The following is a 72,089-nucleotide window of genomic DNA, read 5'->3' on the forward strand; positions in this document are numbered from 1 at the left end:
GATCCAGCATTGCCATCCCACATAATTTTCCTTTATCTATTTCTTTTATTATATGGTCTGTTAAGTAAATTAAAGTTATTTCAATGAAGTGCAATCACCTAAAACCAGACTATAGCTCTTCCAGGATATAATAATTAGAGACATAGTCTTCAACCTGATCATATATAATCCTTTCTAACACTTTTGATAAAACCCTCAGGATTGAAACTGGCCAACTAATCCAAATTACTACCCTTCTTCTAAAGAGGAATAACTCTGGCATTTTTAAGTCCTCAGGAACCTTACCTTGAGTAATTGAAAGATTTAGAATGTGTGTCATCATGGGAGTAATAATGTTGGCTGAGTCCTTAAAATACTTTGTTGGAATCTAATCTAATCTAATCCTGCTGCTTTGTTACTGTTGAGTTCTCTTAACTTCTTCAAAACACTACTCTCATTCACTTTAGTAAAAGAAAAACCGTCAGGTAAAATACCACATTGTTGCATAATACGCATTAACTAATTCTTCATTAAAAATGACAAATCATGCTGGGAGCTCGTTTACCAATTTTTCAGCAATAGTAGTAAAAAACGATTAAAATAATCCGCTGCCTTCTTCTGACCTGTCATCATTCTTCCTTCAACATTAAGACTTATTCTGCAACATTTACCCTTTATATTTTTTCTATGACGTAAATCACACAAAACTCTCCATAGTTTTTGTATATCCTGTCTGATTTCGCTAATCTTGTTCTTTAAAAAAATTATTTTGCCTTATTTTATTTTATTTCTTACTTAATTTCTTTTAATCTTAAACTGCTCAGTTAGAATCATTTCTGTCCCCTTTAAATACATTTAAATAAATTACCTTTAAAATATTATCAGTTATTCAAGGTTCAGTCCTTTGCTTAATTCTTATTTCTTTATAGGGAGCCACTTTATCCAATACTACTAAAAAATTTTCCTTGAACCTATGCCAGGCCATCTCCACATTATCACACTGCATCACCATTGCCCAATCAACCTTATTAAATTCCTCTGTAAATACTTCTGGACTATGTTTCTTAAGAGATCTCATTTTTACTGTATTATGGTGCCTAATATTATCTCTCCTTATTTTTCTAGTTAAATACAGCAGGTGAAATAAGTATTGAATGCAAACTTTTTTTTTCAGTAAATATATTTCCAATGAGGATATTCACATGAAATTTTCACCAGACATCAGTATTAACTCAAGAAATCCGGAAATATAAAGAATTCACAACATAAAAGTCCATAAATAAAGTTATGTGTAATAAAGTGGAATGACACGGGGAAAAAAGAATTGAACACGCTAACTGAAGTGTATTTAATACTTAGTGGAGAAGTTTGTTTGTTATGACGCTTCAAGACACTTCCTGTATGAAGAAATTAATGGGCCGCAGTATTCAGGTGTGATTTTGGTTCATTCTTCTAAACATATTGTCTTTAAATCTTGTTCAGTTGGATTTGACTCAGGTGATTGACTGGGTCATTCTAACATCTTGATTTATTTCTCTGAAACCAATTGAGAGTTTCCTTTGCTGTATGTTTTGGATCGTTGTCCTGCTGGAAGCTCCACCCACGTCTCATCTTCTCATCCTGGTGGATGGCAGCAGATTCTTCTCAAGAATTTCCCGTTAAAGGGCTCCATTCATCGTTCCTTCAATAATATGAAGTCTACCAGTACCATGTGATGAAAAACAGCCCCACACCATGATGCTTCCACCTCCAAACTTCACTGTTGGTATAGTGTTTTTAGGGTGATGTGCAGTGCCATTTCTTCTCCAAACATGGTGTGTAGTATAACAGCCAAAAAGTTCCATTTAGCTCTCGTCTGACCAGACTACACTCTCCCAGTATTTCAGATATTGTACTTTGATCCAATTAAAGACTCTTCCACTCTCTCATTAAAATCATTTTGATCTGGAGGACAATAACTACTCCCACTGAAATTTATTTACTCTTTGGTATAAATGTTTCCAACCAGACCGCCTCAACGGCAGCATTGTCCAAGTCTTTTCTCTCCTTGAACATCAGATCTGATCTATATAATTCTCTAGCCATCTGAGAACCTGTCCTCTAGACCCTCTCCCTTCTCACCTTCTTCAGTCCCTCTCTCCCACACTATTACCTGCACTCACACACATCTTTAACACATCCCTCTCTACTGGCACATACCCTACTTCATTTAAGCAGGCCCGGGTTACCCCACTGCTTAAAAAAACATCACTTAACCCTGCTGAGGTTGACAACTACAGACCTGTTTCCCTCCTCCCTTTTCTTTCCAAAACCTTTGAAAGAGCCGTTTTTAATCAACTCTCCAATTTTCTCATACAGAACAACCTACTGGACACCAAGCAGTCTGGCTTCAAAAGCAGTCACTCCAAGGAGACTGCTCTGCTTTCCATCACTGAAGCCTTACGATTAGCATGAGCAAACTCAAGATCATCTGTCCTCATCCTACTCGACCTCTCTGCTGCTTTTGACACTGTGAACCATCAGAACCTCCTGTCAACTCTCTGTAATCCACAAATAACTGGAACGGCTCTGCACTGGGTGGAATCATATATCACAGGCAGATTCTTCAAGGTATTGTGGAGGGGAGGTATTTCTGAAACTCAGCAACTCACAACTGGGGTTCATCAGGGGTCAGTTATGGGTCCACTGCTCTTTTCTATCTACACTACATCTCTGGGGCCCTTGATTGAGTCTCATGGCTTCTCATATCATTTCTATGCTGATGACACCCAGCTCTATATGTCCTGCCAGCCTGATGATCCATCCGTCTCACCACATATCTCCACCTGCCTGTCTGACATCTCAAACTGGATGAGGGAACAGCACCTTAAGCTCAACTTGGCAAAAACTGAGCTTCTCATCATCCCTGCCTACCCCTCAATCAACCACAACCTCACCGTAAAACTTGGCTCAACCACACTCAAAGCAACCAGGACAGCCAGAAACCACATGCAGTTTTGCACTCAGGTCTCCTTTGGTGAACAGTGGACTAGTTCAACAAACAGACTTCATGTTAAAACCATAATGAACTTTCTTTGACTTTCACACCATCCATTGTTACCCAGATGAGGATGGGTTCCCTTCTGAGTCTGGTTCCTCTGAAGGTTTCGTCCTCATATCGCCTTAGGGAGTTTTTCCTTGCCACTGTCACCATCGGCTCACTCAATAGGGATAAATTCACACACTTAAAATCTTTATCCTGTGTTTATATGTTTCTATAAATCTGCTCTTCATCTCCCTTCACTGGCTTCCTCTAGCTGCTTGCATCAAATTCAAGGCCTTGATGCTCACATGCAAGACCTTGTCTGGAACAGCACCCTCCTACCTCAACACTCTCCTTGAGGTTTATGTTCCCTCACACAATCTGCGATCAGCTAATGACCGAAGCCTGGTATAGTGCCTACTCAGTGAGGCACAAGGACCCTTTCCAAAACCTTCAAACTGACTGTCCCTCAGTGGTGGAATGAACTTCCAACTTCATTCCGGACCTCAGAATCTGTCACTATCTTCAAAAAATGACTACTTCCGTAAACACTTAACTGAACTGAATTGAAAATTAAAAACTAAAACTCAATTAAAAATCTTGTATGGTAGCACTATTGTTCTACACTTGATATATTGTTTTGCTTGTATTTCATCATTTGTAAGTTGCTTTGGATAAAAGTGTCTGTTAAATGAATAAATGTTTAGGTTATATGGTGTAGGATGTAAGATTTAGTATATACAGTGTAGGGTATATGGTGTAGCGTATAGGTGGTAAATGGTCTGCACTTATATAGGGCTTTTTATCCTTAGCGGTTCTACAAAGTGCTTTACACTGTTTCTCATTCAACCATACACACACACACTCACATGCAAGGTGCTAGCCTGCCATTGGGAGCAACTTGGGGTTCAGTGTCTTGCCAAAGGACGCTTTGGCATGTGGAGACTTGTGGGCCGGGGATCGAACCAACAACCCTATGATTAGTGGACAACCCGCTCTACCACCTGAACCACAGCTGCCAATAAATAAGATTTAGGATATATGGTACAGGATGTAGGATATAGGATATACAGTATAGAGTATAGGGTGTATTATTTAAGATATATGGTGTAGGATGTAGAGTGTAGGATTTAGGATATACAGTGTAGGGAGTAGGATGTAGAGTTTAGGAAATAGGGTGTAGGGTATAGGGTCTAAGATGTTATGTTTAGGGTGTAGCATGTAGGGTCCAGGATTTAGAAAATACAGTGTAGGATGTACAGTGTAGGATTTAGGATTTACAGTGCAGGATGTAAGATTTAAGATATACAGTGTAGGGTGTAGGATGTATGGTTTAGGATTTAGGATATGCAGTGTAGAGTGTAGGATGTAGGGTGTAGGATTTACAAAATATGGTGTAGGATGTATGGTGTAGAATTTAGGATATATGGTGTATGGTCTAGAATTTAGGATATACAGTATAGGGTGTAGGATTTAGGATATATGGCGTATGGTGTAGGATGTAGGATTTAGGACTTAAGGTTTAGGGTGTAGGATATATGATTTAGGATATTAGGTGTAGGGTGTAGAGTGTAGGATTTAGGATATATAGTTGCAATCAAAATTATTCAACCCCCATTGCAATTCAGGTTTATTGTCAAAATTTTAGCTGTTTGCAATGAATAAATCAAACAAAAGCAACTGAAAATGCAACTTATAATGATTTCTCCAGGAAATACAAGCAAAGCAATATATTAAGCAGAGAACAATACAAGTAGCGTTACTATACAAGATTTATAATCGAGTTCTAGAGAAGAAAAGTGTGCAGAGTAGAGGTGTAAGAGCCAGAGTAAGTTTTTTCTGCTGAAAAGTTCCAGTTTTGTTTCATCACTCCACAGAACAGAATCCCAAAACTTCTGTGGCTTATTTCTTTGATTTTGACTGCGACTTTTCTTGTGCTTTTGGGTCAGTAGTGGTGAACATCTTGGAGTTCTGGCATGGAAACCTTCTGCGTTTAATACGTGCTTTACTGTGCTCTCTAAAACCTCAGTGACTGTTCTCCACCAAGTCTTGCTGCAGGTCTTTTACAGTTACTCGAGAGTTTTTCACAACCTGCCTTCTCAGAAATCTGGTTGTAGCCGTTGATAGCTTCCTTTATCTGCCCTGTCCAGGTATGTACCTGTAAATCTTCTGATCAGGAGTCTACTGTCTTAACCAATGAGCTACCACTGCCCATGATTAGTTGCATCAGGTGTGCTTGGGACAACACCTGTTTTGCATATTTGTGCTGTTGTGAGGAATTCTATTCAGGGGGTTGAATAATTTTGAAACTGGAGAAATAAGTTGCATTTTCAGTTGAATTTGGGGAAACCATTTGAAGCAGTCGTTGTGTCTAACTATTTCAATTGTTTTTGTTTGATTTGTTCATCACAAACAGCTAAAAGTCTGATTTGCAATGGGGGTTCAATAATTTTGTTTGCAATTGCACTGTGTAGGGTGTAGGACGTAGGATATTCAGTGTAGGGTTTAGGATATATGTTGTAGGGTGTAGGATTTAGGATATATGGTATAGCATATAGGATTTCAATATATGATGTAGGGTGTAGGTGTAGAGTGTAGGATTTAGGATATTCAGTGTGGAGTGTAGGATTTAGGATATACAGTGTAGGGTGTAGGATTTATGATATACGGTGTAGGATATAGGATTAGGATATATGGTGTAGGGTGTAGGATGTTGGATTTAGGATATACGGTGTAGAGTTTTTGGGTTTAGGTTATAGGGTGTAAGATTTAGGGTGTATAATTTAGGGTGTAGGGTTTATGATGTAGGGTGTAGGATTTATGATATAGGGTGTAGGATTTAGGGTGTAGGGTTTATGATATAGGGTGTAGGGTTTATGATATAGGGCAGTGGTTTTCAAAGTGGGGGCCGCCAGGGGGCGCCCGGGGGGCCTCAACAATTTAGTGTGAAAAATAAATAAATACATGATTCTCACTCTCAGACAACCACACACACACACACACAATCAATTCCTAATGTAATGTAATGTAAAGATGAAAGAGGTAATTATTAATAAAAAAGGGGGATATATTCAGAAGTCTGTATTTTTAATGTGTTTTAAAGACATCTTGCAAAAGGGGGGCCTCGGTCAAATGTTAATGCCATTTGGGGGGCCTTTCCCTGAAAAAGTTTGGGAACCCCTGATATAGGGTGTAGGATTTAGGGTGTAGGGTTTATATTTAGGGTATATGGTTTATGATTTAGGGTGTAGGATTTAGGGTATACGGTTTATGATTTAGGGTGTAGGATTTAGGGTGTAGGGTTTATGATATAGGGTGTAGGATTTATGATGTAGGGTGTAGGATTTAGGGTATAGGATTTATGATATAGGGTGTAGGATTAGGGTATAGGGTTTATGATATAGGGTGTAGGATTTAGGGTATAGGGTGTAGGATTTAGGGTATACGATTTATGATGTAGGGTTTAGGGTATACGGTTTATGATATAGGGTGTAAGATTTAGGGTGTAGGGTTTATGATATAGGGTGTAGGATTTAGGGTATAGGATTTATGATATAGGGTGTAGGATTTAGGGTATAGGGTTTATGATATAGGGTGTAGGATTTAGGGTATAGGGTTTATGATATAGGGTGTAGGATTTAGGGTATAGGGTTTATGATATAGGGTGTAGGATTTAGGGTATAGGGTTTAGGATTTAGGGTGTAGGGTTTATGATATAGGGTGTAGGATTTAGGACCTAGGGTTTATGATATAGGGTGTAGGACTTAGGGTATAGGGTTTATAATTTAGGATTTAGGGTGTAGGGTTTATGATATAGGGTTTAGGATTTAGGGTATAGGGTTTAGGATATAGGGTATAGGGTTTAGGATATAGGGTTTAGGATTTAGGGTATAGGGTTTAGGATATAGGGTTTAGGACTTAGAGTATAAGGTTTATGATATAGGGCATAGGGTTTAAGGTGTATAAGATATTTTATGGATAAAATGATGAATGAAGTTAAAGTTCTGCTGTAAGTGTCCCGGATGAGCACTCAGATTATCCTTCACACCATGGACGTCTTTTCTTTACAGCAGAGTTCCTCGAATTAACCCAAACACTGGCATTATTTTAATTAATTTGACAAATCAACATAGTGATTTAAAAATCTGATAAAATCTTTTACATCACACAAATATTACACTTTTATTATCTCGATTTAGTGTCTCTTAGCTTCATTAAGTTGCGCATGAGTAACTGTCAGAGCACAATATTAAAACAATTAATAAAATGTGGAATTACAGGATGTGGTGGATCAAGTGCTATTCCATGTGGTGCTGAGTAATGAGTGTGGAAGACATTTGGTTCCATTAAACCAGTGATTATTCACGCAGAAGCATATTAGAAAATATACTACAAAACCCCATCTCAGACACTTCTGCTCTAGAAAAATCTGGTAACCTCGGCGGTGTGAACTACACGCAGGTGATTTTAATCATCTGAATGTGGAGCTTTAGGACTTAAGTTGCGGACTTAATGACCTTGTGAGCAGATTAGAAGATAAGGGTTTAGGGTGCAGGGCAGTAATAGACAGTCATGATTGAATCAGACTGTAATAAGGAATGTAAGATCCAATAGGAGATGGTATGGGTGGGGCTTCAGTGATGTAGGTGGAAGATGATGATGAAGGAGAGACTGATGGAGCAGTATGATACAGTGGTTTTAATCTCAGTGCAGCTCACAGAGAGTCTCACCTCTTTACAGCAACATGTTATAACACAATACTTTCATTCCACTTAACAAGCTCCACCCACTACCACACCTACAACCAATCAGCAAATCCAAATCAATATGTTTACCTAATAAAGTTTCTCTATAAAGTAGAATAATCATGTGTCATCAGTGTGAAAATGCCAACATCATAAATAATAATAATAAGAAATCTATTTCAGATAGCAAATTCTAATAGCATATTATTATATTTGAATAAATTCTTAAATAAATAAATACCTGTTGATTGGCTGCTCCTCTTCCTCATTTAACGTTCTTTATCATTCTTCTCATTGTGCTTTCTCTCATTAATGAAGAAAGGATGAATAAAAGAAGTAAAGGAAGTGTACTGAAAGTAAAGACAGACAATGCCCATCAGAGAATGAAAGTCATCCTGAATTCAGAAAATAATTCTATCAATAATAATAAAAATCCACCAGTCAGTCCAGAGTACATCCACAGTGCTGCTCTCACCCTTCTGTCTCTGTCACACACACACACACACACACACACACACACACACACTCGCACACACACACACACACACACATGCACACACACACTTGCACACACACATGCACACACTCTCTCACACACAAGCGCACACACACTAACTCACGCACACACACACACATGCACACACTCACGTACCCACACATGCACACGCACATACACACACACTCACACACACACACACTCACATGCACACAAACACACACATACACACACATACACACACACTCACCATTGATGTTATGACATCACACTCTCTAAAATATCTTAAAAGGTCATAATTCGGTTTGTAAAGAAATATTTATAATAAATAATTTTAACAGAGAGTGTGTGTGTGTGTGTGTGTGTGTGTGTGTAAATATCTCCCTCCTGCTCCACTTGTAAGGACTGTGTAGCTCAGAGTTAACTCTTACACACACACACACACGCACACACACACACACACACACACTTGTAAGTGGGTCATGGACAGACAGAGGAGACAGAAGGAGAGCATGACTGCAAAGAGAGTGAGAGAGAGAGAGAGAGAGAGAGAGAGAGAGAGAAAGCGAGAGAGTATCACCTCTAATTTGTTCAACTTCACAGCACTGTTTCAAACACCTCCACTAGTAAACTACCCCTAGTCACCGTCTCCTAGTACGGTACCTACCCCACTTCCCCTAGTACACTACCCCAGTACACTACTCCTAGTACAGTACCCCTAGTCAACTTCTACTCCTACACTACCCTATCCCACTTCCCCTAGTACAGTACTCTAAGTACTCTACATTACATTTTACATTTACATTTACATTTATTCATTTAGCAGATGCTTTTATCCAAAGCGACTTACAAATGAGAAAATACAAGCAAAGCGATATATCAAGCAGAGAAAAATACAAGTAGTGCTACCACACAAGATCCATTAATTGAGTTCCAGAAGAAGCAAAGTGCACAGAGTAGGGTGTAAGTGCCAGAGTATTTATTTATTTGTTTGTTTATTTATATTTTTATGGGTTGTGTTACGATACAGGGAGGTGACGCGAGAGCAGGTGCAGACCAAAGTCTTTATTGCTCGAACACAAGATCAATAAACATGCGCAGCGATACGCGGTCTTAGACATGAAGCGAGATTCAAGGCATGAAACATAAACAGGACATGAGAACACGACCGCTTAACATCAAGGTGGCTAACACTTACATGTACTTAGACTTTGTTAGCTAGTGCCACGTTGAGTAGGCACTACTAAGCATCGGTCGTTGATTGATCGCAGATTGCGTGAGGGAGCGTAAGCCTTCAGGAGAGAGTTGAGGTAGGAGGGTGCTGTTCCAGACAAGGTCTTGTAGGTGAGCATCAAGGCCTTGAATTTGATGCGGGCAGCTACAGGAAGCCAGTGGAGGGAGATGAAGAGGGGTGTTACATGGGTTCTCTTGGGCTGGTTGAAGACAAGGCGCGCTGCTGCATTCTGAATCATTTGAAGGGGTTTGATGGAGCTGGCTGGGAGGCTCGAGCGTAGTGAGTTGCAGTAGTCCAGTTTTTAGATAACAAGAGCCTGGACTAGTATCTGTGTAGCCTGTTCTGTGAGGTAGGGTCTGATTTTCTTAATGTTGTACAGGATGAACCTACAGGACTGTGCAGTTGTTGAGATGTGGTCTGTAAAGGTCAATCTGTCATCGAGAATCACCCCAAGGTTCCTGGCTGTCCTGGTTGGCTTGAGTGTGGTTGAGCCGAGCTGTACAGTGAGGTTGTGGTTGATTGAGGGACAGGCTGGGATGACGAGAAGCTCAGATTTTGCCAGGTTGAGCTTAAGGTGGTGTTCCCTCATCCAGACCGAGATGTCCGACATGCAAGCAGAGATACGTGCAGAGACAGATAGATCGTCAGGCTGGAAGGACAAATAGAGCTGGGTGTCATCAGCATAGCAATGATATGAGAAGCCATGAGACTCAATCACCTTCCCCAGAAATGTAGTGTAGATAGAAAAGAGCAGTGGACCCAGAACTGACCCCTGTGGAACGCCAGTTGTGAATTGCTGAGTTTCAGAAATACCTCCCCTCCATGATACCTTGAAGGATCTGTCAGAGAGATAGGATTCCATCCAGCACAGAACCATTCGGTGATGCCCAGGCTGGAGAGAGTTGACAGGAGGATCTGATGGTTCATAGTGTAGAAAGCAGCAGAGAGGTCGAGTAGGATGAGGACAGATGATCTAGAGGTTGCTCTTGCTAGTCATAAGGCTTCAGTGATGGAAAGCAGAGCAGTCTCCATGGAGTGATTGCTCTTGAAGCCAGACTGCTTGGTGTCCAGGAGGTTGTTCTGTGTGAGAAAATTGGAGAGTTGATTGAAAACAGCTCTTTCAAGAGTTTTGGAAAGAAAAGGGAGGAGGGAAACAGGTCTGTAGTTGTCAACCACAGCAGGGTTAAGTGATGGTTTTTTAAGCAGTGGGGTAACCCAGGCCTGCTTAAATGAGGTAGGGTATGTGCCGGTAGAGAGGGATGTGTTAAAGATGTGTGTGAGTGCAGGTAATAGTGTGGGAGAGATGGACTGAAGAAGGTGAGAAGGGATAGGGTCAAGAGGACAGGTTGTGGGATGGCTAGAGAGGAGGAGTTTAGAGACATCAGTCTGTGAAAGGGGAGAGAAGGAGGCCAGTTGGGAGTTACATGGAGGAGGAGCCGGTCTATGCATGTCTGGGGTTGAGAACTGGTTCCTGATTGATGTAACCTTGTTGGAAAGGAAAGTGGCAAAGTCATCTGCAGTGAGAGAGGTAGGGGAAGGAGGAGGAGGGGGACAGAGAAGAGAAGAAAAGGTTTTGAAAAGAGTGCGGGTGTTGGGAGGACTTCCAATCTTCTCTTGGTAGAAATATTGATTTTCCCAGAGTTGACCCTTTATTGGCATCTGAACTTGACAGCCCCATCACCTTAGATGAGATCATTAACTAAATCAATTCATTGCAATCTAAGAAATCACCTGGCCCGGACGGGTTTCCTTCCGAATTTTATAAAAAATTTCATGTTGCATTGGCCCCATTACTTCTGGCTGTATTCAAGGAATCCTTAGAACTAGGTACGTTGCTACAAACATTGAGACAAGCATCTATAACTCTATTGCTCAAAAATGGGAAGGACCCAACATTATGTAATTTGTATAGACCTATTAGCCTCCTCAATGTTGATGTCAAGATTTTAGCCAAACTTTTGGCCTCTCGTTTAGAGGGGATTCTTCCTAGCATTATTTCAGGGGAGCAAACCGGATTTATAAAAGGATGGCATTCCTTTTCTAATATTCATACTCTACTTAGTATTTTGTATTCAACACAAAACAGCAACTCCTCTGAAGTGGTCATCTCTTTGGACGCAGAAAAGGCGTTTGATAGGATAGAATGGGAATATCTTTTTATAGTGCTAAAGAGGTTCGGCTTTGGGGATGGACTGATATCATGAATCCATTTATTATATGTGGAACCGAAAGCTTCCATATATACCAACAATGCTAAATCTGACTATTTTACTTTGTCATGCTGATGACTTACTACTTTATGTTACAGATCCAATTGCATCTATTCCAGAGATAATACGTGTATTAAATGACTTTGGGAAATTTTCAGGGTATAAACTGAAACTACAATAGAGTGAATGCTTACCCATTAACCAATCTGGACAAAAGATAAAACTGACTGCAATACATTTTCATTTGGAGGATTCAAAATCCAAATATCTCGGAGTTAATGTCACCCGTTCCTATTCTGGATTAATGGCGGCGAATTTTACAACCTTAATTTCATACATGAAGTCAGCCTTTCAAAGATGGGCAGCTCTACCATTATCCCCTCTTGGTAGAATAAACACTGTAAAAATGAACATTCTTCCAAAGTTCCTCTACCTTTTCCAGTCCATCCCTTTGTTTTTACCCAAATCTTTCTTCAAGAATATAGACCAATTAATCTCCTCTTTTATATGGACAGGAAAAACTCCCAGGGTTTCCAAATTTTCACTTCAAAAGAGTCTACTAAGTGGTGGACTCTCACTGCCCAATTTCATGTATTATTATTGGGCGGCTAATATTCAGAAACTGGTGCTCTGGGTGCACCCCCCCTCTCTTCCATGGTACCACTTAGAAGCAAAGTCTTGTATTTCAACCTCCCTCCCTGCTATGGTGTTCTCCTCCCTTCCTATAGCTCTAGGTACATACTATGTATGTACCTCTCTAAAAATTTTCTATCAGTTTCGCCATCATTTTAAATCTATCTCGGCCTCAACCATGGCACCTATATGTAATAACCACCTCTTTCCCCCCTCCTTTACAGATTCCATATTCTGTTTGTGGGAAAAGAAGGGTCTGAAATCCTTTGAGGATCTTTTCATTAATAATGTGTTTGCAAACTTTTCTGAGTTGTCCTCGTCATTCAGTCTGCCTCCGTCTCACCTATTCTGTTTCTTTCAAATTAGGCCTTGTGTCTCCTCCCTATTCGCTGGTTTTCCCTCCTTACCTACAAAGTCTGCACGGGAAGAGGTGTTCAAGCTGAATCCTCATAAGGGTGGCATTATCTCACGGATATATGCAACGATCTGGTCACAGGACGATTCTTACAATATCAAAACCATTAGTGCTTGGGAAGAGGAATTGGGCCTGGAGCTTGAGGATGATTACTGGGGCAGAGCGTTAGATAATATACGTACCACCACGTCCTGTGCTAGACATAGTTTCATACAATTTAAAGTGGTCCACAGAGCTCACCTCTCTAGGAGTAAACTATCTAAAATATATCCCAATGTTCCTGACATGTGTGAAAAATGCAAACTTTCACCCTGTAACCTGAGTCATATGTTTGCACTCTGTCCCAAACTGCAGAACTTTTGGAACACTTTCTTTGAAACTATGTCCGACGTTCTTAAAATCAAATTGGATGTCTGTCCTTTAATTGCCATCTTTGGTGTTTCATCTCAACGTCAGCCTCTGAACCATAAACAAGCTAGTGTTGTGGCCTTTGCATCGTTACTTGCTCGGCACAGAATATTGTTGTCTTGGACCTCTCCACAACCCCCCTCTATATCAGTCTGGCTTAAAGACTTAATGTTCTTTTTAAAACTTGAAAAAATCAAGTACAACATCAGAGGCAGGGGTGACTCATTTTTGGGAAAATGGCAACAATTTATTACCTACTTCAATGATGTACGCACCCTGGAGGTGGATTGAGGAGAGGTAGACGGTAAACACTAATCATCTTACCTTTTTTTTGTGTGTGTGTGTGTTTTTTTTGTGTTTTTTCTTTGAATGTTTGTTTCTTATTGTTTTTTGTTTCCTCCTTTCTTTTGGTTTTGGCTGTTGTTGTTTTGTTGGGGTTGTTGGGTGTGGTGTTATAATGTGTAAAGTGCAAATTTCCAATAAAAATTCTATGATCAAAAAAAAAATCTTCTCTTGGTAGTCCACTTCTACTACTACACTACCCTATTCCACTTCCCCTAGTACACAACTTCAAGTGTACTACCCTAGTCCACTTCACTTAGGTTGAGTTTAGAGTACTTTATTTACAGCACTAGTTAAAGTCTTATGCATTTCCCTTCCACTTGTCCCCTTGCCCTTGGATAACTGGTGCTGGCCAAAGTGCAGATCAGTGCTGCCCATCTTGTCATTCATATATGATGGTATTAAGCAGCTGTATAACCGACTCTTAATACCAGGAACTTTCCCCACATAAATATTGACCTTGGACTTCAAGGTGCAATAGTCCATTTTTAAAATTTCTTACACATACAAATTACCTGAAAATATGCAGAACATGAAAATAATGGTTTAAGCCATGGCCTCAGCACGAGTGTACCATATGGCTGAAAAAAACATTTGCAAAACTGCGAATGCACTTCACTCTGGACCGGAGATTGTCTGGATGGGCTTCATGTCAGGCTTTTTATAGACACTCGCAATGCCCCTTCACTCGGCCCCTCACCACAGCATGCCGGGATTGAAAAGAACCTAGATTTAAGCCTGTAAGCTCCCAGTGCAGCCAGATAATTATTGTGTTAGTAAAAACCATGCTGAGCTTCAGGAAAAAAATAACCTAAAGACAGAAGAAATGCAAAAACACCAGAATAAACACTGGCAGTGCTTTTAGTAATTATTACTGATGAAGCTGGACACGGATTTAGCGATGTTACTCTTTGACAGGTCTGTAAATGCAATCTGTAAACTTTGAACAGTTTCACTGACCTTCTGTACATAATGAATCCAGTAGATATGTTTTTATCAGATCAGGAGATACTTTGGACTAACCACCTTGAAATTGACAGTTTTCTGCAAAGTTTGGCACCCCTCTGAGGCTGCATGATAATTTGCTTTGACTTTTTAAGAAAAGATCGTAGTGATATGCCATTCAGTTTCTAGAGAAAGCTGGATAATGTAATGTTTTTCAGACAAGAATTCTTAGTGTAGTGGTATTGAGTTGTATGAAATAAAATCAAATGTGAAAATAGGCTGTGCAAAGATTTGGCCACCCTTTCAATTGTGTTGTTTTAAATACCTGTAGTCACTTAATGCTGATTGCAACACAAAATTGATTTGATTGGCTATTAGACTGAAAACACAGGAGCAACCAATCATGAAAAAGGGTATTCTAGGTAGCTAATTGCTAGTTGTACTTCTCTTTGATTCTCTACTGGAAAGTAGCAACATAGGAACCTCAAAAGAACATCCTAATGACTTAAAAACTAGGATAATTCATCAGTATGAATTAGGAGAAGGATACAAAAAGTTATCACAAAGGTTAAGGTCTCTGTCTCCACAGTCAGAAATATAATTAGAAAATGGAGGGCCACAGGAACAGTTCTTGTGAAGGAAAGATGTGGTAGGCCGAGAGAAATATCTGAAAGGTGAAGAATGATTAGAATGGTCACAGACAGACCACAGACCACCTCCAAACAGCTCCAAGAACATCTTTATGCTGATGGTGTCGTTGTACATCGTTTCACAGTCCAGCGAACCTTTGAACAAGGAACAGCTCGATGGAAGGGTGATGCGGAAAAAGCCTTTTCTTTGTTCTGCCAACAAGCCGTCGTTTGAGGTACTCGAACGCTCATCTGGACAAGCCAGAATTATTTTGGAATAACGTGCTGTGGACAGAGAAAACTAAGATAGAGTTAATTGGTCACAACCAGAAACGCTTTGTATGGTGGCAAAAGGCACACAGCATTCCAGGAGAAGAAGCTGCTATGGGTCTGTGTGGCAAGCACAAGTACTGGAAACCTTGTCAAAGTTGAGGGTCACATAGATTCCACCCCATATCAGCAGATTCTTAAGAACAATGTTCACGAATCAGTCAAGAGTTTGAAGATATGCTGGGGTTGGATGTTTCAGCAGGACAGTGATCCACAAAGCATTGTTCCAAATCTACCAAGGAATTCATGCACAGACACAGATACAATGTTCTAGAATGTCCATCCCAGTCCCAAGACTTGAACATCATCGAACTGAACATCTATGGAATGATTTGAAGCGGGCTGTCCACACTCAGAAACCATCAAACCTGACTGAACTGGAAACATTTTTCAAGGAGGAATGGTCCAAAATACCTGCAGGCAGAATTCAGGGATTTATCAGTGGCTATGAGAAGCAACTCCAGGTTGTTATTTCAGCAAAAGGAGGCTCTAATAAATATTGACGTAATAATTCCATTGAGGTGCCCAAATTTTTACACCTGTCTGTTTTTGTTATGACTCACATTGCATTGTTTCTGTTGATAAATGTTATTTCAGAACTGAAATGTTACTGTTTCCAAAAGGTATAAATTATATCAAATGAAGGTGCTGCGTCGAAAACCCAGCAGATTATAAACTGAAATTATCAGGAGTGCCAAAACTTAAAACTGTATGTCACGTTAGCCTTGTAGCTATGCTAATAATGCTAATAGTAATATGTTCACCTGAAAATTGCTGAGAATTTGTTATAAAGGAGCAAGTTCCCTAGAGTCACTTCCTGGTGTGTGTATATGATATACACAGTATGTGTCCCATGTATGTGAAGAAGAATCCAGCTGTAGCAGCAGTGTGTGTCAGTAATAACACTGGATACACTCGTATCTGTTGTTAAAACATGACCTTCACTCCATGGGGTTCCCCAGCTCCGAAATAATGACCTGTAAAGCTGAATGTAAAAGTAAAAAATGACCTAAAGAGCTGCATTAGACAACATTAATGCCAATGTCTTATATCAAATACTCTTTTTAACAAACATGCTGTTTTTTTTATGAATTTAGAGCAGAGTGTGTTACAGGAACACACAGATGGGCGTTCAGCCATTCTCAGAGCCTGCTGTAGGATTAAGTGGTTTTACAGACAGCCATGAGCAAAGGGTTATGGGTACAGAATAGCTGCTGGAGTGCTGATCATACACAACAATGAGATATAAAACAATTAGTAAAATCAAATTCACTTATATTTATCTGGTAATATTAAAATACTTGTTTTTTCTTTATCTGATCAAATTTAAAATGAGCTTTTATCTATCTGATAATAATTTTTAAATCATTTTTATTTATCTGATAATATTTAGCTGCAGATTTTTGATGATAAACGTTGAACAACAGTGTTGTGATCTCATGTGCCTGTGATTAGTATCTTTTCCATCCTCAGGTAGGGTTATCACCGTCACACCCCTCTGCTGTCTGTCAGTGGTACAGTCCAGGGCTGGGTTTATTCTACCTCTCCTCATCAGTTTATCTGTATGAGATATATTCTTATTAGTTCATCTCTGAGAAACAGACACACAGGAAGTTTGGTTATTTATTAAGAGGATCTAGAACAATGAACGACACACAGGAAACAATATTACAACCCCAATTCCAAAAAAATTGGGACGCTGTGTGAAATGTAAATAAAAATAGAATGCAATGATTTGCAAATCTCATAAACCCGTATGTTGTTCACAGTAGAACATAGAAAACATATCAAATGTTTAAACTGAGGAAATGAGGTATTTTTGAATTTGATGACCGCAACACGTCTAAAAAAAGTTTGAGATGGGGGTAACAGAAGGATGGAAAAGTAAGTGTTAGTAAAAAGAAACAGCTGGAGCTTAATTGGCAACAGGTCAATAACATGACTGGGTATAAAAAGAGGATCTTAGAGAGGCAGAGTCTCTCAAAAGTAAAGATGGGATGGAATCTGGATGGTGCCTTTCCAGATGTGCAAGCTATCCATCCATAAGCTCTAAGCAGGCTTGTGAACTGAGCGTTGAAAAAAGTCAGATGGTCCCTCTCCTCTTTAGACCTCTTTAGTTTAGAGGACGCAGCGTCCATGGTTTCCAAAAAAGAATTTCCAGTTTGAATTCGTCTGACCACAGAAAAGTTCTCCACATTTTAAATGAGCTTTGGCCCAGAGAAGAAGGCAGCGTTTCTGGATAATGTTCATGGTTTCTTCTTTGCATGATAGAGCTTTAATAAGTGTTTGTGGATGGCTCGGTGAACTGTGTTCACAGACAATGAGTTCTGGAGGTGTTTCTGAGCCCATGCAGTGATTTCCATTACAGAATCAGGCCTGTTTTTAATGCTGTGGCTCCTGAAGGCCCGAAGATCACGGACATGCAATATTGATTTTCACCCTCGTCCCTTGCACACAGAGATTTCTCCAGATTCTCTGAATCTTTTGATGATATTATGTACTGTAGATTATGAGATATTCATAATCTTCACAATTTTACGTTGAGGAACATTATTCTGAAATTGTTCCACAAATTGTAGACACAGTTTTTCACAGATGGTGAACCTCTGTCCGACTTTACTTCTGAAAGACTCCGCCTCACTAAGATCCTCTTTTTATACCTAGTCATGTTACTGACCTGTTCCCAATTAACCTCCAGCTGTTTCTTTTTACTAACACTTACTTTTCCAGCCTTTTGTTGCCCCATCCCAACTTTTTTGACGTGTTGTGCCCATCAAATTAAAAATTACCTTATTTTTTTCTTAAAACGGTACATTTCCTCAGTTTAAACATTTTAAATGTTTTCTATGTTCTATTATAATAGACGTTTTTATGAGGTTTCATTGCATTGTTTTTATTTACATTTTACACAGCATCCCAACTTTTTTGGAATTGGGGTTGTAAAAACCTGCTATAAGGATTCATAAACACAAACATCACGTGTGACTAACAGAGAGTCAAGTATTTATTCATTTGTTTGAATTCATATTATATTAAATGAATGTAAATTAAATGAACAGATTTATTTTCTGTATTTATTAGTGACTGAATATTGATCAAGAGGAAACTGTTTTAATGCTGCAATTCACTGACCTATCAGAAGAGGGCGATAATCCTCTTCTGTAGTTCTTTATACTAGTATAACATACATAACCACAAAAAAAATAAGTCTACAGTCAAAACAGGAGTGGGTCAACACCAGGGAGTGGAATAAAGCTAGAGCACAGACTACAGGCCGAGCACACACAATTCTGTCCTCTTAAAACATGACAAGTTAGCCAAACCACATTAGCATTAAAGTGGTCTTTTTTTACTATACAAGAATTCATGAGCTTGTTTCCATATTTTTATTCTTAAATAATGGAAATGTGTAAATACAGTGTTTTACTTTAAATATTGTATATAAGTGTACAAACATACACACAGTATGTAACATATCTGAAAGAAAGGAAGCACACTAGTTATTCTTTAGATATTCTTAACTATGAAAAAGTTATATTTTGTCATATTTTATAGATAAAAGTTATATTTTGTTGCTCCGATTATAATTTATTACACACCTAGCTTGAAACATAACACACACCCACACACACCCAGACACACACACACACACACACATACACACACCATTGCTTTACTATTTTCATTTTCCTTCGGTTATATTGCATAAACCTAACTTTTCTCCCCGGATAAAAATGTAATCATATATATATATATATATATATATATATATATATATATATATATATATATATATATATATATCAGTCTCTTTTTGTGACCTCTCTCTCTCTCTCTCTATCTCTATGTGAGCTCTCTCTCTTCCTCTCCTCCATACAGGTAGCTGTTCGTTCCATCCGGCTGAACATATTCCTCCGTTTTGTTCCACTCAGAGGCCCAGCTGGCTCCACCCCCTCCAAGATCCACCCCCTTGTGGTCCCGTGAGTGGCCAGTTGCCCCGTAGGCCCTTCCCTCTGTTCTGTACAGCTCCTCTGTCTCATTGGCTAGCTCATCTTCTCCCAGAATTCCACACTTCTCCTGGCTGGTGTTCTCTGGCTCAGCCCACTCCTGCTTCTCTCCAGACGCAAAAATACCTGTGGCGGAAGTGACATCATTTACATGAAATCATCACTGATATCTCTGACATCATCTCTGTCATCATGATCAAGGAAGATGAGCGAAATGAAAGGAGGGAATGAAGGAATGAAGTACAGACCATAGAAGATAACACCACCATAATGAACCAAGGAAGCAATGAGGAAGACATACTGCCACTCCTCTCGTGTCTAAAGAGAGACAGAGAGAGCGCGAGAGAGAGACAGTTTGGAGAGACAGACAGACACAGACAGTGGAGGAATGTATGTGTTTGTGTTAGAATGAGTAAAAGATGAGGAAAAAATGTATTGACACCACACCTGTGAGAGATAGAGTGATGGATGGAGAGTGAGGAATAGAAATGATACACATAGTGCATTATGGGTAAAGCTGCTCAGAGTACAATTCATCAAATTCAGCCTGAAGAATGAACAGGAAATGTTCTTTTCCAAACAGAATAGCTGTTATTTGTGTGATCTTTGGCTCTGCATTAAATTTTGGTGGAATTTACATCGTTAACCAATAGCAGTGGAGTGTAGATGCACTGGCGAACAGTGGGGCAGGTGAGCGGTGGCACCCTGAACTGACTCAGGTCATGTGTAACTGAGAAAACATCCATTGGAGTTTTTACACGAACATGCTACTCAGTGGACCATAAGTATTTGGACACTTTTGTTGTTATTTAATATATTACAGTGTATATATCCACTTCACATTTACACACATAATGACTTTTTTCTTACAAATATCAACAATAAAAAGCATATAGCTTAGCTTAGTGTGCGTGTGTGTGTGTGTGTATGTGTGTGTGTACCTTGTGTTTCGTCATTGCTCCCACTATGAGAGGACACACCATGCCTGATAAAGTGCCCACGCCGTTAGAGATGCCCATCAGGATGCTGGCGTAACGAGGGGCAATGTCCAAATGATTCACATTGAACCCTACAGAGAGAAACACACATTTAACCCCTAAACTATAAATACTAGTTACTAGTTATAAACTCACTCTTTAACACTAACGCACTTAACCTACAGCCCAGACATTTAAGTCCTGTTACACAGCTATTGAAGTACATATTACGAGCTCCATTTTCAGATGATTAAAATCAGCTGTGTGTAGTTCTCCCAAATGTTCTCGAGAGTTTACCTGAGATGGCGAAGCCACTGAAGCCCACAGCAAGGACAAGGAAAGAGATGGCTACTCCTTTAGAGTGAGAAAAACCAACAACCAACAGGAACGTAGCCTCCAGTCCAAACCCTAAGTGTGCACACACACACACACACACACACACACACACACACATACACAAGCACACACACACACATGCATGCACACACACGTACACACACACACACACACACACACAAGCGCACGCACACACACACACAAGCACACACACATACACACACATGCACGCACACACACGCACACACACGCACGCACACACACACACACAAGCACACACACACACGCACACAAACACACACACACAAAGCACACACACACATGCACGCACATACACACACACATGCACGCACACACGCCCACACACACACGCACGCACATACACACACACACACAAGCACACACACGCCCACACACACGCGCACGCACATACACACACACACACACAAGCACACACACACACACGCACACACACACGCACACACAAGCACACACACGCACGCACATACACACACACACACACACACACACAAGCACACACGCACACACACACACACACACACAAGCACACACGCACACAAGCACACACGCACACACACACACACTGAATAATTACTATTATCATTACATTTATTTACATTTACATTTATTCATTAGGAGAGGCTTTTATCCAAAGCAACTTACAAATGAGAAAATACAAGCAAAGTGATATATCAAGCAGAGAACAATACAAGTAGTGCTACCATACAAGATTTATAATTGAGTTCTAGAGACCCAGAGTCGAGGTGTAAGTGCCAGAGTAAGTTTTTTTTAAGGATAATGAGGGGTTGGTAGGTTAGGGGTTAGTTACATGTTCACAGAAGAGGTGGGTCTTTAGCTGTTTTTTGAAGATAGTGACAGATTCTGTGGTCCAGATTGAGGTTGGAAGTTCATTCCACCACTGAGGAACAGTTAGTGTGAAGGTTCTGGAAAGGGACCTTGAGCCACACTGAGTAGGTACTATTAAGCGTCGGTCATTAATCGATCTCAGATTGCGTGAGGGAACGTGAACCTTCAGGAGAGTGTTGAGGTAGTCTAAAACTTAAGGTCTTAAAAAAGTCCTAAATTTGTGGGTAAATACTGGTATTCCTCACACAGCTGTACACGATGGCCACTGATAAACACCACACAGTCTAAAATGACGTGCTCGTGCACGGCCACGCTCATATGCATAAAGAAACACCCCCAACGATATAGACGGATGATCCATTCCTCATGGACCTTGTTTTGTGCAACAAAATCATAATTATTACTATCGTATTGCCGTAATTACTCTCGGTTGTGCTGATATGATAGACGTGGGTAAGTGGGAAGGAAGCTCCTCTTAATCAGTTTACCTGCTATTACCCGTTTCATACACATGGTCAGAAGTGTGTGGGAATAATTCTCAGGTACAAACAAAACCTGAATCACATTCTACACAGAGAAATGAGCAGATGCACAGTTTACACACAAAACTATGTGTACGCACACTTGATTGGTTTTCAAACATGTGTACTTACACACACACACAGACATACACACACACACACAGACACACACACACACACACACACATACACACACACACACATACACACCTCCGCAGTTCATGAGCTTGCGGACGTTGGTTGTGCTCATGATGTGGTTACAGCGCAAATAATCAGCTAACTGACCACCAATGGGAACAACAATGGTCATGACCAAGTGAGGAAGAGCTGAAAGGAAGCCAACCTACAGAGAGAGACAGAGTGAGAGACAGAGAGAGACAGACAGAGAGACAGTGAGAGAGAGATTTTATATTTTTTAAAATTTGAATATCATAAGGGAAATATTTCCAGCTGTTTTTGTTTTAAACTTGATGATTACGGATTACAGCTCACAGAAATCAGAATCCATGAGAGACACCAGACCCAACAAACAGACGAGCTGAAGGCCGCTATCAAAGCAACCTGGACTTCCAGAACACCTCAGCAGTGCCACAGGCTGATCGCCTCCATGCCACGCCGCACTGAGTATCAGCGCATAAATTAACATATTTTCACAAGGTCCACATTTCTGTATTATAAATTCTTACGGCTGTAATCTGTAATCATCGAGGTTCAAACAAAAAAGGCGTAATGAATGTAAAATATATGAAAGTTCCACTTTTTGAATTAAACTACAGTAAAAAACTTTAATTTTCCATGATATTTTTTTTAGATGCACCTGTATATGGACATAGCAGTTATAGTATATTATTGACAAATAAATCTCATTTATATCACTTTTTTAACACATATGTTTGAGACATAAATTTTTTTCTCCTTTTAAATTCCATTGTAACTGCAATAACAATAACAATAACAATACCAGTGTCCCCTGTAACATTATCATGATACATAACCGCTAACTTCTCACAGGAATAATGACAACACAGCACCAACCAACAAATCCTATGGTACTTGAGTCTTGACTTAGTCTTTAAGAACACCTTGAGAACTCCAGCCACCAAACCAGTCTCCTCCAGATTCAGGTACTGTAATATCCACTACCATTTAAACATCTCACTACAATCACCTGGAAGCAGATGAATAGCCTCTAGTATAAAGTGTGAATGCTGTGTGTGTGTGTGTGTGTGTGTGTGTGTGTGTGTATAAAGTATACCTTGCTTATCTCAAATCCAAACACTTCTTTGAAATAAGCTGGCTGGCTGATTAGCAGCAGGTAGAAAGTCCAGCTGCGGCAGAAATTTGCAACAATGATGGCGTAAACAGGCATGGAGGTGAAAAACTTCTTCCAGGGAGTGTTGAACTTCTACAGAGAGGAAGAATATCATCATCATCACAATCACCATCGTTACCATCAATTCAAATAAAAGAAAAATAAATTATTTCATAGGTGTCGTGGAGCGGATCCACATCTGATCCACGTAGACTCTCCACTGGTGTCCCACAAGGCTCAGTACTCAGTCCGCTTCTGTTCTCCCGCTGTATTCAATCTCTTGGTGAGGTTATATCCTCACATGGGTTCTCATACCACTGCTATGAGGATGACACTCAACTCATCCTAACCTTCCCTCACTCAGACACTCATGTTCCTGCTCAGATCTCAGAATTTCTGGCAGAAATCTCATCAGGGATAGCAGCTCATCAGCTGAAATTTAATCCCAGCAACTGTTCATCCCAGGTGATTCATCACCATGTCACTTACACATGATACTCCTGAGATACCAGTGATCCTGACCCCTTCTGCTCTCGAAACCTGCCTGATTCATCCTGATGTCCTACTTCTGGTTGGAGTTCTCATCAGTTGGAAGTCACATGCTGCTGCTGAGGATGTCCCCACATGGTGCAGACTAAAGATCATTGATATTTCTGAGGATGGTACCTCTTAAACACCATAAAGATGGCTTTGGACCTCAGTTCATATGAACAGTTATGCTGGCTTTACGACTACAATTACCACAAACAGTTCTGCACTCAAGTCTCCATCAGTAAACAGTGGAGAAGTTCAACAAAACAGACTTCATGTAGAAACTGTAATGAATTTCCTGGTTACACAACTGCACTATTTGACCATGTAGTATTAGCACACTTATAGAAGGGGTATATTTATTTATAATCACACTATCTGGTGTCACCCAGATGAGGATGGGTTCCCTTCTGAGTCTGGTTCCTCTCAAGGTTTCTTCCTCATATCATCTCAGGGAGTTTTTCCTCTCCACCATCGCCTCTGGCTGCTCATTAGGGACAAGTTCCATCCATCCATCCATTTTCTACACCGCTTGTCCTGGTGAGGGTCGCAGTGGCAGCATACTAAGCAGGGCAGACCTCCCTTTCCCCAGGGACAGATTCAAGTTCCTCCTGGGGGATTCCCAGGCCAGCCAGAGATATAATCCCTCCAGTGTGTCCTGGGTCAGTCTTGGAGTCTCCGCCCAGTGGGGCGTGCCCGGTAGAGCTGTACAGCAGCCTCCCAGCTAGCATCCTTATCAGATGCCTGAACCACCTCAACTGGTTCCTCTCAATACGGTGAAGCAGCGACTCTACTCTGAGGCTTTCCTGTATTACTGAACTCTTCACCCTATCCCTAAGGGTGAGTCCAGCAACCTTGCGGAGAAACCTTATTTCTGCCACTTGCACTCGCGATCTTGTCCTTTCGGTCATTACCCATCGTTCATGACCATAGGTGAGGATGGGGAGGTAGATTGACGTGTAAACCGCAAGTCCTGTCCGAGGGCTCAGCTCCCGCTTCACCACCATGGACCGATACAGCACTCTCAATACTGCAGATGCTGCAGTGATCCTCTTGTGAATCTCACACTCCCCTTTTCCATCACTCGTGAACAAAACCCTGTGGTACTTAAACTCCTCCACTAAAGGTAACTGCTGCCCCCAGAAGCCAGGCCTGGGGATGGTGTTCAACAGCAAGCACCTGGTGGCCGGGCGACCTACGTAACCCGGCTGGGCTCAGCCCAAAATGTCTGCATAGAATTCACTTGTGGACCCACCACCCACAAGGTGAAGGGTGGGGGTCGGGTGCAATGCCAGATAGGCAGCGATTGGGATGGACATAGACTGACGACCTTGGCAATGGAGGGATAAATTAATTCATTTAAAATCTATATCCTGAATTGATATATTTCTTTAAAGCTGCTTTGGGACAATGTCCACTGTTAAATGTGCTACACAAATAAAACTAAACTGAATGAGAAGGATTATGTTTGGAGAAAGGAAAGCACTCCATTCCAGCATAAGAACCTTATCCATCTGTGAAACATGGTGGTGGTAGTATCACGGATTGGGCCTGTTTGCTGCATCTGTGACTGGACATCTCGGCATCATTGATGGAACAAAGAATGTTTAAAGAAGAATAAAGGTAATGTTTTGGAATGGCCAAGTCAAAGTCCTGACCTGAAGCAAGCAGTTCATGTGAGGAAACCCACCAACATCCCAGAGTTGAAGCTGTTCTTTACTGAAGAACGGGCTAAAATTCCTCCAAGCCGATGTGCAGGACTGATTAACAGTTACCCCAAACGTTTATCTGCAGTTATTGCTGCACAAGGGGGTCACACCAAATACTGAAAGCAAAGGTGCACATACTTTTACTCCTCAATGATATGTAATATTGGATCATTTTCCTCAATAAAAAGTATATTATTTTTGTCTCCTTTGTTTAATTGGGTTCTCTTTATCTACTTTTAGGACTTGTGTGAAAACCTGATGATGTTTTATGTCATATTTATACAGAAATATAGAAAATTTTAAACAGTTCACAAACTTTCAAGCAGCATTATACCTTAAAGCACTTATCATACCCCACACTGCACCACACCCCCTCCGATCTTCTAGCACTGCTAAACTCTCACCATCTCTCAGGATAGAAGGAAGACCTGCATAAAGACTCTTCTCTGTTCAGGCACCTAGGTGGTGGAATGAACTTCCCCTAGATCTCCAAACAGCTGAGTCACTGGTAGTCTCCAAACCTTGTCTAAAGACCTACCTCTTCCCAAAGTACTTAAATTAGTACGTGAATTTAAAAAAAAAAGATAAAACATGTGTTGTCTTTGTGCTTTTGTTCCTATATTACCTCCCCAGTTTCTGTGACCTAGTGAACCAGTATCAGGATGCATTTATTGATAGAGACCTCAAAGTACTTCTGGAAGTTGCTGTGGATAAGAGCGTCTGCCAAATGCCATAAATGGACCCACAATACAAAGACATCATTAGTACTTTCACCCCGATGAGACAGCCACAGCGCTGAGGACAGACTAGGATCTGGACAGGACCAGGAGCTTGTAGAAGACGGTAGCTTGATTAGAACTTGCCTACTTGTGACAATGAAGTGTGTGTGTGTGTGTGTGTGTGTACCGTCAGGGGGTTTACAAATGTTGCAGACTCTCCGATGGCCTCCTCGATGTATTTCCTCTCTTCTGGTGTGATGGTTGGATGAGTAGCTGGACTCTCATATGATACCAGAATCCAGAACAAGTACCAGCAGATCCCAAAACTACCTACACACAAGCACACACACACACACACTTCAACTTTATCGAAACAGCACTTTTAAGAATGGACAATGCCACAAAGTCGCTTTACAGAAAGGCAGAGAAGTACCTTATATAAGCAGATAATAAGTGTTCACGCATTAGGCCAGCATTTCCAAGTTGCACAATACATATTTGAAATATAATGCATCAGTATAAGACCAGTATAACAGGAACAGTGTTACAAAGGAACAGAGAAACAGTGTAACAAAGAGTTTAACAGAGGAACAGTGTAACAGGAACAGTGTAACAGAGGAACAGTGTAACAGAGGAAGAGTGTAACAGAGGAAGAGTTTAACAGAGGAACAGTGTAACAGAGGAAGAGTTTAACAGAGGAACAGTGTAACAGGAACAGTGTAACAGAGGAACAGTGTAACAGGAACAGTGTAACAGAGGGAGAGTTTAACAGAGGAAGAGTTTAAAAGAGGAACAGTGTAACAGGAACAGTGTAACAGGAATAGTGTAACAGAGGAACAGTGTAACAGGAACAGTGTAACAGAGGAACAGTGTAACAGGAACAGCTTAAAAGAGGAACAGTGTAACAGGAACAGTGTAATAGAGTAATAAGAATAGAATACAACTATATAAAGAAAGTATTAGAGAATGCAGGATGAATGGTGCACAGGACATGAGGAAATAAGAGACAGAATTAACCTGTGTAACACTGTGTAACTGTGTTTCTCTCACCATAAACATAAAAAACCGAGGACCAGCCTGAGTACTGTACTAACACTCCTGCTAGCGGCATCGCAATCACAGCTCCAGCATAAGAACCTACAAATACAGACAGACACACATTAACACAGGAGAGTATGTTGTTTGTGTACGTGTGTGTAGAGCATGCATGTGTAGTGAGCATGAGTGTGTCCATGTATGTGTGTGTGTGTGTGTGTGTGTGTGTGTGTGTGTGAGAACTATGACCTTACCACAGAACGCTGTTGTAGCCAATCTGCTTCTTTCAAGGGGTGGAGCCCATTTAGCCCAGATCCCATGGCATGCTGGGTAAGACACACCCTAAAACATAAAATCACAGAATGTGATGTCATAAAGCCAGCCATTTTAACAGCTGTTCAAGACAGCCACTCAAAATAATGGTATAATAATATAGCGCATAATAATATAAACACACACACACACACACAAACATACACATGCATACAATGAGGAGATATGTGTGTGTGCTACCTCCACCAGTCCCTGCAGCACTCTCACTACTATCACACACCCGTAGTGAATACGAGCTGCTGACGGAATTAGCATGTTCAACGTTGACGTGGCAACAATCGCAAAACCAAACACTCTGCAAACCCACATACATACACACAAACACACAGCACAGTCACACACCATGTTACATGCAGTTATACACACATTATTACACACACTTATACACACTTACACAATGTTACACACAGTTATACACAATTGTTGCAGATAATTTCATCACACAAAAATGACACTAAAAGGTACAGGTGTGTGTTAGGAGTGTGTGTACACGTGGGGAAAGTCACCTCAAACTCACGTCAAATTCACACCAGTGAACATCTGTCTTGCATGAAATTTGCATCATTTACCAACAGCAGTGTTCTGTATATAAAGAAAGTCCTTTGTAATGTTTACTGTGACGCTCTATGAAGGACTTCCTAGATTTATCTCACACTCCTTTGCTATTGGTTAATGACGCAAATTTCAACAAAGTTAAACGTGAAGTGAATTCCACACATGAAACATCAAAGCTTTGTTGGAACCTGACCATCACACCCATATGAGCTTGTTGAGTATCCCACTCTGGATTTATTCCTTCTTTGCTATTATAATGTGATCCACTCTTCTGGGAAGGCTTTCCACTAGATTTTGGGGCGTGGCTGTGGGGATTAGTGATCATTCAGCTACAAGAGCGTTAGTGAGGTTGAGGTCAGGTGCTGATGTTGATGTGAGGAGACTCCAGTTCCAGTTCATCCCAAAGGTGTTCAGTGGGGTTGAGGTCAGGGCTCTGTACAGGACACTCGAGTTCTTCTACCTTCTTCCAACCTTCACACACCACGTCTTCATGGAGCTCGCTTTGTGCACTTTATATCGTGCTGGAACAATGTTTGGAACTTAGTTCCAGTGAAGGGAGATTTTAATGCTATAGCGTACAGAGACGTTCTAGACCACTGTGTGCTTCAGACTTTGTGGCAACAATTTGGGGAAAAACCACATATGGTTTCTTCATAGCACAGAGACAGCGCTGGTTAAAGTAGTAAATGACCTACTACTGACCTCTGATCAGGGTTGTGTCTCGTTGCTTGTATTACTTGACCTTAGTGCAGCTTTTGATACTATAGATCATACTATTCTCCTTGATAGATTAGAAAATGTTGTTGGCATTAAGGGAACAGTTCTCTCCTGGCTCAGGTCTTATTTGACCAATCGTTATCAGTTCGTAGATGTAAATTAACTTCCTTTTACTTAATTCTGATAAGACAGAAGAACTTGTACTAGGACCACGTGTAGCTAGAAGTAATCTTTCTGATCTCACAGTAACTCTGGATGGTCTTTCCGTTTTGTGCAGTAGTTAAAGGCCTTGGAGTAATTATTGACTCCAGTCTATCATTTGGATTATTGTAATGCCTTACTGTCTGGATGTTCCAGTAGGAGCATAAACAAACTCCAGTTAGTACAGAATGCAGCTGCAAGAGTCCTAACTAGAACCAGAAGATATGACCACACCACCCCGATTTTATCCACACTGCATTGACTCCTAGTAAAATTGGTAAAACAATATACAAAAACAAAACAAACCCAACATTATGTAACATCATGTTTCACACGGTGACAAGAGACATGTGGTTCTGTGGTGTTTTAGTAGTATTTGTGTTTAGTAGTAGTATTTAGTATTTGTATTCAAAGTCTTCTCTTAATTGGTTTGTTTTCCTACTGTGTGCACCTGTTGCTCTCAACTCCTAGCCCTGGTTTTCTGTGGTCTTTATTTTACTCGCTGGTTTTGACCCAGTCCTGTTCTTGCTGATTTAGAAGAAGAAGAATTTATTTGTCCCATATACAGTATAGTGAAATTCTTTTCTGCACCTAACCTTATACAACTGCACTATTTGAGCATGTAGTATTGGCACATTTATAGAAGGGGTGTATTTATTTATAATCGCACTGTCTGGTGTCACCCAGATGAGGACGGGTTCCCTTTTGAACCTGGTTCCTCTCAAGGTTTCTTCCTCATATCCTCTCAGGGAGTTTTTCCCCACCATCGTCACCTCTGGCTGAGGTGATTTAAAATCTATATCCTGAATTTATATATTTCTGTAACGCTGCTCTGGGACAATGACCACTGTTAAAAGCTCTGAACTGAATTGAATTGAATAGATGTGACAGTCAGGTGTCCACAAACCTTCAGCCATGTAGTTTATGTGTTGAGTTGAACAATCAAGAACTTATTTTTCTACATGTGTTCATGATAACATAAGGAATTGGTGATTGTGAATCCAACAAGCGTCTCATACTGAAAGCTCTGAATAGCACCAATGATGGGCGGTCTGAAGAAAACTAAGTTGAACTGGACTGAACACTGACCTGTTGGCTGCAAATTTCTGGCAGATGAATCCTCCAGGAATCTGAGTGACGATGTAACCCCAAAAAAATGAGCCGTGAATCAAACCTACAATCTCCGGATCCCACAGGAATTGAGCTCTCTATGGAAGAAAGACAACAAAAACAGAGAGATGGGACAGAAAGAGCTAAATAAAGACAGAAATCATGCATACATCTTCTTTAAGAACTTTATCCTGGTCAGGGTGGTGGTGGATCTGGAGTCTATGCTGTGAACTCTGGGTGTGAGGCAGGAATATTGCTGGGATTTCGGTCCATTACAGTAGACCCGTTGTATCCAATTCACTTTCTGGCATGTTTCTGTGGGAGGTAACCGGAGAACCCGGAGGAACGGGAAGAACATGTGACAGTAAATGTGACTCAGAATCGATCCTGGAGCAGTGAGGAGACAACGTTTTGTGCTGTACCACCATGACACCCAGAGACAGACAGGCAAACTTTAAAATGTACACACACTCACCATTCTGATGGCCTTATTCCCCCTGTAGGTAGTGTGGTCGTTCACCATGCTTACTACGGCCACTCCCAGGTTGCAGCGTATGCCAAAGGAGATGCAGAAGCCCAAACCGCACAGGATGGCCATGATGTAGCGCCGAGGCAAACCAAAACACGTACAGTCTATCATGGGCTCCACCTTCTCCTCCACCTGAACTCCTCCATCACACAGCTCAATCCCTCCATCCTCCTCCTGACGCTTCTCTAACACACTGAGAGAGTGAGTGGAAGAGAAGGTTTACATCTGTAGATCTGAGATGTTTACATCCGTCTTTTATCAGCTTTATTACTTTACATAACCTCCAGTTTCTTGCTCTCTCTCTCTCTCTCTCACACACACACACACACACACACACACAATTTTAGAACTATAGATTGGTGGTGTCAATTCACATTGATTAAATATTAATACTGCTGTGAACGTGAATTATTAATAAGCACTTCTAATCTTGTCTCTTCACTTTTCCTCTAACAAGCCACTTTAATATCAGTCCTGCACAGTGTGTTCTGATTGGCTGAGAGTAGTAGTGTGTTCTGATTGGCTGAGAGTAGTACAGTGTGTTCTGATTGGCTGAGAGCAGTAGAGATTATAACACATAGGATAGTGTGTGATAAATTAAGTAAAATAAGTTCTCAGCAGTGCACTGAGTGTAAATCTCACCTCTAAACCGGAATTAGCGTGACACTACATCTCCCAGAACACAAACATGGCCACTGCAAACCCAATACTCTCCGACACCACTCATGATTTTGTTAAGCTTGAGAAAGACGCTTGCTAAGAGGTTGTCGGGACATTAAACGTTATCACGCCGAACAGGAAAACTCATTGTGCTCCTGCAAATTATTCCAACTTGTAGATTTATCAGTTATTTATCAGAGTATTTTCCAGTTGTAGTGTTTTTAAATAAAAATTGAGAGAGTTGCTGGAAGCTTAGCGGTGGTGACGTTGAAGTCATGTGACCGTGCTGTAGTTCATTTATAGCCTAACTTTAGCTTTTCACTTCTGTTGATTGTATTCAGGCTTCAAAATTAATAAAAGTTGTGTACATTTTTGAAGATGATGTTGATGAAAAAAACGTGTAACAATCAAACTTTTGTTGGTCACAGATATTATTTTCTGCAATAATCCAAAAGCCATATTTGTTGAGGGAACCAGGGTGATGCTAACTTCTGGGTTGGCCTACAAAAATACCTCATCTCTGCAGCACTACAAACTAACTTACGGCTGTATGTGTAACCGACAGTGCTCTCGGTCACCTGAAATAGCCTTACAATGTGGCACCCTAGCTTTCGCACGCCCATACCTTTCCACATGCCCATTACTCCGACCTGCAGAGACCCTTGTCTCCAGCTCACCACTAAATATACACTCCGTGTCCAAGCTACCAGACATGTCATTCTGACATTCTGATATTGATCCTGTTTCTGGTTTTTAATTTTTTTTATTGTTGCCTAGTTTATACTGTTTGCCAATCACATATATATGTGTGTATATATATACATATATATATATATATATATATATATATATATATATATATATATATATACACACACACACACACACACACACACACATGTTGCTCGTTAACATGAAACAGATTCAGGTGCAGGTGGTCATGTGACACTGATGATGTGGTGCATTGGTTGCTGGGAACTGTAGTCCATGACAATGTCGACTGCTGAGCTGAGATCTAAAAGGTACAGCATTCCCAGAAACCGTTGCTAGTAAAATATCATTTAAGACTTTTAATAAAGCAGAATCAGTACTGTGAAATGTTTTAAAACCACACTGAAATATTTCATGAATACATGAATAAGATTTGTACTCAAATAAGACTGTATTTGAGTTAACACTACTTTCTCCAAGATTTTAGAGAGAAAGAGTAGATTACAGATGGGTCTAAAATTAGCTAAAATAGCAGGATCAAGATTGCGTTTCTTGAGATACGTCTTATATACATATGCTTAAACTACTGTATACTCACTAACCTGTGTGTGTGTGATGGTTGGAAGGAAATAACAGATTGATATGAGCAACATCTTACGTGGAATCAGTAATCCCACTGAGAGAAAGAGACAGAGCAAGAGAGAGATTTGCCTTGGCTGTGAGAACACTGGAAGGAGTATTTCAGGAAAGGATTTGGAGAGACAGACAGCAAAAGAGAGCTGTGAGACAGGTACTGATTTATAATGAGGAATGGGGCATAACTGAATGTTTGGGTCCACCAAGTACAATGCTTAGGATTATGTTACATTAATAATGATACCCTCTATTTCTGTTTAAAAAGTTGCTGTAAAACTACACAACCCCTCTCTGCCAATATCACCATCTACAGAATTCTACCATTCCACTTCCGGTTCAGTCCCTCACGCTGTAAGTTCTGAGCCTCGTTATCGTCCTGGTCCCCACACCCTCAGTAGAACTGCTGCAAGGACCCTGAATCTTCACTACACTAGATTTACACAGTGTGTGTGCGATTATATCTGGATCAGAGAGGATGAGCGGAAGATGGCGTTCATCACAGCTTCGGGTCACTATGAATATTTAATCGCATCCGATGGCAGGTCAGTGCCCCCTCTGTATTTCAAGCATTAGTGACCGAAGTATTGAGAGATGTTCTGAATGTTTTTGTTATCGTTTACATCCTCATGTTCTCAGCCCATGATCAACAACACGTACAACATGTCAGGGTGACACTTTCTCATCTCTTGGAAAATTGACAATGAATATTTAATATTAAACTTGAGTAGTGTTAATTTCATGAACCCACAACCGTCTTTCTAATTTACATTCTTAACATTCAAGGTATCAAAATGGATAAGAGTAAGGCTTCATGGCTCGATCCTTTCAGATCCTGACCCTTGATTACTGTTCCTGTCAGAAGTGGTTGCTTCAGAGCACTGAATTGGAGCAATCATATCGCAGAATAAACAAGATGTTCAGTGTGTAAGAGAGAATGACAGTCAGGGCCGGTGCTACCTATAGGCAGAGTAGGTAACTGCCTAGGGCCTCAGGCTTGGAGGCGGGGCCTCCATAACCGTAACACCCCTGTTTGCTGGTCCACCAATCAAGAAGGGCAGCAAAAGAATAGGCTCTCTGTCCATTGGATATAGATGAATTGTCACTCACCTGTAGTGACACCAATTAATGTCACCATTTTAAACTGGGTCTCACCCTCTGAATGTATGAAGAGAAAGGGTACGATGAACAAAGTGGCAGGGCAGTATTCCAGCATGATAACGACCCCAAACATACCTCCAAGACGACCACTGCCATGCTAAAGAAGCTGAGCATGAAGGTGATGGACTGGCCGAGCATGTCTCCAGACCTAAACCCTATTGAGCATCTGTGGGGCATCCTCAAATGGAAGGTGGAGGAGCACAAGGTCTCTAACATCCACCAGCTCCGTGATGTCGTCATGGAGGAGTGGAAGAGGACTCCAGTGGCAAACTGTGAAGCTCTGGTGAACTCCATGCCCAAGAGGGTTAAGGCAGTGCTGGAAAATAATGGTGGCCACACAAAATATTGACACTTTGGGCCCAATTTGGACATTTTCACTTAGGGGTGTACTTACTTTTGTTGCCAGCGGTTTAGACATTAATGGCTGTGTGTTGAGTTATTTTGAGGGGACAGCAAATTTACACTTTCACACAAGCTGTACATTCACTACTTTACATTGTAGCAAAGTGTAATTTTTTCAGTGTTGTTACATCCATCCATCCATCCATCTTCTACCGCTTACTCCTTCTTCAGGGTCACAGGGAACCTGGAGCCTATCCCAGGAAGCATCGGGCACAAGGTGGGGTACACCCTGGACAGGGTGCCAGTGTTGTTACATGAAAAGATATAATCAAATATTTACAAAAATGTGAGGGGTGTACTCACTTTTGTGAGATACTGTATGTAGGCTAGCTAACTGCGTAGTTAACTAACAGCCAGCTGACAAGAAAAATATCAGACTTTCTCATTCCCTGCCCGTCCAAACCCTGCCTCCTCTACATCAGATGCCGACGATGTTGAGACTAACTCGACCAGTGAAACTTCTCAAGTGACATTTGAGTTATCCCAGCCTGTTTCAATCGGTGTACAGTCTTTTACAGATGATGACAGCCAAGCGCAGCGAGTCGAGTCCCCTTCTCCCGTCCTTGCGGCTCTTATCCCGACAAGACTGTTTAAACCAGCTTGGCTACAAGAGTTCGCCTGGTTACATTATGACAATGGGAAAATGTACTGCACCTTTTGTGCTAAAGCAGGACAAGATATTGCTGGTAAAACAGAGTTCATTACCGTTTCGAGTCATTTTAATAAAGAAACCGTGAAGAAGAATGGTGACAGTAAAAAACATAAGAACGCCAGGGATTGTGTCATTGCTAGGTCTGCCCCTCGTGCCACCCCAATCGTGAAACCAGTGCAATGTGCTAATGATAAAGTCACAGAAAAAGAGATGAGGAAATTGAAAATAAAATTCAATGCAGCCTACATGACTCTGAGCCTGAATAAGCAGGAAACAACTAATTGTACATAGTTGAATAAAAAAGTGAAAAAAAGAAACAAATGACTGGACATTTAAGTATTTACGGTAATATGATTCAATATGATATACTGAACATTACACATATTGTGTATGTAAAGAATACATTGTGTAAACTATGGGATGCAGAGTAAACAAAGGCAGACAGTACAGAGGGGAAAGAAAAGGCAGTGTGAGGTATACGTTTAACAATGATATCATCATATGTCACGTGACATCACTATATTCTGGCTCCTGGAAATTTGATTTGGTGCCTAAATATTTTGGGTTTAGGAGCCAATGGCTCCTAGATTTTTTTTTTTTGCCTGGAGCCCTGGAGAGTGCATCTCATGATGCAGGTATGAGAGTTCTCATCATCTATTTTGGAATGATTGTAATGTATTCTAAAAATAAACTGGGCCTTGTTCTGTCGATCAGCGTAATTTAGTTTATTCTGAGTTCAAACGGGCGCAAGCGCCGTTGACGTGTCGAGACTGTCAGACACTTTTAATTCACACGTGCAGTGACATTGCGTTGGGAGCTGACTTTCAAAATACTAAAGCAAAACATAACGGCATTACATAATCGGGATACAAAAACCGGTAACTGTAATCCGTTACAGTTACGTCAAAAACAAAGTCATCAGATTACAGGTACATTTAGTAAAAAATTGGAATACTATCAAGATTACCTTTTTTTTTCATTTAAAACCAAAGGTAATAAACATTAGCAGGGCTCCAGACTGCGCCTAAAACGGTCACGACCAGAAATACTCATTTGTGAATGATGTGTTTGCCGAGATCGCCGTTGGCGACAATATAAATTTACAAGTTCTGATTAAAAATTTGCATGTAATATCTTTTTAATTGCGTGTTCTGTGAGCAGTAGACTGTCACATCATTTGTTGTGTTGATGTAATAAAATGAGACGCTGCGCATGAAAGTTTCAGTGTTCAAAATACGCACTGGGAAAGTGAGGATCAGCTTTCCACATCAGAAAGACGTCAAAACGAAAAATATCAGACTTTTTCAAACAATCCTCATTTCTGTTGAGCAGAAATGCTGATGACACACCTGTTAATAAAAAAAGCAGTTCCATGTCATGCTGACATCATTACGGTCAGAGACACGGCTCAGATTCTGTATGAAGAACATTTCTTTCTGATTTATAGCTCTCACTTCAAGTGAACTTGGATGAAAATGCTGAGGCTGTAAAAGGAGGTCAGACGTACACACATCACGGGATTTTAAACGTAAGTTCAATCTTATGTGGCACTTTAAAACATCATTTGGCGCCTGTTTTTTTTTTTCTTACAGAAGTCAATGGCTCCTTAATAGATGTTTTGTCTGGAGCCCTGCTTTTAACAGAACACGATATAAACAGCTGCATGATTATAGTTCTGGTTCTCTCTCGCCAGTCGTGACTCACATGAGCAACAAATGTATTTATTTTTATTAAAACAGATCCAAACATTGAATGTGTTTAAGCTCTAAATAAAAGTATTTTAGATCATACTGCTTTTCTATTGACTTTATTTACACATATGACCTTGAAGTAATCCAAAAATAATCACATTACTTTCACATTGTGAGACTTGGATTACGTTACTGAAATTTTTATGAAGTAAATTGTAACTGTAAGGAAATATATTTTTAAGTAACCCTCCCATGCCTGTGTTATTGCACTGCAATACATAATATGAATATTTTTATAGTCTACATTGGTTCAGTAGGAGGGGGAAACCCTGTCTATACCCAGCTAGGAAAAAAATGATAAAGGCACTGATGTTCAAAACTGAAGCTCGTTAAAAATGACCTGTGCCCCACGGTGAATCAGGAACAGTTTAGTGGACCTGCTTTAATCAGCATTAACAGATTTCTTATGAAGCAGTTATTGATGACTTTGCTTCAAAAAAGCAGAAGAATGCCTCTGGCCATGATAACCTTTCATTCTTTAATTCTTTTTAATGTTTGCCTTAGTTAACGTTTCCAAGTATGGACATATAAGTAAAAATATACAAATATTAATAACAGATGTATAAATAAAAAGGTAAGGAATCATATTTATTTCTAGTGCTTTTTATTTATTCCGAAAGGTGGAGGGGAGGAGGGGTTTGGGGAGCGGGCCTCCAAATGACTGGAACCGGCCCTGATGATAGTGCGTGTGTGTGTGTGCGTGTGTATGAGAGAGAGAGAGAGAGAGAGATAGAGAGAGAGAGAGAGAGAGAGACAGAGAGCGAATGATAGTGTGTGAGAGAGTATGAGAGTGTGTGTGTGTGTGCGTGTGTATGAGAGAGAGAGAGAGAGAGAGAGATAGAGAGAGAGAGAGAGAGAGAGAGAGAGAGAGAATGATAGTGTGTGCGTCTGTTCGGTGAATTTCTCTCCTTGCCCCTGGTAGACAGTTCTATTGATCTTTACATTAGCTTTAGGTATTAATAGCTATAGAGATGCTCTCTCCCTCTGAATGCGCGCGCTACTCACTGGAGGTGAGATGTGACGTCACTGGCTGCACGAGTCACCGTTATAAATAGCATACAAATCAAGTTAATCTAGTTAACACGCACGCACGCGCACGCACACACACACACACACGCACGCACACACACCGTTGGTGTGTATATATTTCGACAGAAATAAAATGCGCGCGGATGGAACGCGATCCCTCCCCGACTGATCCACAGAGAGGAATGAGGTGCGTGAGGAAGTTGTGTCACCTTTCCGAGTGAGCGCGCGCTAATCCTGGTCCATGTCCTTGCGTCTGAAGTGCTATCCTGAACTAACACCTACAACGCGCGCGCGAGACTCCGTTTTAATGCATTTAAAAAAGAGAAATAAAAAATGCCGTGCGTGAGATACCCAGAACAGTTTATGGAAATTCTTACCGGTGGATCCTCGCCAGCACTTTGGCCGCTTCCCCTTTAAACCGGTCAGGTCGGACCTCCATCATCGCACCCTCCGGGACAGACCGGCGCGTGCTGCTGCTGCTGCTACCCCCTCTCGCGCTAACTCACTCCTGCTCGTGCACGCGCGCCTCTGTTCCCGGTTATCCCCTTAATCCGCACTGTGTCGCACCTGCGCACTGAGGGCGCGCGATACCTCACTATAGAGGGGTGTGTGTGTGTGTGTCTTTTTAAATTAGAATAGAATCAGTACAGAATAAATCAGTTTCTTGTCCTCCAGTTTGTTTTTATTTTCAACTCAGACATTGGGAGGTTCCTCTAACAAATCATTCACCCTTTTAAAATAATATCTTCTCTGGAAATATATGGCAAAATTATTTACACAGCTAAAAATATTTATAATAATTGCAAATGAAATGGTCTTCTGAAAGGGAAAAAAAAACCCAAGCAGAACTCAACCGCTGACAAGTTTCTTCTGCACTTCCTGTTATATCAGACACTTCCACACTATAACTATGTACTGATCACTACACTGTCTCTTACTGTACCTATTGTCCTGATTCAGTACTGTCCTGATTCAGTAGTACCGTATTGTCCTGGTTCAGTATTGTCCTGTGTTAGCACACGTCTGCACGTGCACTTTATGTAGAATGTGTAAGTGTTATTTAGCTCTGTGTCTCATGTGGTTAGTGTGTTGTTTAATGTAGCAGCATGTTCCTGGAGGAACGATGTTTCCTCTCACTGTGTACTGGGCCAGTGGTAGCTAAGTGGTTAAGATGTTGGACTCCTGATCAGGTCATGAGTTCAAATCTCAGCACAGTTGGGCCCTTAGGCAAGGCCATTAACCTCTCTTACTTATACTCTCTTATTAACCCTTACCTGCTCAGTTGTATAAATGAGATAAACGCAAGTCACTTTGAATAAGGGCCGTAAATGTCACTCAAGGTCACAGTCTGAGAGGACTAGACTTGCTACAGTATACAGCAAGTCTAGTCCTTTCAGACAGTGACCTTGCTGTGACCTTGAGCCTGTTTGGGTCAAATTCAAATCAGTTCATCTGCTGGTTACAATATTAATTCCATACAAATACTAAAAAAACATTCAAACACTCTTTCTATCGCACTAATGAGAATCTCAGATACATGGAGAGAAACATAACGTCTTCATCACCAAGTGACAAAGGAGTAAAATCATCTACACATTACATTATACTATATCAGTGTATAACTAACACACAGTGCAGACCTTCTGGGAAACTAAGTGAAGATCATCATCAGGGGTTTATTAAAGAATAAAACCACACAATACAGTTTACACACACACACATACACTCTCTCTTTTTACAGAGTGGCTGAAAGACACTCATTTTAAATTGGAATATGATCAGACACCTTAACACAGCTTTTACTACACTCTACTCTGATTGGTTGAGCTTTGTGATTGACAGCCTTTACTACACTCTACTCTGATTGGTCAAGCTCTGTGATTGAGAGCCTTTGCTACTTTACTACACTCTATTCTGATTGGTCGAGCTCTGTGTAGTGTGGGGCATGTCAGAGGAAGTTCTTCTGCAGCTCCTGGGCAGAGATTGTTCTGAGAGGGGCGGGGCGAGGTGGGCGAGGCGGGGGAAAGGGTGATGCGAGAGGAGGAGGTGAGAGAGCTGGAGGAACAGTGATGATGGAGGGAGTGTCAGAGAGAGAACCATAACTCACTCCTCCTCCTCCTCTCCCCATCCCTCTCCCCATCCATCCATCCATTCGTCCACAACTATGGAAAACAGGAGGGGACAGTCCACCCATATCCACTGATGAGTCTGAGAGAGACACAGAAAGAGAGACAGAGAGAAACAGAAAAAAGACGGAGAGAGACCTGTCAGAGTTTGTGTGTGTACCTGTCTCCTGTAGCTGTGTGTGTGTGCGCATGTGTGTGTACCTGTCTCCTGTAGCTATGTGTGTGTGTGTACCTGTCTCCTGTAGCTGTGTGTGTGTGTGTGTGTACCTGTCTCCTGTAGCTGTGTGTGCGCGCGCGTGTGTGTGTGTAACTGTCTCCTGTAGCTGTGTCTGTGTGTACCTGTCTCCTGTAGCTGTGTGTGTGTGTGTGTGTGTGTGTGTACCCGTCTCCTGCAGCTGTGTGTGTGTATACGGGTGTCTGGTGTAGAACTGATTGTAGATGCAGTAGATCACTCCCATCAGTGTCATGGTTCCCAGTGCAGCGGCAATAAACAGACCCAGCCTGTTATTCACATGGACATCTGCCACACACACACACACACACACACACACAGTGAAAACACTGTTCCCATGGTGTCACCTATGAAACTTCTGTACAGATTAAAGTGAATGTAAAGTGTGGTTCTGTCTCAGGTCAAGGATGGAGCTGTATATAACTGGCTGGAGGTGGATAAAGCGGGAAAGTGGAGGTTCTGGGTGGAGGGTATGGTGATTGATCTGGGTGGAGGGTGTGGTGGAGGTTCTGGGTGGCCAGTGTGGGTGGAGGATGTGGTGGAGTTTGTGAGTGGATGGTGTAGGACAAGGTGATAGAAGGTTATCTATAGAGAATTTGGAGGTTCAGGTCTTTCTCACAAACTTCAAATAAAATACAAAAGTGTGATAATATACTGAGCTATGATAAAATGTGAGAGTGTGTGTGTGCATGCGTGTGCACATGTATGTGTGCGTGCGTGTGTGTGTCTTACAGGTTTGCTTGCGTGTGATGGGATTCTGCTTCTCAGGAGTGTGTTGTTCAGCATCAGAGGCGGAGTCAGAGTTCTGAGACACACAAAGTGCCACACACACACACACTCCCAGAAGTGTGCGCACAAACATACCTGAGAGACAATACAAGTCTTTGTTTTCACTATAATACAAGTATTATAGTGTGTGTGTGTGTAGTCCATTAGTATCATTACAAGCACTAAATCAGTACACCGACTCTAAAAACCACACACACACATACACACACACCACAGTTACACATCCAAATACATTTTAGTACTTACAGGTTACAGAAAAGTAAAATATGCAGCCAACGCTTTACACACAAAAATATTGCCAGCTCGTGTGTGTATATATTGTGTGTGCATTAAAAATAATGTGCGTACCTGCAGCTCAGGTGCTTCTCTGTGTTCCGACTCTCAGCTTCCTGTGTTTGTACATCACCTCTTTTCCAGGGAGGAGCACGCAACCTAGACAACCTGATTCCCCAATTACACACACACACCACACCAAACCCTTCTCTGTATGATTTAAAACCTGAACTCCATCCCTGACAGCATTCTCTGCACTGAACTTGCATTATTCTTTTATATTTCTTGTTAGTATTTATTTAATATTTTATTTCATGCACTATGAAAGGTTTGAAGTGTTTTATACACTTAATACAAATATTTTTAAAATAGTGATTTTCCTAAATGATAGGATAGAGACTAAAATCTGTTCCATATTCATTCATATCTATATTCATTATTTATTTCAGGAAATATGAGATATTAAAAATATATAAAACATAGTATAAAAGAAAAAACAATAACATGTAAAAGTTTTTGACTCTCAGGATAATTTACTCTTTACTGTAATGAACTGAACATATAAACGTGAACAGGACAGTGTGTGTGTGTGAGAGAGAGAGAGAGATACACAGATAAGCTAAATAAAAACATTAAACCCATTTTAAAACAAGTTTAATATTAACAGATGAAAGGAAATAAAATATTACAATGACCTGCGCTTTTAAACAGCACTTTATTTATAAACTTTACAGAACACACTGATTTCATGAGATTGTGATTTATAGAAAACTGTGATGTTACAGAGCCGCTTCAGTGGAATGATGTAATAACACAAATCATCACACACACACACACACACACACACACACCTGTGACCTAGTTATTAAACCAATGTACCAAAACAAAACACTGTACGTGTGTTTAATTTGTAAAGTTCCAGCATGATTGTTTTAGAACAGATCTGTGACAGAAAACTCGACATTAAATAATAAAATGTTCAGATGTAAACAAATATAAACCTGCTGCACCTGTAGGGGATAAACCACTCGCCCCCAACCCTGACAACAAGCACGTGTCATCTACATTTCAAATTATAAACGAAATACTTGCACACGTGCGTGTATATTTATATATGTGTGTGTGTGTGTGTGTGTATATATATATATATATATACACACACACATACACACACACACACACGTATACACACACACAATTATACACACACTAAAATTTACATTTACATATAAAACTTTATAAAATGTACAAAAGCTATAAAACATCCTCAGCCTTTATACAAAAATTACAATAAACAATTTAGCCAAAAGTGAATATTAAAACAGTGCAGTAAACACTGTGTGTGTGAGAGAGAGAAAGAGAGAATCTATCTATTTACAGAATAATGTGTTTTGGTCATAACTTTTCATCTTTCAATGTTTTTTTTTTTCTTGTAATGTTTTTATTTTAACGGTATATACAGATGCATCTAAAAAAATTTGAATATCGTGGAAAAGTTCTTTTTTCTGTAATTTAATTCAAAAAGTAATTTAATTAATATATTTCATATGTTCTAGATTCATTACACAAAGTGAAATAGTTCGAGCCTTTTTTGTTTTAATCTCAATGATTACGGATTACAGCTCATGGAAATCAAAAACACCGTATCTCAAAATATTAGAATAAAGAATTTATAATAGAGAAATGTCGACCTGAGAAGACTGTAATCAGATAATTAACTCCAAGCATTTCGTGAGCTGTAAGCATCGAGATTAAAACAAAAAAGGCCTGAAATATTTCACTTTATGTGTAATGAATCTAGAATATATGGAAGTTCCACTTTTTGAATTAAGTTACAGAAAAAAATAACTTTTCCACGATATTCTAATTTTTTGAGAGGGACCTATATTTTTATATACACACACACACATACATATATATATGTGTGTGTGTGTGTATATATATATATATATATATATATATATATATATATATATATATATATATATATATATATATATATATATATATATATATACACACACACACACACACACACATATACATATATATATAATTGCGGTTTGTATTGGCCTGATGTTACTGTACAGCGTTCCGGTTGACTGGTTCTTGTTCTCTTTGTACATGTGCTGTATAAATAAATAAATAAATAAAGGTGATGTGAAAACTTTCCCACTGAACTGGTGAAAGTCCAAATCATGATGTCGTAATGAGCTTTAGAGCAGCTGACCAATCAGCAGCTTCGATTCAGCACTCTCTCCTTTCAGGTCTTTTATCGTCCATCTCTACAACACTGCAAACTAAACACTTTTACAATGTGGTGCTTTTCATATAGTTGAAAAATAATTATACATTAATTATTTAACTAATTATTAATCATGTGTGTGTAGTATAATGTGTGTGTACCTTCAGGTATCTAGATGTACTGTGTGTCATGACATTACAGCTGAACTGAAGAACATTTGGACTGATATTCGTTAGCCTTTTTACTGTTAAGGGTCTACAGTAAATAAAGTTTTAACAGGTGTTTCCAAACTAAAGGTCGTGACCCCACGTGTGGTTTACTGATTCACAAATCTAACTCACAATCTCCTCTTTCATTTATTTTACAAATTACTATAAGAACTATCACTAATTATAAAAATGGGGATTTTATATTTAGAAATTTTTAATGGGAGTCACATTCAGAAAAGCCACGTACTTAATCACTTTATAATTAGCATTAAAGTTATTATTTGTGTAAGTTATGTGTGTTACATTGATCACTTTCTTGAGATCAACTGCATCACTGACTATAAATAAATAATAAACATAACGGTACTGAAATATTCACGATATCAGGACTGTTTAAATACAATGTCTAATGATGACTCAAATACATTACACACGTGTTATTGTGTTTAATGTTGTGTTATTAGAGTTTAAACAGCTTCCTCAAAGTCTTACATATTTAATATTTGCTGAACAACTTTATTAACTAGTTCATTTTCCCCTGGAAAGCTTTACCTAGTTTAATTCAATAATTAGATCATTAACTAGCACCGTTTCATGTTGTGACCAATCAGGTCTCTCGATAGAAAGATTGAGTGCAGTGTTGCTCTGTAACAGTATTACAGCCCTACAATAAATTAATGAATATTAGATTCATTATATTTCCGATGAGGTTATTCACATGAGATTTTCACCAGACATCATGACATTTCTGGAGCTCTTTCTGAGTGGTCCTTGGCTCTTGGGCTACTCTTCTGAATATTCTTCTGACTCCCTGGTCAGAAATCTTGTGAGGAGCTCCTGTGCATGGCCGGTTGATGATGGAGTGATTTTGCTTCCACTTGTGGATAATGGCTTACTGGAAGATTCAGAAGTTTTGAAATACGTCTGTATCTGAGTCCATCAATATGTTTCACTACAATTAGGTTGTGAAGGTCTTGGGAGAGCTCTTTGCTTTTACCCATCATGAGATGTTTCTTGTGTGACACCTTGGTAACGAAAAGCCTTTTTATAGACCATCAATTTACTAACCCAGCTGATATTAATGTGCACAGATAGGAGGGATAATTACTTACAGATTTCAGCTGGTTCCTTACCTTGCCTTGGAGAACTGCTTTTCTTAGCATGTTCAATACTTTTTCCCAGTGTCATTCCACTTTATTACACATAACTTCATGTATGGACTTTAATGTTGTGAATTCTTTATATTTGCGGATTTCTTGAGTTAATACTGATGTCTTTTGAATATTTCATGTGAATAACCTCACTGGAAATATATTTACTGAAAAAAAATGTTGACACGTTTAACTGTAACATTAGCTAGTTTGCTAAGCGTATATAGTGTTGAAATGTTAATGTAAAATGTCTGACAGAACCTTCAGAATATCTGTGTTAGAATGGTAACCATTTACCTTAAAGGAGCAATACTCAAATTTTTTTAGATTTCCAAAATGTAATACAAATTACCGGGAAAAATGCAGAACATGATTTAAAAAAAACAAAAACAAACAAAAAAAACCTTTACAAAACTGCAAACGCACTTTAATCTGGACCAGAACTTTAACCTGGACCTTTCCAGCTCATACTCTTGTAGACGCCTCACCTTCCTCCTCTCCAGTCTGTGGGAGGAGCCTGTAGCCATCCTCGGCCAACGGCGAGGAGGTAGGATTCAAGTCCGCATTCTGCAGCGTGCTGAGAGGGGCGGAGTCAGTGTCCACGGTGCTGCAGGGGGCGTATCGTGCCTCAGTGTCGAGAGCTGACTGGCTGAACCGCTGTTTTAACATGGTGTGGGCGTAACCCAGAGGAACAGGAAGTACTGCAATGATGATGAGTGTTGAGAGCATGGCCAATGCCCAATCAGGATAGGCCAATTTCACCTCTGATGCCTGAGACCGAGAGAGAGTGAGAGAGAGAGAGAGAGAGAGAGACACACACACAGTGAGTCAGTCTCCTAACAGAACGGTTAATAGTGTGTAGTGGTGTTTAATAGTCAATAATTCAACACAAATTTATATTATTTGTACTGCAGCCAGCAGCTGAAGCTCAGAACAGAGAAACAACAAGGAGGAGGGTAAGAAAGAGATGGACAGAGAGAGAGGAGAGAGAGAGGGGTTTATGGTTTATATTCCATTCAGTTCAGTTTTATTAGTGTAGCGTGTTTAACATTAGACATTGTTACAGAAATATATAAATTCAGGATATAGATGTTAAATGTATGAATTTATCTCTAATGAGCAGCCAGAGGCGACAGTGGTGAGGAAAAACTCCCTGAGACGATATGAGGAAGAAACCTTGAGAGGAACCAGACTCAAAAGGGAACCCGTCCTCATCTGGGTGACACCGGATAGTGCGATTATAAATAAATACACCCCTTCTATAAATGTGTTAATACTACATGGTCAAATAGTGCAGTTGTGTAACCAGGAAATTCATTACAGTTTCTACATGAAGTCTGTTGTGTTGAACTTCTCCACTGTTCACTGATGGAGACTTGAGTGTAAAACTGATCGTAGCAATTGTAGTCCAAAGCATCTTCATGGTTACTAAGTGGTACCATCCTCAGTAATCTCACTGATCTTCAGGCTGCACCATGTGGGGTCATCCTCAGCAATCATGTTTAATGGTCTACACCAAAAGATCAGTAAAGAACTAGCTTCCACAGAACTACAGTACTGATTCAGTATTTATTTACTGTCTTTAATCTAGTGTAACAGATTACAAATAGTGTGTGTGTGTACCGTATCTCTGTTCCAGGCTGTGTATTGTGGTCGTTTCAGACACATTTTCAGTAGACTGGCTGCTAGCAGAGTCAGCATGGCTAACAGACACACGTACTTCCACAGAAACTTATAAACCACACACACTGGGCGGCCCAGCATCTGTCTGATATCCTCCAGGAACCTGTCTCTCACACACACACACACACACACACACACACACACACACACTGGGTACACTGGGCATTGAAGCGTAACTGTGCAAATGACAAATAAACTACTCTTCTCACACACACACACACACACACACACGTTACCTGTCCGCCCCATACACCCAGGCGATACTGACGGTCTGGAAAACGACGACGATGATGAGCGGCAGTGTGGCGGAGTAATCATCAAACATCACCACAAAGTAATTCCCACAGCGCTGAGTGAACAACAGACCAATCACAAACGCCAACACACAGCTACACACTGCGGAGAGAGTCAGACATCATCATCATCATCATCATAATAATAACAACAACAACATTTTATTGAAATGCACTTTTCTCATACCCAAAGCGCTACATGAACAGAAAATAGAGATAAAATACACACATACAGACATAATCAATACAACAAGACAATAAGTATAAAACAAATAATTAACTCTACTGAAAAAAGCTGGATCAAATTAATCAGTACAAGTTATTTTAAAAAGATGAGTTTTCAACATTTTCTTAAAACTGTTTAATGTGGGTGTATTTCTGTCTGTAAAAGTAAGTTCCATAGCATAGGGGCCGCAAAAGAAAACGCATGAGAGACAGCAGAACGGAGAGAACGAGAAGGTGTGTACGGAGTCATAAACGAGAGAAAGGAACATGCCATGCAGATTACACAGCAGTACAGTAATGTGCGGACGTGAAGGAGTACAGGTGACAACACCTGCTGCTGGATTCGGGATGTGGTCTAATATATTTTACAGGTAGGCCAATAAAAAGTGCATTACAATAATCAATCCTTGAAGTAATAAACGTGTGAATAAGCTTTTCAGCATCATGTAACGATATTACATTTTTAAATACCACTCAGGGAGAGTTGTTGACGTGACCATCATGTCAGACTTCGAGCTGGTGTAAATCATCAGCATGCTGTAGAAGTGATAACCTGGACCATGTTTCTGAATAATTTGTCCTAGAGGAAACATATAAATGCCAAACAGTATAGGACCCAGGACAGACCCCTGAGGAACACCATGACAGACCTGTCCCATATCAGATCTGTTGTTTCCTGGGACAACAAACTAGACAGATAGGGAGAGTGAGACAGGCAGGGAGAGTGAAACAGATAGAGAGTGAGCCAAAAAAAGAGCAACAGTGGGATGGTGACATAGTGTGTGAGTGTGTGTGAGTGTACCTGTGAAGATGAGTTTGTGGTTCCTCAGTGAGGAGAAGGTATCAGACAGCGGGGTGAGGATCCCCTCCATGGTACCAAACATGGTGGACAGTCCCAGGTTGATGAGCATGAGGAAGAACAGAGCTGACCAGAAGGGACTGGCGGGGAACCAAGTCATTGCCTCAGTGAAGGCTATAAATGCCAGACCTGTCCCCTCTACTCCCTGAGAGAGTGAGACAGACAGAGAGTGAGACAGACGGAGAGTGACATCTAAATGTCTATATGGCATTTCTGCCATATAGAAGAAATTATACAGTTATTCATATTATGGAAAATATTCATGATGCAGTTATCCAGTAGGTTCTACAACAGAGGAAATAATAATAATAATATATAAAAATATATATATAAAAGTCACGTATATGTGCCTTATTATTATACTGACGACCTCCAGGCTGAAGTAAAACAGTTCTACTCATGAAGGCATGAGTGTTATTGTATATATATGGTGTATAAATGTATATAATCTATAGGTACCTTGTTCATGACGTCCTCCAGGCTGCAGTTGCTGATGCTGTAGCCGGTGAGGTTCAGCTGATTTCCCTGCACCTCGTACCAGTGTTTATACATCTCCACAGAAACAGACTTCGCCTCCGTTATGTTAATAAGGAGAGTGGGTGGAGTAACTGAGGACGAGATCGCTTCAGATAACAGTTTCAGATTCCTGCAACACACACACACACACACAATAACACAACACTACATTATACATTAGTAATATACAGATTATTATCAAAGATGCCTCCTTCTCTCACCCTTGTTCATTCTGCCTGCGTGTGTGTGTGTGTGTGTGTGTGTGTGTACTTTGAGATGCAGGTCTTGGTGAAGGACTTGGCCCTGAATCCCAGCACAGAGAAGACGACGAGCGAGGCGAGGATGGAGGTGAGGAAGTTGATGGTGGAGACGGTGTAGGCATCACGGTGACAGTTATTATTACGCTGGTTGTAGGAGGAGTACGCTATGATGGAGCCAAAACCCAAACCCAGAGCAAAGAACACCTGAGTGAACGCCTGACGCCACACCTGTACATCACCCCATATCTCCAACTGAAAAGGGGGGAAGAGAGATCATAAAGAAATCTGTAGACAGAAGGTCCTGTATGGAACACAACAGAACAACAATACAGAGGGTGTGTGTGTGTGTGTGTGCACGCGTGTTATAGTGTACCTTAGGACTGAACATGTACTTGAGTCCCTCTGCTGCTCCGTCCAGTGTCAGACCTCGAATCAGGAAGCACAGCAGAACCAGGTAAGGGAACACGGAGGAGAAATACATCACCTACAGAACAGAAACTAATCAATAATCAACTTTACATATACAATTTTTTATTATTCATGTGCAAAATAAAATGTGCTCTTTTATTTAGACTTTTTTCTTAATCAGTTCTTTGTATTTTACATTTACTATTACTTTTATTTTTCCATTTTCTTTCCATTATTGCCCCAGACTGAGACGACAGTCATGAAAAGTTTCTATATAAAAAAACTTATCACCTTTATTAACTTTCTTTCATAACATGAGGTGAAACATAACATTATATTACTGGCAAATATTATTTTAACCCAACCCATATATGATTACAGTCTCACACACACTCTCACTCACACACACCTTGCCAGAAGACTTGATGCCCTTGAACATGGCGAGACAGACGACGAGCCAGGCGAGAGCGAGACAGCCAGTGATGATCAGGTTAAACTCTCCCTTGTCATCGATAGAGTCCGTAATATCCAGAGCTTTACGGAACCAGAAGTATGATGTAGGAGAACTCGCATCACACTCGGGTACTACACACACACACACACACACACACACACACACACACACACTCAAGGGCTAGACACATGATCTACCTTTCTCTGACAACACAGGGCAGTTTAAACACACACACACACCTGTGGTGTTCCCCTCTTCAGGACAGTTCTTCCAGGGTAACGGACTCTGGAATGATTTAAAGAGATAAAAAATACTCCAACCGATGATTACGTTATAATACAGTGCCACGAAGAAACACACCTGAGAGACAGACAGGGGAGAGAGACAGACAGACAGGGGAGAGACACACAGCATTAGGTACATTTATTTTTATTTAAGATTTCAGTAAGCAGAGAGAATTGTAAAACTCTGGAATGAATTTCTTCTTGTATAACAGTAAAGAGTTGTCCAGCAGATAGCAGAGCTGCACTGCTAACTCTACAGTCACAGTGTGGGATTTAATCCAGGTTTACTCTCTACAGAAGGCTGCGTTTGTGGTTCTAGAGTCATTAACATACAGCAAGAATGATTCGAGCTCAATCAAACTGCCACAAAAACTATTCTACTAGACTCGTTACAATGCTGCACAAACGACTCCAGATTCAATACTGTATCAATGATGCTAGATATCAACGACGTGTAATTAAAATATATATGTTATATATATATATATATATATATATGTGTGTGTTTTATATATATATATATAAAAAACACACACACACACACACACACACACATACATACATACATACACACAGTATCTCACAAAAGTGAGTACACTCCTCACATTTATGTAAATATTTGATTATATCTTTTCATGTGACAACACTGAAGAAATGACACTTTGCTACAATGTAAAGTAGTGAGTGTACAGCTTGTGTAACAGTGTAAATTTGCTGTCCCCTCAAAATAACTCAATACCCAGCGATTAATGTCTAAACCGCTGGCAACAAAAGTGAGTACACCCCGAAGTGAAAATGTCCAAATTGGGCCCAATTAGCCATTTTCCCTCCCCGAAGTCATGTGACTTGTTAGTGTTACAAGGTCTCAGGTGTGAATGGGGAGCAGGTGTGTTAAATTTGGTGTCATCGCTCTCACACTCCCTCATACTGGTCACTGGAAGTTCAACGTGGCACCTCATGGCAAAGAACTCTGAGGATCTGAAAAAAAGAATTGTTGCTCTACATAAAGATGGCCTAGGCTATAAGAAGATTGCCAAGACCCTGACACTGAGCTGCAGCACGGTGGCCAAGACCATACAGCGGTTTAACAGGACAGGTTCCACTCAGAACAGGCCTCGCCATGGTCGACCAAAGAAGTTGAGTGCACGTGCTCAGCGTCATATCCAGAGGTTGTCTTTGAGAAATGGACGTATGAGTGCTGCCAGCATTGCTGCAGAGGTTGAAGGGGTGGGGGGTCAGCCTGTCAGTGCTCAGACCATACGCCGTACACTGCATCAAATTGGTCTGCGTGGCTGTTGTCCCAGAAGGAAGCCTCTTCTAAAGAGGATGCACAAGAAAGCCCGCAAATAGTTTGCTGAAGACAAGCAGACTAAGGACATGTATTATTGGAACCATGTCCTGTGGTCTGATGAGACCAAGATAAACTTATTTGGTTCAGATGGTGTCAAGCGTGTGTGGCGGCAACCAGGTGAGGAGTACAAAGACAAGTGTGTCTTGCCTACAGTCAAGCATGGTGGTGGGAGTGTCATGGTCTGGGGCTGCATGAGTGCTGCCGGCACTGGGGAGCTACAGTTCATTGAGGGAACCATGAATGCCAACATGTACTGTGACATGATCATGAGCATGATCAGTATGCAGTATTCCAGCATGATAACGACCCCAAACACACCTCCAAGACGACCACTGCCTTGCTAAAGAAGCTGAGGGTGAAGGTGATGGACTGGCCAAGCATGTCTCCAGACCTAAACCCTATTGAGCATCTGTGGGGCATCCTCAAACGGAAGGTGGAGGAGCACAAGGTCTCTAACATCCACCAGCTCTGTGATGTCGCCATGAAGGAGTGGAAGAGGACTCCAGTGGCAACCTGTGAAGCTCTGGTGAACTCCATGCCCAAGAGGGTTAAGGCAGTGCTGGAAAATAATGGTGGCCACACAAAATATTGACACTTTGGGCCCAATTTGGACATTTTCACTTAGGGGTGTACTCACTTTTGTTTCCAGCGGTTTAGACATTAATGGCTGTGTGTTGAGTCATTTTGAGGGGACAGCAAATTTACACTGTTATACAAGCTGTACACTCACTACTTTACACTGTAGCAAAGTGTCATTTCTTCAGTGTTGTCACATGAAAAGATATAATCAAATATTTACAAAAATGTGAGGGGTGTACTCACTTGTGTGAGATATTATGTATATGCATTTTATAAATATAATATAATATATATATATATACACACACACACATCTTCTCTTCAGCCATTCTCGGCCCACTGCAGGGCGTAGGCCTCTGTTGAATACCGCCACCAACTACGATCCTGTGCCCTTCGTTGCCAATTGATTCCAGCGAACTTTCTGATGTCATCAGCCCACCTGGCCTTAGGTCGTCTTCTTGGGCGTTTGGCTTCCAGTGGAGTCCAATTTAGGACTGCAGACGTCCATTTTTGGCCTTTCATTCTTGCTACGTGTCCTGCCCAGTTCCACTTTAATGTTTTCACCCTTTTGATTATGTCCATTACTTTGGTTTGACTTCGCACCCACACATTAGTCTTGTGGTCTAATAGCAATATGTTAAGCATGCGGCGTTCCATGTTTCATTGAGTGACCCTTAATTTTTGAATTGTTTTAGTATTTGAGGTCCAGGTTTCACATGCATATGTAAGAGCAGGGAGAACACAATGATCAAACACTTTTCTATTGAGACATAAAGGAAAGTTGTGTTTGAAGATGAAACTGAGGCGGCCAAAAGTTTGCCATCCTGATCTTGCCCTCCTGTTGACTTCGTCAAGGCCATTCAGTTCCACTGATATGTTTTGTCCTAGATATATGTAACTGTTTACTTGATCCAATAGTTTTCCCTGTATTTTAATTGGTATTGGTTGAACCCTATTGTTGAACATAACTTGGGTTTTTTGTAGGTTAATTTTTAGCCCTGATGATTTGCTTGCTTCATTTAAGTCTAGTAGTAGTTGTAGTTCTTCTGGGGTTTCTGAGAATAGAATTATGTCATCGGCAAAATGTAGGTTGGAGAGGTGGGAGCCACTGATCTTGATTCCTTTGTCAATCCCAGTCGAGTTTTTTGAAGATTTCTTCTAGGCAGGCCGAAAAAAGTTTGGGCGATATGGTATCTCCTTGGCAGACGCCTTTTTGTATTTTGATTTCCACTTTATCATCATTTAACTGAATTGTAGCTTTTGCATTTTTATAGATTTCGAACAGGATTTTTATATAAACCGGACTGATCCCTTGGTTTTGTAGGGCCTGAAGTATTGAGCAAGTTTTGACAGTGTCAAAAGCTTTTTCATAGTCGACAAAAGCTAGACAAAGTGGTAGATTAAACTCATTGTGGTGCTCAATCACCTGTTGAAGGGCTTGTATGTGATCTAATGTACTAAAATTTTTCCTAAACCCAGCTTGTTCCTGTGGTTGTGCAAAATCTAGTGATGATTCAAGTCTTTTGTTGATGATTTTTGTGAAAATTTTGTAAATTATAGATAGAAGGCTTATTGGACGGTAATTTTTCAGGTCTTTAGCATCTCCTTTTTTGTGCAGTAGTATGACATCGGCGTTTTTCCATTGGTCAGGTATTGTATATTTGTTGAGACAGGTAGTAAAAAGTTTAGCAAGTATTTTAACTATGGGTTCTCCACCTGCTTTCAACATTTCAATTGAGATTTGATCAGGTCCTGCTGCTGTTCCATTCTTAGTTGTTTTAATAGCCCAATCAACTTCTTCTGCTAGTATGTCAGGGACCATTTCAAATGGATTGGGTAGGTCGGGTAATGGGGTATCATCATTATACAGATCTGAATAGAATGATTTTATTCTATCCAGCAACTGTTGTTTGGTTGTTGTGTGGGAGCCATCTTCCAGTTTCAGTGATGGTATGAGTTTTTTGGCAAATATGAGTTGTCTTTTCAGGCTGAGATTTTCTTCTAGGGTTTTGGTGATTAATTGAGTATTAAACCTTCAAATGTCTGATTTGATGCATTTCCTGACTGTTTCGCACAGTTCCACATATTCGATTTTGTCAGTTATTCTGGATTGTTTCATTTCTCTTCGCTTGTTCATCATTTGTTTGGTTTTCGTCGATATCCTTGGAGTTTTATTGCATTGTGTAGGTGGAGCCGTCTCATGTGCAGCGTCTAACAGGTTTTGAGTGATGGCCTCATTCTGAGATGAAATGTCCGTATCATTCAATTTTTGTAAAATTTCAAATCTATTGGATAGTTTTAGTTGAAAGTCTTTTTGTTTTATGAATAATTGTTCTGCACTGACTTTTGTTGATACTTGTTGAATTAATTTTGTTCGTTCTTTGTGGTAGTTTATTCCTAGCTTAGCACGTACTAGACGATGGTCACTCCTACATTGAATCGGTTGATAGGGCAGCAATCTTTAAAGATATCCTTTTTGTTTGATAAGATATAGTCGATTTCACTTTTTCCTCCATTTGGGTTTTTCCAAGTCCATTTCATTATCGGTTTCTTTTTGAAGAATGAATTCATAATGTAGAGCTGCTCAGAAGCACAAAATTCGACTAGTCTGGTTCCTCGTTCATCTCTTGTTCCAAAACCATGCTGACCAGTAATTTTCGTCTCTCGATGATCGCCAATTCTCGCATTGAAATCTCCCATTATTATTTTGAAATGGTTTGTGGTATTATTGTGGTGCATACAAATATTTTCATAGAATTTTTCGACCGTTTCATCATCATGACTAATAGTTGGTGCATACACCTGCAGGACTTGCATTGTATATCTTGGTTAGCTGAACCGTGAGTTTTGATATTCGATCTGATATTCCTTCAAATGACACCACATTGTTATTTAGTCTTTTGTTTACTAGGAATCCTACTCCATTGGTTCTACCTGATGTGTTGCCTTTGTAGTAAAGGATATGACCGTGTATATATATATATATATATATATATATATATATATACACACACATATAAACCATTATTTATTTGCCACCCTCCACAATCACACACAGTACTTCTCGGTCACAAATGCGAGTGGAATGGTCACACCATAGAGCCCTGGATACCCAGGGTCACCAACAAAGACTTCAGTTTACTGTTTATATATAATACTTATATATATATATATATATATATAAGTAGCCTATTTATGCATTATTTTTATGGATTCACAAAAAGTACAGAATTAAACTACAGTCCTAAATGAATAATATATATTCTTGTGTGTGTGCGTGTACTGGGTTGTTTTCAGAAAAGTTCAGTAAAGTTTTACTCTGAAGTTTATATTTGTAACACAGATTGTGGATTTTATTTTAAATAAACATAAAAATGGTACTGAAAATTTGCACACCCCTATCCGATTAATCTGAAAAAATAATCGGCCAACTAATCGATTATGTAAATAATCATTAGTTGCAATCCTAGAATAAATATAACGTAAATGTTCTTGAGTTGGGGCTTCTGCTGTAAAAGTGGAACTCTGGCCAGGAATAGGAATGGCATAGTGCAGGTGGATGATTCCTGCTGCTGCAGATACTTGATTGATGATTATTGACCCATCTGTGTATAGAGGGTTACGGTAGGGGAAGACATGGTGCTGATATATATACGGAAAAGTTTATTTTTGCATGTCAGTTCCAGATTAATGAATAACTTTTCCAATCTCAGAGGGAGAGTAAGGCTGCTTTGTGACACAATATCTATTGTTAACAGTGCTATACAAATAAAATTTAACTGAATTCTAAAGTTATAAGAATGCTGCATTAACTGAGACACAAAAACAAAGTAATAAACTAACGATAAACATGATAAAGGGAATTTTTGGGAGGATCACTCAATCAGATTAGGGATTACTGGGTGTACAAACCACGCAGCTGGAGTAGCCAATCCCAACAAGTTTTGGTGAGATGTGCCTCCAGACGCCGATGCTGCCCTGTCTGATACTCTGACCCACTGCTAACTCCAGAAAAAACAACGGCACACCGACCACCACCATCAGCAGAACATAGAGCAGCAGGAACGCTCCTGAGAGAGAGACAGGGGGAGAGAGGGAGACAGTGAGACTGGAAGACATTAAAGTTAATTAAAATAAGCATTTTAACACACACACACACACACACACACACCTCCACCGTTCTGGTGACACAGGTAGGGGAATCTCCACACGTTTCCAAGTCCAACACTGAATCCCACCTGAGCCAGGAAATACTCCACTTTACTGTCCCACCCATCACGCACTCTGTCCAATGGGGCATCAGGAACTTCCACAGGCCCCACCACCTGCCCCACCTCTACTCCATCATCTGGCAATGGTGGCTTTTCTGAGCTCATCTGAAAAAAACAGCAAAACTTTTATTGTAATATCTAGTCATTTTATTTGCTTTAAGAAGGGAAATATATATATATAAGTTGTATATAAATGCAGCAAAAACAGCAAGGGGAAGTCATAGCTCAGTGGTTAAGACATTGGACTTCTGATCAAAAGGTTGTGGGTACTGTCAAACTGGGCCCTTAGGCAAGACCCTTAACTGCTGAGGGTCTCTTAAATATTAGATCTCTTACCTCTAAAGCACTTATTGATCTATTACCAGGAGTTATATTTAAATATAATGTTTTTAACAGAAATATGGATTAAATCAAACGAGTACACAGCACTAAATGAAGCCAGTCCTCCTGGATACAGTTATATACATCAGCCTCGTCTGACTGGCCGAGGGGGAGGAGTCTCACTCATTTATAATGATAATCCAGACCGTATTCGTATTCCTCCTTTGCTATTATAATGTGCTCCACTCTTCTGGGAAGGCTTTCCATTAGATTTTGGGGTATGGCTGTGGGGATTTGTGATCATTCGGCTACAAGAGCGTTAGTGAGGTTGAGGTGAGGTGCTGTTGATGATGTGAGGAGACTCCAGTTCCAGTTCATCCCAAAGGTGTTCAGTGGGGTTGAGGTCAGGGCTCTGTGCAGGACACTCGAGTTCTTCTACCTTCTTCCAACCTTCACACACCACATCTTCATGGAGCTCGCTTTATGCACTTTATGTCGTGCTGGAACAGTGTTTGGGGCTCTTAGTTCCAGTGAAGGGAAACTGTAAAGCTACAGCATACAGAGACGTTCTATACAACTGCGTGCTTCAAACTGTGTAGCACAGAGACAGCGCTGGTTAAAGTGGTAAATGACCTTCTACTGACCTCTGATCAGGATTGTGTCTCGTTGCTTGTATTACTCGACCTTAGTGCAGCTTTTGATACTATAGATCATACTATTCTCCTTGATAGACTAGAAAATGTTGTTGGCATTAGGGGAACAGCCCTCTCCTGGCTCAGGTCATATTAGACCGATTGTTATCAGTTCGTAGATGTAAATGGCGACTTCTCTATGCATACTTAGGTAAAGTTTGGTGTTCCACAAGGTTCTGATTTAGGCCCACTACTTTTTACTTTCTATATGCTACCTCTAGGTCAAATTATTCATAAACATGGAATTAGCTTCCACTGTTATGCTGATGGCCCCCTGGGATAGGCTCCAGGTTTCCCCGTGACCCTGAAAAGGATAAGCGGTATAGAAGATGGATGGATGAATGGATGGATGTTATGCTGATGATACACAGCTGTATGTTTCAGCAAAGCCAGTGAAATCTCGCATTGATTATAAAATACTATTATTGACCTATAAAGCACTAAATGGTCTCGTGCCACAGTACTTGAGCAAACTTTATCTATGATCCGCCACGCCTACATCCATCAAAAGGTGCAGGCTATTTGTTGGTACCTGGAATAGTGAAGGCTACATCAGGGGGAAGAGCTTTCTCTTACAAGGCCCCACAGTTATGGAACAGCCTTCCAATTAGTGTTCAGGACTAGAGGATCTAGAGGCTCACAGGTATAGAGTGTTGTGGTGAACTGGGATGTTTGGATGCTGTTGTCTTCCCACTTTCAGACCTTCACCCAGGTGTGTTGATGGTGGAGTGGATGACTGCCTTATGTCCCAGGGAGCCCTCATGTCTGTGTTACCTTCTGGCTCTCCCTTTTAGTTATGCTGTCATAGCTAGTCTTGCCGAAGTCCCTGCTTTCACTCTGAACACAATGTACAAATATTGTACATTGTGTACAAATAAAATAAAATTGAACTGCTCAGGTGTATAATCGCTCTGGATAAGCACATCTGCCAAATGCCATACATGTAAACTTAAACATTCAGGCACAATTAAATCCAGCTTTATTTATAATCATGCTCATTGTGAGTGGTACATATTTACATGCAGTGGCATTATTCCAGTCCTAATATATTTTCATAAATTGATTAAAAAATGACATTTATATTAAATGAAATTACATGAAATATGTTGGGGTTATAAGTTTTTAATCCTTTTATTCCAAATGTGAGCCTATAAAACGAAACCTTTACACAATCAGAAATGTTCCTGAGCTTTGTTGTGATTTTTGTGGTTAATGTCGGTTTAATTTCCTCATAACTCTTCACCGGAAGTAAGCACACTTGCTGTTTTCTATCTTGAACGCTATTGGCTGTAAACCTCGATTCAGGGTTAAAACCTGGGTTTAGTGAGAAAGTTAATTAACCCGGGTTAGATTAGTTTAGTTTTCTCAACTCATTTAACTCGCTCCGTGAAACAGGCCTCCGAGCTATTGTTTTATTTTCCCGCCTTCTGTGCTGCAATTGGCTATTACATCCGAGCCTCCTGCGTTGTGGTTGGTTCTTTTTCATCCGCGTCAGTCTGGAGTACTGACGAGCTTATTTTCCCGCCTCCAGCCTGTAACTCTGACAAGCAGCTTATTGGCCAGTAGCTAGCCAATCCTTGTGTAGAAGGGGCGGGACTAGGAGTGAAACGGATGAGAATTCAGCTTGACGAGGCTCTTTGACGGATTTGTTTGCTATTATTAGTATAATAATACCGGAGTAGTTTAATTCTATCTTACAGGAATAAACTCTAGTCAGTTTCAGATAATTTTATTCTCCGTCAGCTTTAAACATTTCACCAAATCAATCCTAATCTATTTAGAACAGTGGTATAAGCTACATGTATAAACACACATGTCTAAACTTGAATAAACAACAAGTAAATTATACTCATCATTTTAGGTTCAGTTTTATTCAGAATTAAAATTGTTTGGATAAGCGTTAATCATGTTCTCACATTAAAGTGGTACAGCTGTAGTACCTCAGAGAAATGGCGGTTATTTTTTAAACGGCGTTCTGCACGCGCTCGCGCTGCTGATGCAATCATACTGGTTGCTTACACGGAGAGCTCGCGGCACGGCTGATGTGCGCGCGTGCGGTCCATCAACTACATATCCTCAGTATTATCTGAATAAATGACGGAGTTATCGTCGTGGTTTATGTGTGTGTAAATGTTACCGGAACTCGCAGGTCTGCGGTTATATATCTTCTGATGTTATATTCCGCTCTATAAGGTTCTGAATCGCGATGAGAATCACTGAACACGTTAAACGTCGCGTGTGTGCATTAACGTACCTTGTGTGTATCTGTAACTCCCCGCGTGTCTTTGTTCTTCTGCTCTTAGTTTCTCTCGCGTGGAACCAGCTGACAGAAACACCACGGTTTTAATACAACATGCACTCAAAAACCACAACGCACGCGCTCACCGAAGTGGAAGTTGTGTAAATAATCGCTCATCGCCTGAATACAGACTAATAAAGTACAGTAAAGAGAGATAAATTAACCCGTGCTTCCCTCTACTCAAGCTTCTGCCACGTTGGATTCCTAAACACACGCCCACAAAAGGAGGGTTTACAAGAAAGCCCAGCTGTCCAATCAGTAGATCCAAGTAGCTTTACTGTCCGGGCTTTACATTGCCAAAGCATTGGTTATACTGAAACACACACACACACACACAAATAAATTTGACAAAATAATATAAATAAAAGAAGAAGTAAACACACACTGATTTGTGGGAGCATTGTGTAGATGTTTACAGTGTTGGTGTATGACACTTAAAGCGATATTTCCCAGGAAAGAAATGTTTAAAAGTAAACTGAATCCCATTGTAACTGCTGCCAAAAAAAACAGAAACCGTGGGAGGAAATAACCGAGAAAATGAACGCCTGTAATCTCGGCGTAAAGAGGACAGTTCAGAAGATCTAAAAGTAAGCGTCTAAAACTGTCTCTGTTGTAGCAAAAAAAGAATTTAGCCTTTATGAGGGAGAGTCCAACAAAACTGGTAAAACTGTATTACTGTACTTTACGCTTGTATTATCAGCACTGTGGTCAGTGTGTTTTACTGTCACAGAGAGCTAATGACAACAAAACTGATAAACAGGTGGAGGGCCACCCCCGGCTGAATTGTCAGACTCTACCAAAATGGTTCAAGACATCCTTGGGGTGGACTCACCTGTCTTGACTGCTATCCCTGGTGGGTTAGAGAGTGAAGCTGAGACAGTGGAACACAGAGTGAGTCAACATTATTGTCTCGTATAAGCATAGCATAAAATATAACTTTTAGAGGAAACACGATCATTTTTAGATCATGAGAGACGTATATGATAACATCATCATATGATAACTGATATTCCTTTCACACGTAGACCATTTCAGCACTGTGGGGAAAAGAAGCTTCAACACCACCAGAGCGCCAGCCCAGGCAACAGCTAAGTGAGGATTTATTGCTGTTAACAGTTGTGTTTTAGGCTATTGTTAACTCCACTCATTATTCTATCCTGCTTTATTCTATCCTGTATTAAACATCTTTCTGTAATAAACCTTTTTTACCTTCAGAGGACGAGTCTACGAGTGTTGTCTAATTTCCACGACAATTTGGGGTCTCCTGGCAAGGCTGCGCGAGTCTTTTCAGCTTTTCTGGACAAGAAAACCGGCAGATGCCCGTGGAAAAGTTTCACCCTGACGTTTGTGTTGACGCGAAGACGGTTTGCCCTTTGTTATCCAGAGCGAAAGACCGATGCAGCCTTATCACTGACTGTAGGAGTCATCAAAAAAACAGCCTTAAGGTAAATTAGAATTTTATGAAGTCATTGTGTATTGCTGTCTGTGTGGAAGGGAGTCAATGATATAAGAAATGCGTGTATTACATTGAGAGAAGTATTACATGGAGCGATTTCTTATAAGAAGTTCGAGGAACTTCACCTCTGCGACGGCAGAGATATTGGTGTTTCTTAGATCACAGCTTCAAAACTAAGATATATACCGACGGGTATATATATATATATAGAGAGAGAGAGAGAGAGAGAGAGAGATAATAACGGTAAAAGTGTTTGCTAACAGATATAGTCCGGTTCGAGCAATAAATAAGTAAAGAGAGTACTTATTAAGAAGCGCAAGAGGCACAGTATTTTTGCGGCGGGTTATTATCAAGTGGCATGCCCCTTTGACTCATTCCATCACATCAGCGGTACATGATATATTTGGCAAATTTAACGCGCAAGTAAATTTTACTGAGATAAAAAAAAAAGAAATTATTTTTAAAAAAAGAAGGGAAGAGAAAACTGTAAACCCTACCAAATTGCTGTATGTGGACCAAGGTTCTAATTGTAAATGAAAACGAATGAAATAATGAACACTAGGTGTGAAAAAATATTGTCGTTAACTGAAATCGAAATAAAAACGAGGAATTTCTAAAGAAAAAAAAAACGATAACTAACTAAAACTGTATTGTCTGTTTGCAAAACTAGCTAAAATAAAATACAATTATAGAGTAAATGTCCTTAGTTTTCATCTTTGTCAACGTCTTTCATAGAGAAAATATCTTTCAGAGTTGACATTTCCGACTGGGAACCCAGAAATTACGACATTCCATGTCAAACTGAACACAGCATAGTCCATGCTCCTCGCCTGGCATCATGGCGGTACCGAAAGTCGGAAGAAAGCGGCAGAGTCCTATTTGGGATTACTTTGAATATGACTGTGTGTCAGATAAAAGCAAGTGCCTTGACGCTCAGAATCTATCCTGTACGCTTGCAAAACTTTCAGTGTGGATCTCTCTCTGCTCTTAAATTGCTCATAACAGCTTTTTTTTTTTCTTCAAATCACTGCTTGCTGAACTGGCTTTTTACTCTTAAAGCTCGTTGTTTTTGCTTTCTAAATTTCAGTTTAAAAAGATAAATTGAGATTTTAAGGGGGGGGGTGTGCCCCGGGGGTGGGGGTGGGGGGGGGGTAATCGGTGTATGTTCGAACAGAACACTGTGTAACACCGACTATCACTCTCTGTAAATATATGATGTCTTAGTTGCAACTATCTTTGTAAACTATCTCATATCTCATATACTGTATCATATTATCTCACCTTTCTTCACCCATGTTGATAAGGCAGATGTCCCTTTCTCTCCCTCCTTCTTCAGTTTTTCTTTAATTCTCTGCGCCTCTGTCTGTTTAGCATCGTGTCTTTACTGACTATATAACATACATATACTATAACAAGGTTACTTGCATGTCTGGAAATGTAATGACTTGAGTAATTAGTATTTACCTTCACATTCCCACTCAATCAGCTAGAAAACTAGCCGCGATAAGCGTATAAAATACTAGTAATAGTATGAAAAGGTTAGCAGAAGAGTTAGTGGTTTCAGTATACCTGTCTGCATGTTGAAGCGAGACGGATCGTGATTGTGTCCATGACAACGAGACTATCTGACAGCAGGTTCGAGTCGGACAAATAAATAGGAACATTCTCCGACTTTATTGTGATTAATTTGCTACTGTTTTGCGCACGCTCTCATGTTAATTTGAATTCAAATGCTTTTTACATATTATAATTGTTTATTAATTAATGTTGAGAGGGCTCGAGCCCCCAGAGAGACCACCCCCCGCACGTTTGTGCTACTAAAACAGATTTTACTAAACTTATTGGTTCAAATCTGTGTTTCAAAACTCCATACATTAGCGACATCTGCTGGTCAAATCTGTGCAATGCAACGATTTGAAAGCGACCTGGAAGATATGAGAAGCTGGAATGAATGTCCTGAAATGAACAAACCATATAAGTAGCCCTTTATATGTTTATAGTATAATAATTTTCATTGTTGTATTATTTGTTTATAAATAAAGTGTCTGAAGGTTGTATACATTACAGCTTGGTTTAAAATAAATGTATATGTTTACATAAGCATTGAAGTAAGTAAAGAAATTCTATACTTTATTGTTTCACCATGAAACAATGCTCCTTTCATTTCTCACAACTTCTTGGATTGACCAACAATGGCTTTAGTTTATGCAGAATAACTATTTACATAACAAGGAGGGTCTGTTGCTGTATACGTCTCTGTCTGCAGGAGGAGGGTGAGGGTGAGGGTTAGAATTTGGGATGATTAGAGACATTTTCTCCAGCAATCTGTATCAGAACCTTGGTGGTGTTTTTGCAGTGGAGTGATAAAAATCTGAGAGACATTTTCTGATAGAATCCTGTCCAGTTTTAAGAACTTGTGGTTATCCATCGTCTTGGACATATTTTCCCCCATATTTCTTTTGAAAGTTGACAAGTTAGTGGACAACCCACTTTACCGTCTGAGCCACAGCCACCTCAGTAGTCCCTGATTTTAAATTCTGTGGGTTTACATGTGCTGTACCTGTCTATGTATCTCATACTAAATTGTTTCAGAAATTAAAACAAAATCTAAGTTAAAACAAAGGCAATCCGAGTAAACACAAAATACAGTTTTTAAATGATAATGTTATTTACTGAGCAAAAAATTTATTCAATACCAACTGGGCCTGTGTGAAAATGTATTTGCGCCCATAGTTACTAATGAATTGAAGCTGCATTCATAATGGGCAGTGGCAGTTCAAGGGTTAAGGCTGTGGGTTACTGATCAGACGGCACCAAGCTGCCACTGTTGGGCCCTTGAGCAAGGCCTTTAACCCTCTCTGCTCCAGGGGCACCTTGTTATGGCTGACCCTGCGCTCAGACCCCAACTAATGTATATGTGACAAATAAAGTTTTCTTCTTCTTCTAATGGGGGTCAGCTGGACTAGACACAACCAAGCCTGATTACTGCAAACCCTGTTCAATCACATCAGCACTTAAGTAAAACTTTTTCAACAGCAGGAATTTGGTTAAAAGATCTTACCCAGTAACACATTACACTAAAACTGAAAGAATGAATGAATGAATGAATGCCTTTTATTGTCACTATACACATGTACAATGAAATTAAGAGCCACTCCTTTTTGTTCCGTGCAAACGTACATTCAATAAACAAGAAGAATAAACAGATAAATAAACAAGATAAATAAACAAGATAAATAAACAAGATATTGGGGTGGATGGGGGAGGTACTATGAAATGCACAGTTTTGAGACACTATATACATATGCTGTGAACTCAGTACATGTATGTGTTTATAATGGTAATAGCTTTCGGGAAGAAACTATTCTTAAATCTACTAGTCCTTGTTTTGATGCACCTGTAATGTCTCCCTGAGGGCAACAGATTGAACAGCTCAAAGCCAGGGTGAGAACTGTCCTTAATGATGGTTTTTCCTCTGCTGAGGCAACGGGAAGTGTAAATATCCATCAGGGAGGGGAGAGGGCAGCCGATGACCTTCTGTGCTGCTCTTACTACTCTCTGAAGCCTCTCCCTGTCTGCTGCGGTGCAGCTACCGTACCACACCGTGATACAGTATGTCAGCAGGCTCTCGACGGACGAGCGGTAGAAGATCAGCAGCAGATTGGAGTCCAGATTGTACTTCCTGAGAACCCTCAGGAAGTGTAGCCGCGTTTGAGCCTTCTTGATAACCGCTGTGATGTTGTCCGTCCAGGAGATGTTTGCAGAGATAAGGACGCCAAGAAACCGGACGGTGTGGACCTTCTCCACACACTCACCATTAATGAAAAGGGGGGCCAACTCAGTGTTGTGCTTTCTGAAGTCTACAATGAGTTCCTTGGTTTTCTTGGTGTTTAGAGTCAGATTGTTCTTTGAACACCAGGCTGCCAAGTTTAGGACCTCCTCTCTGTAGGCTGCCTCATCTCCTTTTGAGATGAGTCCGACCACTGTGGTGTCGTCAGCAAACTTGATGATAAGATTATTGTTGTGGACTGGTCTACAGTCGTATGTGTAGAGACAGTACAGGAGGGGGCTCAACACACAGCCCTGTGGAGAACCTGTGCTCAACGTGCGAGTGGAGGAGAGGTGGGGTTCGAGTCTCACTGTCTGGGACCTGTTGGTGAGAAAGTCCTTTATCCAGGCACACGTGAGGCGGGGGAGGCCAAGGGTGACCAATTTGGTGATGAGAATGTCCGGAATTATTGTGTTAAAAGCCGAACTGTAATCCACAAAAAGCATCCGGACGTAGCTCTGTTGCTGCTCTAGATGTCTCAACACGTAGTGGACAGCTACGGCGATAGCATCCTCTGTGGATCTGTTTGCACGATAAGCAAATTGAAAAGGATCGAAATCTGGGGGGAGGTAGTCCTTGATGTGCTGAAGAACCGATCTCTCAAAGCACTTCATGATAACTGGAGTGAGGGCCACAGGACGATAATCATTCAGGCTAGTGGTGGGCGACTTCTTTGGCACTGGGATGATTATGGCTGATTTTAGGCAGGCCGGGATGACTGCTTGGGCCAGGGAGAGATTGAAAATTCTGGTAAAGATGTGGGCAAGCTGGTGGGCACATGATCTGAGCACCTTACCAGGTACACCGTCTGGGCCAGCAGCCTTCCTGGGGTTCAGTGCCAGAAACATCCGTCTAACATCGTGTTCCCTCACAGTAAGTAGAGTGGCGCAGGAACCAAAAGGGGATGGAGGCAGGGCTGGACTGGTGCGGGGGCCAGATGAGGGTGGAGGTGGGGCTGGAGCAGATGAGTGCTGTTGTTGTGATGTTTCAAAGCGAGCAAAGAAGCAATTTAGCTCTTCTGCCAGCATCGCACTCAGGTCTCCTGTTGTCGCCTCACGGCCTCTGTAGTTCGTGATGTTCTGTATGCCCTGCCACACCTCCCGTTTATTTTTGCTGGACAGGTGGGACTCTATGCTCTTCTTATAGGCTGCCTTAGCTTCCTTAATACCACCTTTCAGGTTGGCACGGGCAGCTCTGTACAGAGCTCTATTACCAGACCTGAAGGCAGCGTCGCGGGCTTTGAGTAGTGTGAGATTCCAGTAATGATGAGGAAGAAGGTGATTGAAATACATCAGTCTAGGAAGGGTTACAAATCTATTTCAAAGGTTCTGCGACTCCAAATAACCACAGTGAGAACCGTTGTCTCCAAATGGAAAAACTCGGCACAGTAGTGAACCTTCCCAGAAGTGTCCGACCTTCCAAAATTCCTCCAAGAGCACAGCGACGACTCATCCAGGAAGTCACAAAAGAACCAAGGACAAGATCAAAGGACCTACAGGCCTCTCTTACATCAATGGCTTGTTCATGACTCCACTATCAGAAAGACACTCGGCGAAAATGGCTCCATGGAAGAGTGGCGAGGTGAAAACCACTGCTAACCCAGAAGAACATTAAGGCTCATCTGAATTTCACCAAAACACACCTTGATGATCCTCAAACCTTTTGGGAGAATGTTCTGTTGAGTGATGAGGTGAAAGTGGAACTGTTTGGAAGACAGGAGTTTCGTTACATCTGGCATAAACCAAACACAGAATTACAAAAAAGAACATCATACCTACGGTCAAGTATAGTGGAGGAAGTGTGATGGTGTGGGGATGCTCTGCTGCTTCAGGGTCTGGGCAACTTGCAGTAATTGAGGGAAACATGAATTCTGCTCTCTACCAGAAAATCCGAATGGAGAAGAATTTTTTTTTTTTTCACATAGGTGATAGGTGTTGGATAATTTTATTTGCTTCAATAAAAAACTATATTGTGTGTTTACTCAGGTTGCCTTTTTTATGTTGTATTTTGTTTTAGGATCAAAAATGATTTAATATGAGATATACACAAAAACAGAAGAAATCAGAAAAACGTTTTTTTTTTTCCACAGCACTGTGTTTAAAAAAAAGCCTCTGTTTTAGTCTGTGTTTTTCTTTTTATGTAAGCTTTGAAATGTTCGATATATTCCCTTGTTTATGAAAGAAATGTACACTGAGAGGCCATTTGTTGCCCAGGGTTTTAACTGTTCATTTTGGGGCACTATCGTAAGTACACCATCTGAGCAATTTCACTGATTCCTGAATTTCAATTTGGTACACATCGTCTGCAGAGTAAGCCTCAGAACATGTATTAAAATAATTTTGAATACTCCAAATGGTTTGCCTGTAATGGGCCAACACATCTGACAATGAAACCGCCACACAGGATGTGAGGCTGTATCTCACCAATTACTTTGAGCACTGTCACAAAACTTGGTAGGCAACTTCAGGACCATGACCAGAGGCTATGCAACAAATTTCATGGCAGTACCACCTACATTTACATTTACATTTACATTTATTCACTTAGGAGACGCTTTTATCCAAAGCGACTTACAAATGAGAAAAAATACAAGCAACCTACTGGTCAAAAGTTACAATAACATGCAGAAAATGCTTCCATCTAAGTGCAGTTTGTGCTACTCCTCCTCCAAATTTTGATGTTATAGTCATTACTATCCTATGATTCTATGTTATGAAACTACTTGAGTCTAAATGTTGTGGTGTTGATTCACCTATTTTAGTTTTTTAAAAAATAAAACAGCAAATTATTACAATGGTTTTAATTTAAATATATATATTTTTCTTAACAAAGACAGTCAACTTAAGAGTACCATCCTCAGCAGTTGATCACTTGTCTATACCATCCAGAATTTTGAGAAAAAAATGCTGAATTGTTATACAATCTATTAGAATTTTGATTTTAAAAAATAATTAGACTTTAGAGAGACAAAAGTAGTATTTTGAGATAAGTCTGAATTGGTGTATAATACGTCAAAATGTTGAGATAATAAGAAAAAATATTGATGTAAATTTCAAGATGAGTAAAAAGTTAGAAAGTTAAATAAAAAAATCAGAAAATAAGACAAAAGTTTACGACAATCATCAAAAGTTTTACCTACTACTGCTGCTGCCAAAAAATTATTTTAGCCATCTTATGGCGACTGCAACAATAAAAGTCATGTGACCATGACACTAGAATAAACATTTATAAAATTAGCTACAGTATGAAGAACATCTAAATGAGCTACAGTTAAAATTCTGTTCTAAATTAAAATCTTACATGTGACCAAACTTCTGTTGCCTTCACAACTAACATCAACTGGAAGTATTTATGAGTTTATGTGTTCAGTTATGATTGCCCAGGTGGAGGATTGACACAACTGCCTACAGATGATGAGTGGAATAACCAGTTAACTGATTCACCACTTTACCTAAAATCAGCACTCCCCTGAGGGAGGTGAGGGTATGTATCCATACACAATACAATTATAGTACTTTGTGTTAATTATAATGTAACATTAATATAATATTTTCTGCAGTTGCTCTACAATGCTATGGTACCTGCACAGGTGAAGAAACAAGCAACGAAAAAAATTGCACTATAAAATGAATACCCACCTACAGGCACCACCATGATTCAAACCAAAACCTCCATAAATAATAGCTTTCACAATCTCTAATCCCTGTAACAGTGTGTGTGTGTGTTGTCTAAAGGTGGTGTAACCCAATTAAAATACCTCCTTAAAAGAATAAACGAGAAACAGAGGAAATGAAAGATGGAAAGAAGAAAGGCTGGAAAGGAATTTTGAGTCACCAGACAGGTTCTACCAGAAAAAAAGGAAATATTACTTACACACACACACACACACAAACTGAACTCCACCTGGTTAGACAACACCCCCGTGGTTTACTTTGCTTGCATATTTTCTTTAACACGTCATAATTTCCTCTCCTCGCTATGTTCAATCACACACCCTTACTTTAAATAATGTGTTTATCGTTTAGCCTAAAATCCTATTGTGGTGTCTGTTTTTCTAGCATTTACAGCAAATGTTTTAATGGGAACATTAATTAAATTTTGATTATTGTGCTTCTAGAATCCTCACTGATCCTCAGAGTGGAATGCTGATGTGTGGAATCAGATGAACTAAGATCATACCTGTTGGGCTATTGTTGTTGTTGTTGTTGTTGGGTCAATGAGTAGATTTGTAGATGGCATATAAACAGCTCTAGAACCCCTATCATTCAGTTGTGGAAGGAGTTCACTGTAGTTCCAGTACCCACATGGAAAACTCCTCAGGAGATAAAGTAACATGCAGGACATAAGGTTAGGGCAGAAGAGATAGACCCATGTGGTTTGCATACACAGATAGGAGGGGAATTGAGGATGCCTTAATCACATATACAGGAAGGCAGTGGTACTCAGAAGTTACTAGGTTACTGATCAGAAGGTTATGAGATGAGTTTGAGAACCACCAGCAAACTTCTGCCACTTTTGGGTCATATCTGTTCCAGGGGCACTGTATCGTTGACTACATTTACATGCACAACAAAATTCCAAAATTTCTCAGAATTTGGCAATATTCTAATTAGTATTGAGTCATATAAACACCACAATCTGATTCTGATTCCCACCCTTGTAATATGCATGTTGTCACTGGAAATTTTGTTGCATGTAAACACCTTATTTAGAAAATCCACTGAAAGGAGATATAATGATCTCACAACCTTCTGAATAATAGCCCAGAGTCTTACCTATTAAACAACCACTTCACACTACTATCAGGTCAAGGTGTGGAGTGGAGTGAGCAAGCCCCTCTTCCTGTCCTAAAAGTAAATTAATAATGAAAGTGGTGTACTTCTAGATGTGAAACACAGGCTTTCTAAAGCTTCTGTAAACATCCAAATGGACCATCTATTGTCAGGAGATCTATAGCTTGAATCCTGACGATGCCACAGTCATCCATGGCCAAGATACAAGGGAGCAAAATTGACTGTTCTTTCTGGGTGGGAGGGGCATACTCTCTCATACGTGACCAAATTAGGGAGAAAATAATGGGGGGGGATCTAGAAGGGCCAAATGGACTTCCAAAACGTATTCCTGGGCGTTTCATTTGCTTTAAGTACTGTCTAGTACTCTATTAATAATATTTATATTGTAACTGCTAGTTTAAACAATTTAGGTACTGTCATGTAATGAGATTTTGGATGGATGTAAGTACAGTTAAGAGCATTATTTGATGAGAATATAATCCAAAGGGCAAGGCAAAATCAACATTGAAGACAGGCAAATATCAGGCCCCGGGGCTTTGTAAATAATAATTAGCGGAAACGATTGGGTAGACTTATTTTTTTGTGGATACATTTGTTAGTATAAAGAACTTATAACACTGTGAATTTATGTCTAGGCTTTTGTGTGATGTCTAGATTAAGAAGAAGAAGTCTTTGTCACATATACATTACAGCACAGTGAAAGTCTTTTTTTCACATATCCTTGTCAGGTAGCTGGGGTTACAGCGCAGGGTCAGCCATGATACAGCACCCCTGAAACAGATAGGGTTAAGGGCATTGCTCAACAGTGGCAGCTTGTCTGTGCTGGGCTTTAACCCCTGACCTTCTGATCAGTAACCCAGAGCTGTAACTGTTGAGCCACCACTGCCCTTATAATTATAAATAACTGCAATACCTCCTTGTCTGCCAGTTAGATGGGGCTGATGTATATAGCTGTATCCAGGAGGAATAGCTTCATTTAATGCTACACACTCATTCGGTTTAATCCATATTTCTGGTAAACAGAGTACATTCAACTCTTGATTAGTAATAGTTTCATTAACAATAAACACTAATAATCTGTGCATTTTGGCATGGTTGTGGCGTTTTGAAGCATGTGGGGATTACCGACTGTGTCAGGGAGAGGTTGAACATCTCTGTGAACAGAGGCTGGGAGGACCCGACCTGAGATGCTGACTGGTCCTGCTGCCTTCCTGGTGTTCACTCTCCTGAAAGACTTCCTCAAATCGTGCTCCGAGATGATGAAAACATTTCCTACTCTGACACTCTCTGCATGCATGCAGCCATTCATGCTCTTTATGATGTTCGTGCTGTTAGCACTGCTAGTTCCGTTAGCTGCAGCCTCTAACCTTAACGTAAATAGTGTTCAGCTCCTCCACCAGAGCAGCGTCTGCATTCACCATTCTGGAAGATGGTGTTTTATAATCCGTTGTTGTTCTCAGTCCCTGCCATATGCTCCTATAGCCACCCTGTTGGAACTGTGACTCTAGTTTCCTCCCATAGTGGCACTTCAGCTCCTTCGCCACTCTTCACATGTTGTAGGATGCAGCCTTGTACTCGTCCGGTCATTCCCGGTGGTGAGCCCTGCGTAATAGGCTGCAATATGAGCATTGTGGATGGTTTTATCCACCCACGGCCTCTGGCTAGGAGACTTTCTGACGATGGGTTTGTGGACTGTCCAGTTTCCAGATAAATCCCACATAAACACTCTGATGTCATCAGAGCTATGCCTGAACATGTGCCAGTCTGTGTCGTCTAGGGTGTCCTGCAAAGCAGCCACCAATTGGTCCATATGTCATATAACAGAGTGCAGCAATGGTCCAGGATCCTTTCACCCCTGGTGTTGGTGGAAGTTTTAGGTTCAAACTGTTAAAGTGCCCTACCACAATGAGTGCAGTGTCCTGGTGGTGAGTCTGGTGTTTAGTGAGAGCCTCATGTAGTTCACATAATAGTGTACATATATGAACGGCACTGACTCCACCTCCCCTTGACTTCCTGACTCCATTGTTCTGTCTATGCAGTGAGCCTAGAAGAACTTGGCCGGCTGGATGACATGGTCCAGTACCGCTGGTTTCAGCCATGTCTCAATGAAGCAGAGAAAGTTGCAGTCCCGAATGTCCCTCTGGAACTTAACCCTGGCCCTGAGGTCATTGAGATTGTTCTCCAGAGAATGGATGTTGGCTAATAGGATGCTAGGCAAGGAAGCATGGTGTGCGCGAGCCCTCAGCTTGTTCCTGATGCTGGCTCGTTTTCATCAAGGCCACCACTTCAGGTCACATCCTTTGTTTCTCTTCAGGATCTCGCTCGGCCAGCATGGATCCAGTGTTAAAAACAGTGATAGGTGAGTGGATTTTAAACCAATAGAAATAAGATGCAAAAAATAAACAAAAATAAATAAAGTGTGGTCTGAGCAGTTGTGACGGCAGCCAAGCTCACCGGCGCCATCTTGAATACTCCTGAGATACCAGTCAGTGATCCTGTCTCATTCTGCCCTCTGGACAGGCCTGATCCATCCTGATGGACCCACTTCTGCTTGGAGCCTCATTCACCTGAAAATAACTCTGCTGTGGATGACCTCGCATGGATAGCCTACAGATCACCATGGG

The 72,089-nt window shown here is 40.5% G+C and overlaps 2 protein-coding genes across 2 annotated transcripts; both read right to left on the reverse strand.

The window, feature by feature from the left end:
- Nucleotides 1-19,202: 19,202 nt before the first annotated feature.
- Nucleotides 19,203-38,403, reverse strand: slc17a7b (solute carrier family 17 member 7b). The gene is made up of 13 exons (XM_053638196.1): nt 38,245-38,403; nt 30,815-31,061; nt 30,319-30,437; nt 27,937-28,051; nt 27,678-27,765; nt 27,439-27,525; nt 26,576-26,718; nt 23,373-23,522; nt 22,328-22,460; nt 20,670-20,780; nt 20,337-20,464; nt 19,644-19,713; nt 19,203-19,521 (listed from the first exon to the last, which is right to left on the reverse strand). The coding sequence occupies exons 1-13, from the start codon at nt 38,307-38,309 to the stop codon at nt 19,232-19,234; spliced, it is 1,746 nt and encodes a 581-aa protein (XP_053494171.1). The 5' UTR covers nt 38,310-38,403; the 3' UTR covers nt 19,203-19,231.
- Nucleotides 38,404-43,309: 4,906 nt separating this feature from the next.
- Nucleotides 43,310-59,671, reverse strand: slc6a16b (solute carrier family 6 member 16b). The gene is made up of 12 exons (XM_053638150.1): nt 59,343-59,671; nt 55,976-56,180; nt 55,717-55,874; nt 49,830-49,950; nt 49,546-49,721; nt 49,102-49,212; nt 48,739-48,980; nt 48,412-48,598; nt 47,896-48,097; nt 46,812-46,971; nt 46,516-46,678; nt 43,310-45,663 (listed from the first exon to the last, which is right to left on the reverse strand). The coding sequence occupies exons 2-12, from the start codon at nt 56,178-56,180 to the stop codon at nt 45,358-45,360; spliced, it is 2,031 nt and encodes a 676-aa protein (XP_053494125.1). The 5' UTR covers nt 59,343-59,671; the 3' UTR covers nt 43,310-45,357.
- Between the last annotated feature and the right edge of the window lie 12,418 nt (nt 59,672-72,089).

Source organism: Ictalurus furcatus, chromosome 1 (assembly GCF_023375685.1).
Source record: "Ictalurus furcatus strain D&B chromosome 1, Billie_1.0, whole genome shotgun sequence".
Classification (NCBI taxonomy): domain Eukaryota; kingdom Metazoa; phylum Chordata; class Actinopteri; order Siluriformes; family Ictaluridae; genus Ictalurus; species Ictalurus furcatus.

Excerpts from the sequence above, each read along its gene's own strand:
- slc17a7b (XM_053638196.1), bottom strand. The coding sequence starts at position 38,309 with ATGATGGAGGTCCGACCTGACCGGTTTAAAGGGGAAGCGGCCAAAGTG. Across the intron at positions 20,465-20,669 it reads CAGTGGCTTCGCCATCTCAG|GGTTCAATGTGAATCATTTG; the intron begins GTAAACTCTCGA and ends TTCTCTCTGTAG. Across the intron at positions 19,522-19,643 it reads TGGTGGTGTTATCTTCTATG|GTATTTTTGCGTCTGGAGAG; the intron begins GTCTGTACTTCA and ends CTTCCGCCACAG.
- slc6a16b (XM_053638150.1), bottom strand. The coding sequence starts at position 56,180 with ATGAGCTCAGAAAAGCCACCATTGCCAGATGATGGAGTAGAGGTGGGG. Across the intron at positions 48,098-48,411 it reads TGGAGGACGTCATGAACAAG|GGAGTAGAGGGGACAGGTCT; the intron begins GTACCTATAGAT and ends TCACTCTCTCAG. Across the intron at positions 45,664-46,515 it reads CAGCCTGGAACAGAGATACG|GCATCAGAGGTGAAATTGGC; the intron begins GTACACACACAC and ends TCTCGGTCTCAG.